Below are 72,089 nucleotides of genomic sequence, written 5' to 3'. Positions count from 1 at the left end.
AGCCTTCTTTCAATGAGTGTCTATAACTCGATGAGGCTAGCCCATCTTGTTCATACTCAATGTCCTTTAAGATTATTTGGATCTGTAAGAATATATGTCCCATGGGTATTACATTCAACAGTTCAAGGTCACTTCCATGCCAAGATAATTAAACTGATACCTTAATGGAAGAATTGTGTCCAAGAGTGTTAAGAATATAATTAAAAAGATAGACATGGTACAATAAACATAAAAGATTGAATATTTTGCTTACAGTATTTCCATATTTTGAGAAGATATATTTGCTTAGAAAATTTCACATATTTGCTCACACATGTATTCCTCTTAATGTTTAAGGCCCTCATTCTAATACTCTTGTGCATCTTTGACCAGGAATCTTGACTTTGACCAGGGGATTACTTATGGTACTGGCTCAGGAAATAATTTTACTACCTGTAAGGAGGCCATATCACCATTGACCTTTCCCAATTATTCCAGCACACCACCAGAATGAATATTAGTCCCTGAAAGAATGGTCATTAAACAAAGCTTTCCTTTCTTAGATATTTTGGTGGAGGCCCCTTAGTTGGTGATATATATATCTCTCTCCTGTGGAGGGACAAAGTATGTTCTTTACAATCAAGAGATAGATCAACAAGCAAATAGAACTATAATTCTTACGGAATGCAGTCTGACACATTTGTGCATTACTTCTCAAACTTAAAACTGCCAAGTTTTGGGACATCCTGAAGTTAAGGAGAAATCTTGATTTGGAGGGAGATGATTGAAATCTCATTGATGTGAAATGGAGTGAGATTGAATTAAAGTTCATTTCATGAAGGCTGAAGGAAGAGTTGACAAATGTCTATATCTCTACTTCTTTCACGTACTTGTGAACCTGTGATTTCATGGGAAATTCCTTTGCCCATGCAGATTACAAGCCTTCTACAAGAGTTGGTGTGATTGAAAGAATTAATTATCCAAGTAGACACCTTCTGGTGATGAGACAAACTGCTCCCTGGATGACAGACAGTCCATTAGAGGGGGCTTATCCTAGAAGTCATTCTAACCCAATAGGACCCACCACAGCTTGTACTTAGCTTCCTGAGCCTTCAAGAATTCACAAGGAAAATGAGAAAAAAACTTCTATGGAGGAAAAACCTATATCACCTTTCATTAATTAGCTATTGACAAAAATAAGTGTGGTGATATGTAACTTCATTTCCTTGAATGGCACTGAGCACCATGAAATCATGCACAGTATCCTGTCACAAACTGGATAGTTCCTTTTAAAAAGCAATTTATTAAAATATATGCTAGCAATCACAGGTATAGATATGATATGATTAATGTATTACCTCTTACTCTAAAGTCAAGCTTCTGTGTAGATCTGATCTGATGTGAGCTTACAACCATGGTGCTAATCCTAATTAAAATACAAACAAACCCTCTCTGCAAGCAGAATTTCAAACACAAAAACTGGAAAAGGGGATTATGTTAAAGTCCTCTATTCCAGTTGAGACGACAGTTTCAATCAGTTTAGTACATTGAAAGGTGACCAAACAAATGTTGAACCCAATTTTCCCCCGTCCTTTGGTGAGGAAATAGATGTCTGAGTGATACTTTTAAAAAGATTAGATGTCCTTCCAGAGTCTCACACAGAGAAGGTAATAGCTTCACATACATGAAAATGAAGACTTCAGAATACTCCATTATAGTTCCATTGACAATAGAGCAATGCCAACTCCAGAAGCTCTGTTCCAGAGGCCTGCCCTCTGGGCACTAAAGCAGTTAAATCCCCCTTTTGATCACTGTGCCCTTCTTATGTTCAAATATATGAGGTGAGAACATCCTCCTCATTCTCCTGGCAGCCAATGTAGACTTCCATCTGGCTGGAGGAGAGAATTAGAAGGTAAAATAGGAGAAAAGAGACATGAACTGGCTGACCTACATGCAGTGGGGACATGTAGCTAATACTTCCTTCTGTACAAAAGGAGGGCTCGCTTCATTTGATATTCATCTCTTTATAAGTGAATAAGTCTCAAGTCAATTTTAGATGTAATCGAGTATATTTCATAATCATAAGATGATTTTTACATAAGTGGAGAATAATAAAACAGTCATATGAGAAATGGAAAATTGTATCCAGTGCTCAGGAACATAATCTGTGTGATGCCAAATATCTGTGAGCTTTTTTTTTTTTTTTTTTTTTTTTTACAAATCGTTCAGCACACATTGGTGATTAAGAATTTGTTATTTGGAATACCTGGATATTTCACATCATTTAGGTATACCAAAGTGGTGCAAGGAATTATATTAATTGACAAAAGGGCTAAGTGCTTCAACCACTAAGATCCACTCCTAACAATATAAGAAAGCCATAATCAGGTACACAACATGTTTCCTCCCATGAGATCCTAAGGAAGGCATTAATCCATCCTACCACCTCCATATCTCTTATCAACATTCAACTAAAAATCAGCACATCAACCTCATTGCTTATGAATAAAATAAGTACCTCAGAAGAAAAGGGATTGGACCCTTGACACCTGACTTCAAAACGTTTCCAATCCATAGTATATAAAGCACCTGAATATTGTACTCAATTTTTAAACTTCTATATTTTCCATATTTGTAAAAAGCAATAACTACTGTCATTTAGATATCTCTTTATTGCAAAACATTTTGTATACATCACTTTATTTTATCACTATAAAAATCCTATTAGGTGAATGCTGTGAATAATATTATACTCATTTTGCTGCCGGGGAAACTGAGCCTGAGAGAGGTTAATAGACTTGCCTAGGGTCAGACAACTATTAAGGGTTTGAGGCATAATTTGAACTTAGTTCTTCATGATTTGGGGTCCAGACAACAGTTATTCTACCATACTCTCTCCCTGAATATATTGGCTCAGCCTTTGACTGCTCCTGATCCTAAGATTTCCAAAGAGATGAAGAAGAGGGAATAGTACTATGTCACTTGCTAAAATCTTCTGAAAGATACTCATTGCACAGCATCATGACTTAAATGAAGGAAATTCATGAAAGTGTGTGACAGTTTTTGGAGATAAAGAACTGGTTCCCTATAGGTGGAAACAGATATATTCTGGTTATAGCAATGTGAAAGAGAGCATAGTACAGTACATAGTACAGTAACTGACAAGGGCTTTGACTTTGCAATAGAAGACACAAGATGTTTCATAATTAAAAATGCTTCCTATAACTACGTAAGACAAATTTTACAGCAATAACAAAGATCAAATGATAAGATACTATGACTATACACCTTTTTGGGGATGTCTGGTCTTTTTTTGCTACAGATGTTAGCCAAACTGTTTATCCCACCTCACTTATTTTCCCTTCTTAACCGATCAATAGAGTGAAGGGAAAAAAATCTAGATATAGAACATTACCTTTCATAGCCTCTAATTATTTATGGAAAAATGACCAAACCTGTGCCACTTATCACTAGCCAAGACAGAGCCAAGAAGTTATTTTTAAAAAGCAACATTTTAATATTAGAATTTCACATAAAATCATGGTTTATTTTCAGACTACATATTATGCAGCTTGATAAACTTCTCAGGATGCTTTTTTTCCCTAGAAGATTAAGTAAATCCTCAGAAATCCTTGAGCTACAAGCTAAAATTCAGCCAATTACTTTGAAGATCATACAGTTCTGAATATCTTGATTGTCTCTCTGCTCCTTTTTCTTTTTCTTAAATAGATACCAAATGCACATCAAGAAAAGCCATACCAGACCCTCCAGTTGGTGCTTATGTTCTCTGATTTCTACCCAAGGAAAACCCATAAGATGTTGACCAGATGTTTTATCTCAAAAACAATCAGTGATTATTTCATAGGGAGTAACGAAAGAGAACTGAGAGTTCAAGGTAATAGATGAAATCATATATAAATGCCTAAAGTAGTTGGCATTTTTTTTAAAAAATCAAGCCTCTTTAACATAATAAGCAAGTTTCTCTTTTTTAAAATATATTATAAGAAGTTTCGAGAACATCTAACAAAACAACATGTTCCAGTGTGTCGTGATTGCCTTTTGGGACTTCAAGTTTTCACAGAGGAAGCAAAATGGCCACAGATGCTAAAAGGAATAGGTCTTTATTTTGGTACATTTTAAACCCACACAACAAGGGAAAGGCTTGTGGTTAATCTGAGGCCATGAAGTGGTTGGTAAGGGAAGAGGACAGGACACATTAGCATCACTGTCACTGTAGCTCTGAAGGGGCAGGAAACATCAACTGTCTAGCCAGCGTGGGGTGGTGTGGGGGAATCCAAGTCTCAGGTGAGATGATCTTTCAGTCATGACTGGAAAAAAAATGGAAATCAATGATCCAAACAGTGGTAACTCTTCTGACCTTTCATCCAGGCAATGCCAAAATTGTATCGCTTTCACTTTAGTGTTGCCACGCTTAAGTTGCTTTGTACAAAATAGTTTTTCAGGGATGTGGAAGAGGACCAGGGTTTTTGCAGCGATGGGTGTAGTTTTAACCTCATGATTTGTTTCCTCTGTTATCCCCAAGCAGTCAAGGAAAATGGAATATTCCAGCAAAGAAGTTTCCAAATGAAAGGAGTCCCAGAAAAAGGAAAAGAGCTAGGTATCAATCAGGAAGAAGGCATATATCCAGAACAGAAAAAGAATATCCAAAAAAAAAAAAAAAAGGTCAAGAAAACTAGAAGATTTTTGGTTTGGCCGCATGGCATAAATCCTAAACAGCACTTTCCAGGTTCAATTTTACTCTGTCCTGTAAGGGCTTCTACTAGCATTACACTGAAGAAGTATCTTAACCGCTAATTAACTGTTAATTTTGCTTTAGGCACAAGCTATATTTAGCCCTTCATAGATGCCAAACAAAAACTTTGACCAGCATACATTATCAGCATGTCCAACTGTGGTCCAAGAAACAGAAAAATGTGACTAGATGTTCAAAAGGAATTAAGTTGGCCACAAATCTCAAGGAGCTAAATTTTCTCATTTAGGTGGAAGGAATGCACTCATTTGCTTTCCTAGGCATATTATAGATAAGCCTAAGATATTATAAATGTAGGCATGATATGTGCTCCAAGAATGCTCTTCCCTATCAAAGTTCTATTACAATTTACCTTCAGAGCTAGAAAAGATGGAATCCTGGTCTGTCAAAGCCAAAGGAGCAAGTAAATGAACAAGAAATGTTTTATTAATAGTCAGTTATTAACAGTATCATAGAATTTTCAGAGCTGGAAGAGACTTGAGACAAGCCCACCCACCAGCAATCTATTACAATAGTCTAGACATGAATTGATGAGGAACTACATTGAGTGATGGCAGTATCAAAGGAAATAAGGGGGCATATTGGAGAAATGCAGCAAAAGTCGCATTGACAGATCTTGACCATAGATGGTATATTGGGGTGGAGGAGAGAAACAGTAAGGATTAACATTTAGTTGTGAGACTGGGGGACTTGGGAAGATGGTGTTTCCCTCTACACCAATAGGGAAGTTACGAGGTGGAGAAAATGGTGCATTCAGTTGGGACATGTTGAGTTTAAGATGTTTACTCGACATTTAGCAGTTGAATATATGAGACTGGAGGTCAATAGAGAATTTGGGGCAGGATAGGTAGATTGGAGAATCACTAACATTGATATGGTAATTAAATCTATGATAGCTGATTGAATCACCAAGCAAAGTAGTAGAGAAGAGGAAAGGAAAAAGGTAGCAGAGTGTGAGATCCCAGTGGATATCCAACTGAAGAAACCCACAGGCAGTCAAAACAGAATAGTCACAATAGTAATGAAATATTTTTTAGTACTTTTTATTTTTTTTTACTAAGGCTTTTTCCTTACAGCAGCCCTGTGGGATTGGTAGTGAAAAGAAATGCAGCATTGGAGTGCAGACGAGAGACAAAGTAGAGAAAGGGCTGGAAAAAAAGAAGGGGAAGAGGATCAGTGACAGAGTTAGTCTCCAGTAAAGAAGGAAGTCCCTCCAGTACCTCATGACAATCGCTAAAGTCATGGGAATGGGAAATGTGTTTCCCTTTGGCCAGTTTGTTGGGATCAGATGTTGTTTCCATAGATTCCATCTTCATCAGGTCCTACAAATACTGATCTCATCCCCCGTGGTGTTTTAATTTTGTAATACAATATTCTGATTTTTTTTCTGGTGTAGGGAGTGCATTTTTAGACAGAAATTATTGCCATGAGAAAGGAAAGTTACAAGACTCTCTAGACCTTATCTGTTCACCATAGAGTTTGGTTCCTTACGAGTGTTTTGTGCTACCCCATAAGGATGGAGGGTTAACTTTCGGACTCTTGCCTCTGTAGTTCAGGAAAGACTAGTTGGTAAGGAATCTTTAAGTGTCTTAATAAATAAATGTCTTACCTCTCCAGATAGGAACCCTGTGAAAGGCAGTGAGGCAACATTTCTGTGGCTAGAAAGAAGTTTAATATTTAACTCTGTCTTACCCTTTGCTAAAAAGTGGAGCTTTATGTGATGCCAAATAGAACAAAGTAGCTAATTTCATAGGTGCATCTTCCATTAGAACATAAACTTCATGTTTTATACTTTCTTTACAATCCCAATGCTTAACACATAGTAAATGTTTGATAAATGCTTATTGATTGATTGACTTACAGGCTTCAGAAAGCACAATAGAGAAGGGAATTTGGGGCAATAAACATCATTTACTCTCTTGGAGAGTATAAGATATGTGATAATTCAAGTGAGCAAAAATTTACTGGATACTTACTCTATATAGAACTCAGCACTAAATGATAACTACTTCCAGAAATGAGTGACTAGAATGATAGGAGGTTTAGAGAATATGTTATATGCGGATCCATAGAAGTGAAACTGATTAATTGGATCAGGAAAAGAGATTCTTAGGGGTTGATTGAGGAGAGATGGTAACTGTTTCCAAGTAATGATCATAAAAGTTGACATTTATGTGATATCTTAAGTTTTTGCAAGATAATTTATACACATTATCTTCTTTAATCACTCTAATTTAGTGCTAAGTAGAAATTTCAGAGAGACATATTTTGGCTTGATGTTAGGAAAAAATTTCTATCAGTTAAGGCTCTCTCCAGAAGAGGGGCAGGGTAGTTTGAGTAATAGTGGAATGCTGTCTCATTAGAAGTCTTTGGACAAAGATTGGGAGTCACTTGATAGAGATGTTATAAAGGGTATTCTTGGACAGATAGGGGTTGCAGCAGATGGCTTCTGAGCTCTCTTTCTACTCTTAGATTCTGTGATACCATGACTCAAAGTCTACTTTAGATATCTCCACGCCCAAATTTATTAGCTTCCAGAAGACTCATAGATTAATGTCTAGGTGATTGTTGAATCTAACTCCTTATTCTTCAGGGGAAGAAAATTAGGCCCACAAAATTAAGTGACTTAGCAAACATCACATAAGCCAGTAAATGGGGGCTTATTTGTATTTGTGGGTAACTGTGGGTAACTGAAGCAATCCCCCAGCAAATGGAGAGCGAGATTTGTAGTTTGGTTCCACAATATCCTCATTAAATGGTAATGAGGTTTTTTGTGCCTTTGAAAGTAACAAGTATGCCATATTACAGGGAACATGGGAGTGTAGAAAATGGTAAGACTGAAGAAGATGAACTAGGTATAGTCTGAAATGATCCTGGAGGCATGGTCTTAAAGGGGAAATTCTATCATATTCCCTTTTTTTTATTCCTCTGAAAAATTATACAATGCAAATGATTTCAAGAAGGAGGAGAAAATTAACAAAAATAGCTGATGTGATGTACACTTTTATTACAAGTCATAAGAAGGAAGATCCTGTGAAAGAAGACATATGTGTGTGTATGTGTGTGTACCCACACACATTTCAGAGAAGTTGCCTATTTTTGTCAAAGAAAGCTGTTTTCTTTTTGATAGTTCCCAACACTGTGGAAATCATAGGCACAAACCAATATTAGATCTACATGTTCATACATCCAAGCAAACAAATGATATTGGTATGAATCTGTGATGTCATAAGTATAAGGACCCTGAGTGTAGAACCTCCCTCCATTGACCCAGAGCAGCATCTTGTCTACAACATATAGGTTACAGAGACACCCAGAATAAGTGAATTTCATGTGTTACATAGTGTGTATCAGAGGCAGAATGTGAACCCAGGCCTTCTTAACTGGAAGGAGATTTCTCTGTACCAAGCTGCTTCTTATAGAAATGCTGGGAACAGCAATGTATAGGAAAGGGACACAAAGAGGAAGAGAGAGAGTAAAAGGGATAAATTAAGGTCAGTGAATGTCACATGTAAAGCAATAAATAGCTAATAGTAATTTTAAGTTTTATTATAGTAAAATATTATACTCTGCCTTCTGAAAAGGCCTAATGCATCAATTTAAACTAATGTAATACATTCTCAGGTTTTTAAACTGCATAACATTCTTAAGAACATGTTCAAGAAAAAAGAATTTTTTTCAGCTGGAAGGGACTTGAGAAATCATCATAACCAATAGTCTCATCTTACAAATGAGGAATTTGAGCCTTTGAGAGGTTATGTGAATTGCCCAAGGTCAAAGATAGGAATCTCAATCTCTCTAGATTTGATCTAATTTCAAGGTGTTGATGTTTGCGGAACCCTTCTGGGGCACATGTAGAAGTTCTGACCCCCAAAGTAAAATATCAGAAAGGACAGACCATCTTGCCTTTTGTTAATTACAAAATAAATAGACTTGTGCCTATGGAGAGAAAAAACGTGGAAGCAAGCAAGGACATTTTAAGTATTCTATTTTTATATATAGCTTGCTCTGAGTCATTTTTTTGTACTTTCCAACTGGACCTCAACATTCTAAGCTATTGAGTACTCCCTACAAATTTAAAGTCTTACTTGACATATTAAGTAGAAATGTAATGATGGTACACAGCCTTAAAATTTTTCTTACCATGACCAAGTATAAAGAAAGAAACACAAGACTTAGAGTTAGGAAACCTAGATGCTATTGATGGTTCTGCCTTTTACTAGCTATATAACCTTAAGGAATTACTTGACCCTGTCTAGGCCTTTTTTCTTATCTGTAAAATGAAAGGGATGGATAAAATGGCATCTAATATTTATTCTTTCTCTAAACCTGTCATTAACTAGATTTTAGAAAAACATTTAACAAAGATTACAGTTTAACAAAATTTAGAACTCATTAAATGATAAAAAAAAAAATTAGTCATTAAAGCTTCAATGTCAGCTTGCAAGGTCTCTAGGAGAGTGCCCCCAATTATATGTGCTTGACCCTGTGCCATTGAATATTTTTATCAGTGACGTAGACCTTGAAAGGATAATTAACTCTTTGGATGACAAAGTCAAATCCATAAAGGTTTGACATGTTAGAATGAGAGAGCAAACCTAAAAAGACTAAATTTAATAGGGATAAATATAAATTTTACCTTAGGGTTCAAAAAATCAATTTCACAAGAACAAAATGTAAAAGATTTGGAGAGACAGTAGTCTATCTGCAAAAGATCTGGGGTTTTCATGAGCTTCAAGTTCAGCATGAGTAAATAGTGTGATATGGCAGCCAAAAAGAAATCTAATGTGGTGTTTGTATCAGGAAACACAGAGTATACAGATATAGGGAGGTAACGGGGCCTCTCTACATGCAGCAGACAAAACTGGAATATTGCACTCTGGGCACCCCAGTTTATTTTTGACATTGATAATCTGAGAATTGTCCAGAGAAGGGAAAATAGAATACTAAAGGACTTTGAGATCTTTTACATCCTTAAATTCCACATATATTCTTTAAATAACTATTACGTGCAGTAAACGATGGTAGGTACTACAAAGACAAAAAACAAAACAGTTCCTACCTTCAAAGACTTCACATTCTACTTGGGAGGATCAGTTGAAGGAACTGGACGTATAATCTGAGAGGAGACTTAAAGACCTGATAGCTATCATCAGGTGTCTGAAAGGAAATCACATGGAAGAAAAGTCCAATGTGTTCTACTTTCAGGGAAGAACTAAAAGCCGTGTGTGGAGGTAGAAAGGGAGCAAATTTTGTCTTAAATGTCAGACTTCCTAAAAGTAAAGCTATCCACAAAAACAGAACTTCTGAGGATTTCCCTGCTTCCTGGAAATGGGTTCCCATTTCCTGGAGGTCTTCAAACAGAAAATGGGCAATGATCTATTGAAGATGTCATAGAGGTAATACTTATTCAGGTATTTGGTAGACTAGCTGGCCCATGAGGTCCCTTCTACTATCAAGAGCCTGTGATATGAAGTTAATTATTTCAACCAGACAGTTTCTCTCTGAGAAATAAATGAGCTATAAATGCGAATGAGATGTAGCCCCTCATTTTCCTATTGAGGGGTTAGAGATATATAACCAAAGGATAAGATAGTGTGGAAGGAAGTCAGACTTTCTTAATGCAGTCTGGGAGTGTTATATTGAACAGTAGGAGTATATGGACTACCCAGGGGAAGAACTAGCAAGAGTAGGGAACACATGGCCCTCTAGGTCTTCAAGTGTGTCCCTTTGACTAGGGTTTGGATTCAGTCAGAGGGCCACACTTGAGGACCCAGAGGGTCACATGTGTCCTCAAGGCCACATGTTCCCCAACCTTGTAGAGTTTAAGAAGGGAGACATGGGATAGGGATGCTGAAAAGGAAGATGCAAGGGTACCAAACCCAAACTTCACCTAGGTCAACATTATGCCTGTGGTGAGACTTGCTTGGGCTGGAGAACTTCAGCAGATCGCATTTGCCTTTTACTTCCATAGTTTACTGACCAACCTCAACCTTGGCATCAGACTGGCATCAGAGAAGGGTCATTCCAAGGAAAAAGAGCCATTGGAAAACATAATATCAATGATCACCAAAAAGGAAGAGATAACAGTGATGACTAACAAGAGAAGAAAAGATATTTTGTTTATCTGTCCCTAATAGTTGTTTAAAATCCGTGACAAGAATAAAAAAAAAAGATACAGGGAGAGTGCTTGACAAAATCCCATTAAAACATTGTACTCAAAGATAAACATGTTGTCACCTGAAAAAAATAACTATATCAACAGATGGGACAGATTCAATACAAGTATCGGAGGTTTCCCAGTTAAATCTCAATTGGATGTTGATGACTGAGTGAAAAAAGAAAAGCTGACACTTAAAGAGTAAAGGTTTACAGAACTAGTTGGCATAATGGACTGAGGAATTAAACTAAATTAAAGCAAACAAATGTCTATATTGTTGAAGGAACTTTAGAGGAAAAAATGACTACATAGCCATGCAAAGTAAATTTCTTTATTGAACTATTATAGGACAATGAGAATAAACCCATCTTTATAAGCTAAATACCCTACCAGCACCTGAATTCAGTATGTTTAAAACTGAACTCCTCATTTCCTTTGGATTAATTCCTGTGTCTCAAATCTCTACCCCTATTAGTAATATTTTCCAAAATCACCAATATTTGTAATTATATACCAATATAATGTATTGGTGTATATATGTATATATACATATATACACCAATAATTATAATAACAGCTCCATCTTTGATTCTTTTCTCCAGAGTCAACTATGGTGAGGTGACTAAGGCTTTGTGTACTAAAGAGAAAATTGTTACTATCTTGAAAGGGAAGTAGTGACTACAAAGAGCTAGTGTGACTTCATCAAGATCAAATTATTCCAAACTAATTTCATTTCCTATTCAAACAGTACATGTAGGGAATCCTGCAGATATAATTTACATAGATTTTAGAAAAGCTTTTGATAAAATATCTCATCCTATTCCTGCGGACAAGAGGAAGAAATATTGACTTCAAATGACTTCAAAACTGGTTGTGTGGCCAGACTCAGAGTCATTATTAGTGGTTCCATATCAACATGGAAAGAGATCTTCAGTGGAATTCTACAAGGATCTATGATTGGCCACATGCTGTTTAGTATTAATCAATGACGTGAATGAATGTATAGGATGGTATCATATGTGTGAAATGTCAAAACACAATGAATGACAGAGTCAAGATCTAAAAGCATCTTGAAAAGCTAAATCGTTGGACTGAATCTAAGAGAAAGAAATCTAAACAGCACGCAGTGGAAAGCCTTATACTTGTATGCAAAACCTCAAATCCTTAAGAATAAGATAAGGGAGATAAGGGCAGAATATCATTTTTCTGAAAAGAATCAAAGAATTTTAGTGGATTTCAAGATCAATGTGAGTCATCAGTGTAATATGGCAGAAAAAAAAGACTAATAAGAGTTTGGGATACATTAGGAAGAATACAGTTTCAGTAACAGGGAGGTGATAATTCCACTACATTCTACCCTTATCAGGCATGATTTGAAATATGTTGTTCAGTTCTAGTTTCCATGATGTAAGAAAGACATCAATAAGCTAGAGACTGTCTGTAGGAGGACAACCAAGATGTTAAAAGGCCTTGATTTCCTGGCATATAAGAATAAGTGGAAGGAACTGAATACATTTGACCTGGAAAAAAAGACTTGGGGAAGACATAACAGTTGTTTTCAAGTATTTCAAGGGTTGTCATGAAGAAGAATTATTAGACTTATTCTGTTTGACCCAACAGACAAGAACCAGGAACAAAATGGAAGATGAAAAGAAGTTAATTTAAGTTTAATGCTAGGAAAATTTTCCTAGGAATTACATCTCCCCAAAATAGAGTGGCTTGCCCTGACAGGAGGTGAGGGGGGGGGCTCTTCCTTGGAGATTTTAAAGCAAAAACAGGAATGTCATAGTGGGAATTATTTCATTTACATGTTGGACTAAATGGCTAAGAAGTTCTCTTCCAACTCTCAAATTCTGTGACTCTTAGTGACAGATTAGAGGGTGCTGACACTACTCCTTGTCCTTCAGTAGCTTAGAAATAGTGAAACTTTAACAGCTTGTTAGCAAAAATAATTAAAATGGGAAACTACAGAGTGAACTCCTACTCCCCAGCTTCTTCCCTCCTCATCTTCACATTGGTATCCCCACAACCATGTCTCAATGGCTCCGATTATTCCCTGGCAAGTTATCTTCCCCGCCACCCCAAACCCCAGTTGGGAGCATGCTTGTGACATGAAGGAATGATTTGTGGTAGTACTTTTGTCTCAGTTGCAAAAATTCAGTTAAATCTCTGCTTCTTGTTCCTAGTCAGTCACTAAGCCCTGGCAATTCTATCTGCTCCATTTCCCTCAGCTCTCTTTTCCTTATCATTCTCACTGTCACCACCCTACTTCAAGCTCTCATGGCCTCCAGCCTGCATTATTTTATTAGCCTCCTAGCTTGTCTCCTGCCCCTACCTCTTCCCTTCTTCATGTCTGACATTTTCTTTTCCATATAATTTTGATTTCATCTTATTTCAGTTGACAAACATTTATTTCCTCTCCTTTCCACCTTCCTCCTCCCATTGTGGAAGGAAAGAAGGAAGGAAGGAAGGAAGGAAGGAAGGAAGGAAGGAAGGAAGGAAGGAAGGAAGGAAGGAAGGAAGGAAGGAAGGAAGGAAGAAATTGTAAGAAACATGGCCAACAAAATTAATTAGTACAATGGCCATCTGACTAATTTTTCTGATTCCTCACAACTGCATCTCCTCCTCCATTATCTATCAAATAAAATATAAATCCTTAATCTGTCATTCAAGATTCTTCAAATTTTCTTGTGACCTATGTTGTCAGGTTTATATCACACTAGTCAACCTCATATACTCAATGCCTTGGCCAGACTAAGTTGCTTTCTATCCTTAAATATAGGTCATTCTTTCCTACCTCCACTTTTTTCCCCTCACTATTCCCTATGTCTCTTATGCCCTCTTAATCTCTTTATCCCCATTTCTGTCTGTTGAAATCATAACCATTGAATAGCACTTCTTCCATAAAGTCTTCTTTGATTCCCCAAACTAGCAATGATTTCTCCCTCATCTGGATTTAAAGAACTTTATTGATTAATTCTCTTATCATATTCCAATTCACATTATAGTTATCCATGTACATGTTTGATCTTCCTTAAAACACTGTCAAGTTCTCTAAGAACAGAGACCTTGTATTGTTTGTATCTCTACACATGGAAGGATCCAAATAAATGCCTATTAAATGTTGTTGGAAAGCAAGTGTAACTAATTCACTAAATATCCTTACAAACTTCCAAAGCAACTAATAAAGCAGTCAAGTAAATATGTTTTAGGAACAGGGAGAAGAAAATAACTTTATTTGCAGACAGTTATAATTGCTTTGCTAGTGTCTACACCATTAAATATTCAAAATCTAAGCAGGGAGCAGGTAGATTTAGTACTATAATTCTTTTCTCCCCCATTTTATTGTACAGTTCTAGACTGAACTTGATCTTTAGGAATAAACAAAACATCATAAGTATTCAAAATAGACAATACATTAAAGCATAGAAGAGTTTAATTAACTTAGTCAGAAATATGTTGTACCTTTCAGGTTCTTCAGAAGGGAAGGGAGAATAAAACTAGGCCTTCGGCCACAAGGCCTACGTTTTGTTTCCCTGGTTTTTTTTCTGGGCACTATTTTTCTTCTTTTTCCAACTTTCTCTGACACAGAGTCAAAGCCTTGGTACTCACAAGGGTAGAACCACAATAACAAAAGAGTTTCCAGATCACGATCTCATCGCGAACTGAGAGGACATTATAAGATTGTCAGTGATACTGCCTAATTCAGTGGAGAGAAATGATTTTTGGATTCAGAACATCTGGATTTGAATCTCAGTCCTATAATTTCCTTCATCTGAGATTTTGAGCAAGTTGTCTTCCCTCTCTGGACCTATTTTCTCATCTATGGGAGAAAAAATTAGGATGTTGGATTAAACGACCTTAAATGTCCCTGCCAGCTCTCAGTCTATGACCCTATGAGGCCATAAGCTGATAGCAAGTGGATAGCAAATAGGAGAAAGGGGTAGTTAATGGACAAGGTAAAAGAAGATATGTGGAAACTGAGGATAGGCAAGAAATAAAAGGAATGAGTTTTCAGGAATATGTCCTGGTCAGAGTACATTTTTTTAAATGAACTATTTGCTTTCAAAGTACTCATTAGATTGAATTATCTGGACAATTATTTCCATTCTCCTTTTCATCAGATAGCCTTAGATTCAGCCTAATTTTTCTGGGTCACAAACAAGTCAACAACAAATAATGAATGGCAGTCTCTTCCAAAAAGAATTAGATTACAGTCAAACATCAAGGGATGAAAGCTTCCAGATTCCATTACCAATCCCAAGCCATTTAATCTCCCAATTTTTTGACCAAAGCTTTATGCATTGCTGCTGAATTTTCTATTTTTCACTTTACATCCTCTTTAATAAGGCATTGGCCTGTCATCTTCCTATGCATAAGGGAACATATTTGTATTCTACCTACGGCGTTCCTCAAATCTTTCCCACTTTTCTGCCCCTATGTGCTTGTAGAAGGAAGTTCCCTGAGTAGAGTTTCCAAAACCATGCTGTTAAAACTGTCACAGTTCCTCAACAGCAACCCCATCCCAGCCCCCAATCCATATGTTTATGCCTGAAATACAGAGTTAATTGAATCAAAAATTGTGATGTAGAAATTGGCTTAACTTCTCTGGGTAATTGCTTAAATTCTTTGCTCACTTTTCACTTTCTAGTCACAGAGACCAATCTTGTTATATATATCACACATAATACTAAGTTATTGAAATTTATATTTTACATGTGTGAGTATTTCAGAGTTTTGAACTTGTCTTAACCAGTATTATTATCCTATATGATCTCCAAAACAATCCTGTAAAGCAGGCTAGACAAATGTTATGATTTCCTTTTTTTTCATACAAAAATGGACTTTAAAGGTCAGCTAATCCAATTTCCTCATTTTACAAATGAGAATATTGAGTCCTACAGGGGGTGGAGGTGGATGAGAAATGATTCCCCTTCATGCACATCATATGGCCTACTTGTTCCTTACACACAATATTCCATTTCCTGCCTCTTTTCCTTTCCACAGATTTCTGCCATATCTGGAATATTCCCCCCACCCCCTCACCTAACTCTTAGAATCCTAACTCCTTTTATGGCCCAGCTGAAGTGCCGCCTCCTTCTGGAGCAAACATTCTTATCTGGTAGCCCATGAAGTTGTTTTAAAAAATATTGTGATAACTTTATGTCAAAGTAATTGTTTTCCCTTGTAACCTATATGCATTTTGTTTAATTCATTTAAAAATATTATTCTGAGGACTGCATGGGCTTTTCCAGAGAGGTCTGTAACACACACACACACACACACACACACACACATACACACACATACACACACCTACACACACACACACTCACACACACACATACACACACACACACACACACACAAATAAGAACCCTGACCTTTCCTGATTCTCCAGATTGTTAGTGCTACCATCCTCCTGAATACTTTGCATATATTTTTTTTAACTTATCTGTTCACATTTCTCCCCAACACCATATAATCTCCTTTAGGATAGATGTTATTTTTGATTTGGCCTTTGTATATCCAATATCTAGGCCTTAATAATTGTTTGTGAAAGAGAACAGAATAGACTAATACCAGATCATACAACCAGTAAGCAGCACAACCAGTCTTCACACCCAGGTTCATTTTCAATTATATGGTCAAATTTCCACTGAACCAAACAGAAACTGCGGCTTAGAGAGATTAAATAGAATGAGACTAGAAACCAGGGCTTCTGAGTTCCAATCCAGTGTTCCTAAACTATGACATATATATCCATACATGTAGATATCATAAATTATAATAAGTAACATTGACCCATTTACCAAATATTAAGCTTCTGTTATTAAAAAAGCACTTAGTGTGACATGACAATTTCACTGACTCACGTCTTACCCTATTTCAAAAGACTGAAGAAGGCAGTGGCTGACCACTATGGAGACAGCCTCTCTATACCTAGCGTAAGAAACACACGTCGTGCGCTTGCTCTCAGAAACAAGTAATAAGTCAATGTGTCTATCCATTTGGTGTGCATGAACATCAATTCAGCTAGGAGTGGTTCAGAGAGCATTCTATTAGCAGCTTCCAAATGGCTCAGGAGGGTGATTTGGAGGGTGAGATGAGGTCACATGTCTAAAGTCCTTTGCAAACCTTAAAGCGTTATATCAATATTAACTATTGTTATTTTTGTTGCTGCTCTTAGCGATGATGAGGATGATGATGATGATGATGATGAGGATGATGATGAGGATGATGAGGATGATTTAACTCTGGTAGTGTTCCAGGTCAGGCAAATCCAGAGGAAAACAACCCATAGAGTAAGAGGACCCAAAACTATGTCACTAGATTTTTTCTAAGCATTGGAGAATACTTAGCTTAAGCAACAAAAGACAGAACATTGTCACAGTCTTCACTTCTGTGAGTGGCTACGATTTGCAGGAGTGGTCTCTTTGCCCCAGATGCACAAGCAGGATCAAAGGGTAGACTTCACGGGCAGGGGGTGTGCAAATCTGTGACTTCCTCAAAATTAGATCGGCCTGTAATGACCGGATAACATCACAGTAAACGGAATTTGTTTTTCAGATATTGACCTGAATCCTTCTTTGCTCCCTCCCAACTGTAAGATTCAGTCATTCTAACAGAATAACTAACTAGAATGTGTAACTAGAAGTAATTCTAACAGATTCAGGCTCCAATATGGTTTAAATTGCATCTGTAAGTATGAGTGCTTGTGGAGTTTGGGGTATTTGGTGTTTTGTTTTGTTTTGTGCTGTCAGGTGAAATGATGATGAGGAAGAGGAGAGATGGTGTAGTACTGGTTAATGGTTAACTGGTTAATTTCTGTCACTTACTACCCATATGATATGGAACAAGTTACTTACCTATTTGCCCTTAATCTTCTGGTCTGTAAAATAAGGGGACAGGGCTATATTGCCTCTAACGTCCATTCCACCTCTAAATCTATGATTCTCTGATTTTGGCTAGAGATGTCAAACACGTGGCCTGTAGGAATCCTTATGGACAGATTAATTACCCTCTTTCTATTTGAGTTAGACATCACTAGTTTGGGAAATATTCCAGCGGCATTCTGAGTCAGATATGCAGAAGAAGATGGACCAGATAGTGAGGAATCTAAGGACCATTAAGAACTGGCTGGGAGGGACTTTTTGTTATTGTTCATTCATTTTCAATCATATCTGACTCTTTGTGACTCGAGTTGAGGTTTTCTTGGCAAAGAATGGTTTGCCATTTCCTTCTCCAGCTCATTTTACAGATGAGGAAACTGAGGCAAACAGAGTTAAGAGACTTGACCAGGGCTACATATCCAGTAAGTGACTGAGGCCAAATTTGAACTCAGGAAAACAAGTCTTCCTGACTCTAGGCCTGGTGCTTTACCTGCTGCACCCCATAGCTGCCCTAAAAGGGAATTAGAGGCCATTGAATTCAGCTACCTCATCTTGTAGATGAGAAAACTATAGCTCAGAGAAATTAAATTACTTGCCCAGGGTAACATAGATGGTAAGTATCTGGGGCAGGATTCAAACTTAGGTCTTCCTGACCTCAAGTCCTTATTTTATCCATGGTGCTATCTAGATGCATCAAGATGATAAAGATGAAGATCATGGTGATGACGTATGAGTTTGGCTTAGCTCATGGTTCATCTAATTAGCACGAGTGATTCCATGCTGGGGGCTCATGGTCAAGCATCTCTTTTTACTCAGACAAGTAAAAGGAGCTGATCAAAATGATGCACATTAAAGGAGTAGCAATACTGTTTGTCAAATTGTCAAATCTCAATGCCTTCGATATTTTAAAGAAAAGTAAGGATTCTCTGAGTACGGATTTATCTGCTTCACTCAGTGGATGATGTCTATTGAAAACAGCTTCTCCTAAGTAATAAAGAGGGTGTTCACTCCCACTTAAAAGATTAAAAGAAAATGATAGTGAAGGAGAAACAAATGTGATTGGCCTCAGCTGGAAGTACTCACTGTGTTCTATGTCAATAGCAATTCTAAAAAGCCTGAAATAAGAAAATTCTCTTTTCTGGTGCTCTGGTTCTCATTTGTACTAAAGTATCTCTCAGACTGAGAAGTACATTTAATTTAGGGGACTTAGCCTCCATAATTTTCCCTAAAATTCTAAAATCAAGAAAAATACCCTCTCTTACATGACTTAGACTGTCCTTGGAGAACCATAAATGAAAGCTATGATAGTGTGCTTATGCAGAGGGCTTGATCTGAAGTCAGAGGCCCTAGGAGAAATCCTTCCTCTGCTATTAATGGGGACTGTGTGACCCTGACCAAATGTCTTTACTTCTCTATGCCTCAGTTTCTTCATTGGTAAATTGAGGTGACTGAACTACAGGTATCCCTTCCACATCGCAGGAATTAGGGGCAGAGCACCCCTGTAGTCTGGAAAATCTTCATAAAGCTTTTGGCCTTCCCTGCATACCAGAGAAGTCTGAACTATTATGAAAATAAAAGATAAAATGTGTTGATATCATACAATACTATACATATATTTTGTGCATTTCTGAGCTTCTAAACTTTTCCCGTATTGTCTACTGGCCTTTGCATGTTATCTGTGGCTTCTGCAAAACTCCCCAAAAGTTGCCATTTAATCTCTTTTGCTGACCTGAGATATGTCAGCATGATCCTGAGAGTATTTCATAATCAGTCATAAAGGCATTCCTGCTTAACATGGTAGTATTCTTTATTATTTATAATGGAAACAAGATGAGAGGAAGTAGTCTTTCTTTTTTTTTGATGAGGCAGTTGGGGTTAAGTGACTTATGCAGGGTCACATTGCTGGTGTCAAGTATCTGGTCTGAGTTGGATTTGAACTCAGGTCCTCCTGACTCCAGGATCAGTGCCTATCAACTATACCACCTAGCTTCCCCTAGGGAATAGTCTTAAGTATCATCCCACAAATGAAAATAAAATTTTGAAGTGATACTACCATACAGTGCCATAACTAAGGGTGAGGGGAGGAGCATGGTTTGGCCCAAGACAGTGAAATTTAGAGGGTTTTTGATAGCATTTACATTGCTTCAGCAGCACAGACACAATTGGATACCAAGCATAGGAAGAACTAGAGTGCAAGAATAATTAGTTAAAGTAGGAAGCTACCAAACAACATATGTTTCCTCTCTGTCAGCCACTCTCCAAGCCTTACCCAAGAGCAACATTGCCAACAGCTACCTCAGGGTACCTTGGAGTGTTAACTTATCAATGCTGGTGACACAGAGTCTGTTTCCACCCCCACCTACAGCCACGTCTCAGAGACTTTTCACTCCAAACTGAAGTTTTCTACAAAGATGTCAATCAGCTCCCAGGCATCCAAACTGTGATTTACAGCTTTAGTTATATTTGACCTTACATATGACTAACCATCTCAGCTGCTGCCAGACATGGATATTCTATCCAGATTCTTATATACATTCTACCATCTAATAAGCGCACCTGTGAATTAGACTCAACATGAAGTCACATTAACGGTAAATGTTAGGAGAGAAAAGCTGAATCACACCAATCCTGAGGCCTTGGGAGAGACAGAAACAAACTGTCAGGGGCACTGAGCAATACTCATCACCAATCCAACAGTTGGAAATGGGTATTCGGGGATCCCATAAGCCAGGTGCCCAAGCAATTGTGTCATGGCGATCTAGAAGAGGAAGGAGAAATAATTTAAGACACACTGTCACAACTTATTAGCAAAGGTGAGATTTAAAGCTTGCCTTGACAGTTTCTTGGAATGTTCTAATGAGGAATTTACACTAAGGTTAAAAGTTAAATCACTCTAAGCAAAGTTTTCTTTTTCAAAATTTTTCTTACTAAAAGTCAAAATTCGCAGTTGATCTGCAGAAGTCATTTAGTTACATGGCTTTAATACATAAAATGAGAAAAACAGTAACATATGAGCATAAAATAGTATAAATTGAGAGGACTAAAGAAAAAAATCTGATTTTAGTTGATAGTTTGTGATTCTTAAAGATTTTAACTTCATAATTACACATAATACATCACTCTAAAGTAATATGTATTATATTTACATGTTCTTATAAGAGGCATTGTGATATGGAGGTCATTCATTGTTGGGTTTTTTTCTTTTCCTTCCTTCCTTCTTTCAGACTAGGGCTCCCTATCACATTCATGTTAGCTAGAGTTGCCATAGACACTCATTGGCTCCATCCAAATGTTTTTCAGCAACTCTGTTTTCCCAACATAAGTCAATTCTCCCCCTCCTTGGGCAGCCAGGAGTCCCTGTTCTCCCTGAGATTCACCATATTGGTACCTGACGATGCAGGTACATCTATCTTTAGCCCCAGGGCAACTCAAAATTCCAGAGCTCAAGTGATCCACCAATCTCAGCCTCCCCATCAGGAGGGAATGCATATGTGAGCAACCACTCTGATTGAAATTCATTCTCCTGGAGTTAGAATTAAGGAGATGAGTTTAATTCCCATATCTGACAAGAGATGTGCAAGTTTGGATAATTCAAGATTACATGGCAGATAGAGCTCTAGAATGAGAGTCAGTTAGACTAAAGTTTGAATCCTGTCTCACACACTTACTAGCTGTGAAGTCCAGAACAAGTCACTTAACCTCTCGATCTCACTTGATATAATAATAGGAAATAAGATAGAGATAATATCCTCTACTTTGCAGAGCTGTTGTAGAAATCATGTTTTATACATATATGCATATGTATGTGTGTGTACATATGTACATATATGTATATAAGTATGCATTCTGTATCTACATATATGCAAAGAGTTTTGCAAACCTTCAAATGCTATATAAATGCTAACTGCTATTGCTACTACTAGTATTATTTTTTACCCCCCGCAGAACCTCAGTTTCCTCATCTGTAGAATAGATATAACTTTCCTAAATCACAAGGATGATGTAATTTGTGAACTGCAAAGTATATAAAACACTGAGTTAATAATAGCTATTTCAAATATGTACTACCAATTTGATTCTTCCTCCCAAGAGAAGAAAGGATGATGTCATAAATCCTATTGATGTGCCCATCGATATGAACCCATATTGGTGGCCTATGTGGAGGAAAGAATTCATTTTTAACTTGAAGGGCTGAAATACAGTACTAGTAGAAAACCCACCTGTGAAGGGCAAAATGATCATATGTTTTAGAGCATAGGTAATATTTGAGCATTCCCTGAAAAAGTCAGCATCTACTCTTAGCTTCAGGCCATTATAGGATCATATGTCTAAAAGAGACTTCAGAGACTATCTTGACCAGAGAGTCTAAAATTGAGAATTACTATTTTTAAAATTTAATAACTATATTTCAATATAATTGGTTTCCTTCATAATCTTGTGTAATTTGATGCATTGAAAAACATTATTTTAAGAAGTGATCCATACACTTCACTTGACTGCCAAAGGGGTCCACAATGAAAAAAAAGGCAACAATAAAAAGCAACTGATCTAGACCAATTGCTTCATTTTATGGTTAAGGATACTTGAGCCCAGGGAGGTTGAACCACTTGCCAAAAGCCACCAATCTTTTTAATCCCATAACAAGAAGGGACCTCTGCTAGCTAAAGTTGGCTTCAGACTAAACTGGCAACAGCAAAGTTGGTACGGAAGCCCTTAGATTCTCCTTTACCTGCTTTTCCTCAGCCCTTTGCTACCCTTACCCTCCCACCCACACAGGCCCTTTTCTCCTCCCCTTCTTTGACACACAATCATCTCTGTTCATTCATCACTTATGTAAACCGGGTTTAGGAACAAATATGATAGAAAAAAATAGCAAACACACCCCATTAAAATGACAGAGGAACACAGGATTCACACATAGTAGGTGCTTAAGAACATGCTTGAATTGAATTTAACTGAAATGAATCATAAGTAGAGTCTGAAAACAAGAACTCATATCCCTTCCACTCTTTTGCTTGTTGTGTGAGCTTGAGAAGCTCACTAACTTTTGAAGATCCTCAGTTTCCTCATCTGTAATATGAAGAAACTGGTCTAGATGACTTCTGAAGTCCCTTCCAGCTCTGAAATCCTACCATTCTCTAAGTATATAATGACTAAAGTTAATGACTTAAAAGTATAGTCACGCTCAATGGTAAATTCATGAGGTAGGAATCAAAACATTAGAACTCTATTTATAGTCAATATGTCATATAAAAACCTTTTTTTGAGTAGTACTTTCATTTGTTTCTTTTATCCAGCCTATGATACTCTCATCAAATGAGCCTATCACCTAGTGGCAGCTACCCAAGTTGAAAATGCAGTCTTTTGGAGGTATAAAAAAGCCGTATAGGACTTGGTCTGAAACCTCGAATGCCTATCAGTGACAAAAACAGCTCTGTGTTTTAAATATGATAGATAGATACTCATGCTATAAATTATCAGAGTATAAAAATTGCATATATTAATAATATCAACTTTGAGAGCAATCATAAAAGTTGTTAATCTTTAAAAGTCAAAACCACACCATAAACAAACGCCAGATATATTATGTTTCCATTTTATTACTAAAGTGTTCAACCATAATTTTGGTGTGTTGAATTATGTGGTTTTTCTTTAATTATCATTTTTCTCACTTTAATTTCCACATCAAAGTGAAGTCTTGACATTTTTTACTACAAATGAAAATACATTTGTAGTTTGATAATGGGGGCAGGTCAGGGGGAAAGTTGTTCAGAGTCCCCTGGTAATATCTTCAGACACTGTTAATTCTTCAAGGCAACTGTTGAGAATATCTTAACTATCCCTTATTAGCTTATTAGCAGTGGCATTTACTTAATGTGCTCCAGGATTCAATTCAGTAAATGTGCCTACTATGTGTGAGACCCTATTCTAGGTACAGGCTGCAGCTCTGAAACATTTACTCTCATTAATGGTCACTTGTCAGCACTTCGTCCCCAGCAGCTTGGAATCTCCAGGGACCAGCTCTTATAACCACTTACAGCGCCTGTCTCAAGCAAGTAGAACAGTTTGCAACTGTCAGAGCTAATTTGATATCTTTATAACATTGTTTCATGTTTGGCATTTTTTCTTACTCTGTCAAAATAGACATTTTTCGTCCTTAGCTGATTATCATCTTAACTTGGATCAAAATAGGGGTTTTTGACAGAAATGTACTTGCCTACAGCTTACAAGCAAGCCCAGATTTTCCCCTTGGTTCTTAAACTACTTAGACTGCCTTGCTTATCAGGTATATTTAAATAAACAGTGCAGCAAGAAGTTGCTAATAATCCCATGCAGTCAAGAACACTACATATCATTGCTCTGGTCTCAGGACATCTAGAGAACAATTTGGTGAATTTGCAGGGTTGTGAAGTGATCAGGCAATAAAACCAATGGATCTGTTCTGGCTCAGGCCCCAAACCCTCAACAAACCTCAGAACTTCTGAGTTGAAAGGGACTTTGGAGATCATGTAAGTACAAACACTTCTTTGAGCAGATTAAAAAATGAGGCAATCAATAAATAAACATTTTAAGTGTCTACTGCATGCCAATATCTTTGCCAAGAAAGCCCCAAATGGAGTCAAGAAGGGTTGGACATGACTGAAAAGTGACTAAGCAACACCCATTATGTGCCAAGCATTGTGTTAAATATTGGGTATACAAAAAGAGGCAAAAAACAGTCTCTGCCCTCAAGCAGTTTAATTTTTATAAATTTCTATTATTCAGTCATTTTTCAGTCATGTCAGATTCTTTGTGACCCCATTCATGGTTTCTTGGCAAAGATACTGGAGTGGTTTGCCATTTCCTTCTTCAGTTCATTGTTTACAGATGAGGAACTGAGGCAAACAGTGTCAAGTGAGTTACCCAGGGTCACACAGCCAGTAAGTGTTCAAGGTCACAGGAGATGCTTCCTCACTCCAAGTCTGGCATTCTACCCACTGTACCATCTAACTGCTCCTTATGGGATAAATAGAAAGTAATTAACAGAGGGAAGGCACTAGAATTAAGAAAGGTTTGGGAAATCTTCCAGTATAATTAGGGATTTTAGTTGGAACTCAGAGAAAGCTAAGGAAGTCGGTCACTAGGCTGAGCAGAAGAGGGAGAGCATTCCAAGCACGTGGGTCAAGCAGAAAGAAGCCCAAAGCTGAGAGAAAGAGCAACTTGTACGTGGAACAGGCTGGAGGCCAGTGTCATTGGCATAGAAAGATCAAAGGGATTTGTTCAAGAACACATGCCTATTCTGTAATAAAGGGAAGAAATATATAATCCAGGTCTTGTAACAACTAATCAAGTTTTTTGTTTTATTCTGTTTTCCATTGGCTCATTGTTTAGAAAACATAAGATTAACAAAATTTCAGAAGTTGCAATGAAGGGTCTTGATAAGAGTACATTGACAGTGAAGAAAAATTTTAAAAATTAACAAATTCAATTCATCAAACATTTATTAAGGGCTTACCATGTGCAATGAGCTGTGCAAGTTATCCTGCCTCCATGGAGCTTACACAGGGGAAGGGAGTAGTAATATTATTATGCAAAATAGCTAAGTATACAAGGATGCACATGTAACATTTGAGGTGTAGGGGATACTTTTACTTGGTAAATCAGGGAAGGAGGATGTAACACCAAAGCTAAGTCATGAAGACAAACAAAGCTGCTGAAAGTCTGAAATGAAGGAACATATGCCACTCCAAAAGAAAATTTAGTCCAGTACAGAGATCAAGAGCAGAGTAGTCATTTTGGTCACAAATTAAGACTATTGAGACAGATATTAGGAGAAATATTTACTGCCTGCATTGTTCAAGAGCATCTATCACTCATCTATGCTGAGCATTTATTAGCATTTACTCAACGAAATTCTATTAAAAATATTTAGATGCCTACTATGTGCACAGTTGCTCTACTGGTAGCACAAAGATAAAAAGCAGCATGCTTCCTGCCTTCAAGGGGCTTATAATGTGATAAGGCAGACAAGACAAATCAGAAAATGAATGTGCTAGAAGATGGGATGCAATCATGTCACAGGTCACTAAAACAAAGTGTTCTAAGAAATTTTAAGGAGGGAAATATTACTTTAAATTAGGGAAACAGTGAAGACTTGATGGAGGAGGTAGTTGCTGAAAGATTCCAGCAGTCAGAGAAATGGAACAAATATATCCTAGGCACGAGGAATAAATGGAGTAAAGTATAGCTGTGGGAGTGGTGAGGGTGGGGTAGGAGGATGTCAAGGAATAAAATTAGTGATTCTATCTGGTTTCAACATATTACATATAAAAATGGAGCAGAGTGAAGTAAGATTGAAAGAGTAAATTAGAGCCAGACTGTAGATGACAATCAAATGATCCCTTGTGACCTTGAAATCAACACTTTCAGTAGAGTGATGGTGATTGATACCAGGTTACAGAGGTTCAGGAGTTAAGCAGGTAATGAGGAAGTAGAAGATAGAAATGTAGGTGTTTCCATAAGGAAGGAGTAAGTAGAGGGAGTATGACTGAAGATGCGAGTAAGTGTCGACTGGTCCTGGGAGGTTGGTGAGGAGATGGCACCCATATTACAGGTGGAAGACTTTATCTTGTAAAACCAGAAGGAAGGATGAAAGAACAAGTGAAAACAGATTTTGAGTCATAAAGAAGTATAAACAAGAGAGTCTTTGATAGACAACCTTAGTCTTCAGTGAAACAGAAGGCAAAGTCAACGACTTAGAGAAAGGGCACTGGGATGAATTTGGGGGCTTAAGAAGAAAGAATAATATTTAGAACAGGAGTGGGGAGCTTGTGGCCTTGAGGCCTTGGCTACAGTTTTTCAAATAAGTCAAAGTTTTACAGAACAAATCCTTTCATTAAGGGGATTTGTTCTGTGAAGTTTGGATTCAGTCAAAGGGCCACATTTGAGGACCTAGAGGGCCACATGTGGTCTCCAGCCCACAGGTTTCTCAGCCCTGGTTTAGAACAGTAACTGTGCAGTATACGATAGGGCAGGCCTATACAACATATGACCTAAGCGCCACTTGTGACCTGAAAAAAGGATTTTGGCAGCTGTCACACAACCCACGACAATGCCACGTGACAGCTGCCCAAAATGCTTTGGTGAGCTTTATGTGGTACAGGCCTGTGATGGGGAGTTAATCAGAGATGGATGGAAGTATTAATCATATTAAGCAGAAACCCCAGGATAAATAGCATGAATTCCTACAAGACCCATTCATCATAGATTACAGATCGTAGATTTAGAGCTAAAAGGGACCTTAAAGGCTATTGAGTCTATCTATAATTTGACATATATAGAAATGGTGGCATAGAGAGGTTAAATGACTTGCCTGGGGTTACACAGCTATTAAGTGTCTGAGGCAGGTTTTGAACTTTGGTCTCCCTAATAACAAGTCTAGTGCTCTAGGCATTCTGCCACCTGCCTACTTTTCACTGTTCAGTGACCTCCAAAATCAATGCTTTGTAGCTTGAGAGGAGTCTGAGAGAAAGCAAATTGTGGCAGTAAACTCAGAATTAGGGACAAGGGGAAAAGGCTTCAAGGATGGAAAACAGCACTCTGCTGAAATATCTAACTAAAATGTCAAGAAAGTCAGGAAGGCAGAATATATGTGATGAGCTAGATGGAGAGAATGGGAGCTAAGATCAAGTAATGAGAAGCAGGCTCATGACCACTGAAAGGTGGCAAGGCAGGAAGAAGGGAATGAATAGAAGAAATCCACTATTAGGGCTCTTAGGGGGCAGGTCAAAGTTGTAACCACCTCTGAGTGGCTGAAGTCAAATGACTAAGGAGGTCATGAATCAGAAAATCTGGGTTAGAAATGTCAAGATGCAGACTGAAGTCACCAAGGATGGGAGAGGTATTGAGGTAAACAAAAATGCTTTGAGCCAGGTGCTGAAGCTATTGAGGAGACTAGGGATGTATCCCAGAGGCTGACAGATAAGAGTGACAGAGGTCTGAGCCAAGTCATATAATCTGATGGTTGAAATATGAAAGGAGTGGTGCTCCCTGAGTAAAGGCCTGGAAGTAACAGTGAGCAGCAAAGAATCTGCTAACTGTTCATGGCCCAGTGAGTGTGGGTGGATGTGTGAGCAGGGAGCAGAAGAAATGACAAGGAGAAGCCTGGTTAAGGAATACCAAATACAAGAACAACACTTTATTATAAGAACAGCAACACTTAGAATCATTCCCACAATGTGCTGAGAGATTTATAGAAAAAATAACCTTGTATACAATTTTTTATAAACTATACAGGCACCCAGAGTATTTCTCCTACCTTCTCAATTTCCATTTGGCTCATCTACATGGATTTATGTCTCTAACCCATAAGATAAGAGAAAATAAGTACAGTAAAAACCTGCATTAACAAGCAATAGGATGATCTCATTAATTGAATTCTCCAGTTAACTGAAGGATAACCTCAACAGAAAAAAATATTCCATTTCTGCCCTTGTTAAAAAACAAAATCTCTCTAAAATGTGTTTCTCTGTTTTCCTCTTTTAGTTCAGTACAATGAGCTTAGTTGAATCATTCCTTGAGGATACTGCAATGCTTTCAAGGTTGATATTTTGAACATCAGACCAGAGATGTATATAGTGGGCATCAATTCCTGACTATACACTGACCCTGGGACAGATTGTACAGGATTATTGTTTGACTTACTCTCTAGGATGACTTTATTTTTCTCCACGTTATCTATTCTTCTTAAAATGAAAGGGAAAAAGCTCATTCAGATTTTGCCATATAAAAATAAACCAGAAGTACCTGTAGTTCAAAATTATCCATATCTTGAGTAGGGAAAAAAAAGGATACTGTAATCTCTTTTGGCTCAAAATCCCCAGCTTGTCCAGAGAAAAAGCAGTTTTTTAGATAGCCTGGGAGGCTGAAATGAACACTTATCCCATCTTACAAGCATACATTCTCCATACATAATAACAATAATAATAAAGCACTTTAATGTCTATTAAATACAGATAGGATCTTACTGAGGTATCACAGCAACTCTGTGAGGTCATAACAGATCAAAAGAAAATTTTTATAAATCAATCAAAAGTCCTTTATTTTTAATAGATTTTTATTGATCTTTTTTTTATATTTTCTAGATTTCTTTCTGCCTTCTCAACTGTCATTCCCCAAAAGTCATTCCTTCCAACCAAGAACAACAACAAAAAAATAAGAAGAAAAAGATTTTTAAGATACAGCAAAACTAATCAATACATTGGGAAAAAATCCGATGTTTTACCCAGTGTTCCATATTTGTTGAACTTCCCATAATTCTGCAAAGGAATGAGGTGGGAAGAGGTATCCTATACTTCGGGGCCAAAATTGTTCATAATTGGCAACATCCATTTTCAATTTTTTTGTGGCTCTTTCCATTTACATTTTTTCATTCATTGTATATATTATTTTCTTGGCTCAGCTTACTTCACTATGCTTCAGTTCATGTAAATTTTTTTTCTTGCTTCTCTGAATTTATCATGTTCTTTTCATAAAGCATTGCGATATTCTATTTCACTGATGTACCACAGTGTGTTTAGCCATTCTTGAGCTGATGGGAATCTACTTTGTTTCCAGTTCTTTGATACCACAAAAACTGCTGCTATAAATACCTTGGTGTATTTAAAAGCTTTTTCTTTATTAATTGACCTCCTTGGAATATGTATCTAGTAATGAGATCTCTAGGTCATAGGTTAAAGACACTGTAGTCAATTTATTTGACCTTTGTCCACATTTTCTATTGAGGAATGACCCTTGGTCTTACATATTTCTCTTAGTTATCTATGTATCTTAGATACCAAACACTTACCAGAGATATTTGTTATACATTTTTCTCCCATCACTGAATTACTTCTTGTCTTAAATGTATTACTTTTTTATGCAAAAGTTTTCAAAGTTATGTTATCAAAATTACCTATTTTATCTTTTTTTAATCACCTTTATGTTTCTTGGTTAAGAATCAATCAGCATTTATTAACCACTATTTCCCAAATACTGTGCTAAACAGTGGGGGAATACAAAGCGATGCAAAAATAGTACCAGCCTTCAAGCTTACATCTTCCCTCTTAAGACTGGAATCTAGACACACCACATGCAGCTTGATTCTTTAAAGATTTAAAGAGTCCCCAGTGAGAACTAAAGAAGACTGGAGCTCCCCACTACTGATGCCTCCACCCTACCCCTCACGCAGAGCAGGTCATTTATTTCCACCAATGAGGAGAGAGTTCCATACCAATGGACTTTGGGACAGAGACAGCAATTATATCAGTGCAACTTTATTTTGTTTTAAAGAATAGTATGAATCTCTGTAATTCTATGATATTTATTCACTAAGGTGGATTTATTGGCCTACACTATCCCTAATTAAATATGACCCTATTATTTTTTTAAGACAGCTAGGTGGCCACATGGGATAGAGAACTACACCTGTAGTCATGAAGATCTGAATTCAAATTCACCCTGAAAAAATGTCTACTAACTTTGTGCCTCTGGGCAAGTCACTTAAACTTTATCTGTCTCAGTTTCCTCACCTGTAAAATAGGGATAATACTAGTAACTTCCTCCCAAGGTTGTCGTGAGCATCAAATGAAATTTGTAAAGCATTTTGCAAACATTAAAGCACTACTTTGCTGGCTATTATTGTTTTTTATAAAGGAGATTATTTAGCACAAAATAAGCCTTTCTAAAGTAAAATGAAGTTGAATTATGGATTAGTCTGTTTTTCTTCATAATTTCTAAGTGGCTTTGTAATAACAGATAAGTCAAAGCCTCTGGTATTCCTTCGTTTTGTATTTAGACGCATGACTTTTGCCCTCAAATGATTTTAGAACTTTTGAGAAAAATATGGACAGAGATAATGAGCCATATAGTAATATGAGCTGCTCATTAGTCACAATAGGGATGAAAGAGTAAGGGAGAGAAACTACAAGGAAGGATTCAATTTTTGGTTTATTGTGCCCCAAAGATCAAACCTCCTAAAGAGGAGGGACATGTTCTGATGATCAGAAAGTTAGAAATGATGAGCCACCACTATGTAGCAGTGACCAGCTTAACAAGCTGAAAGTTAATTAGGGACAAAAACTCAACCTTTCAGTCTTACCCCATTATACTGGATATAAATTCATTCATTCATTTGTTCATTCATTCATCCTGACAATAGAGTTATCTCAATAGACATGGATCTCAGAAATAAGATTACAAGGACACAAATTCTAGAATTTCAATTAGGAAAAGTTGAAATCCTCTCTCACACTCTTTTTCAAATACATACTTAGTGTTGTGGCTATGAGCAAGGTACTGAAACTCTGGAAATCTCAGTTTCCTCATTTGTAAAATGCAAATAATAATAGCACCTGTCTCACACAGTTGTGAGAATCAAATCAAATAATGTGTGAACAGAGCTTTGCAAAACGTAGTTTTATATAATGTAATATCATATAATATACATTTTAACCTATTATTATTTAGAATAGTATTTTTAACTCAGTAAAAAAAATAGAGTATTTTTCTCTTTTACTGAGAAACACAGGCTGAGACAGACATCATTTTCAAAAGTGAAAATAACCTGAAAGATTGCATTAATGAATGTCTGCAACTGATTGTCATCATTTAGGTAAGAATATTTTCCTAAAGCTTTAAATTAGTGGCTCTGCCACTTAATAGCTGTGCCACCTACGTGTGATACTTAGCCTCTGGAAGCCTCAGTTTCCTCATCTACAAAATAGGGAGGTTAGACCTTGAAGTTCATTCCAGCTTGAAATCTATGAAAGAATTCTTGTAGTTATCATCTTTCAGAGCATCCTCTGCTTTCATGTTGGCCAAAATGTGAAACAGCAGAATGATCATAGAAGCATAGCTTTGTATCTGAAAGGGACTTCTGAGGAGATCTGGCCCAACACCTTCATTTTACATATGAGGAACTGAGGACCGGAGAGATTGAGTGACAGCTAGTAAAAATCTAACATAGAATTTTAACCTTGGTCATCCTGATTCCAAATGCAGCTCTTTATTTACTATGCCATAATGCCTCTCCCTCTCCCTCCAGACCCACTCCACACCCACACCCACACACATACAGAGGGGAAAGTGTTTCAGCTTTTACAGTTGTTACAAATTCTTTTCTAAGAAGCTAAGCTCAACTAAAAAAAAAGAACAAATATTTTAAATACAGTTGCTAAAAATGTTTCTGTTTCTGTCTCTCTCCTCCACCCTCCCTCCCTCTTTTCTCTTTCCCTCTTCAATTCTCTTTCCCTCCCTCTCTCTCTTTCACTCTCCCGACCTCCATTCCTCCTTCTCTCCTGTTTCCTTCCCCCTTTCTCCCCATTCTTTTTTCTTCCTTTCCCTCCTTTTCTTTCTCCATCTCCCTTCCTCCCTTTTCCCATTCTTTCCTCTCTACTGCCTCCCTCCCTATTTTTTCCTTACTATCTACCTCCCTCCTTCCTCTCTCTCACCTTCTCTCTCTCCTTTTCCCTCTCTTTTTCTTATCCCTTCCCACAATAGAGTTCCTATTCCTGAGTGTCGCACATGAAACTATATTAAAGTTTCACAACACACAAATTACTTCTTTCTTTTTAAAATAAAAAAATATATAATTTAAAGTAAACAGCAAAATGTCTTCTGGATGGTTTGTATCTCGTCCTTAAATGCACACACAAACACACACACGTATACACACACCCAAACACATACACGTATACCCACACGTATACACACACACGTATACACACATACACACACACATGCAGTTATCTTCCTGCCTCTATTTGTATTTGACTTTTTTGCTGAAAGAAAAAGTTGCTCCAGCTACCTCTAAAATGTTGTGTGGGTCTAGATAAAAGATAAAGAATCAGTAAAGCAATTTAATGGGAAATACTTTTCTCCCTCTCCAATTGTAGAGGACACCTCAAACTCCTGTTTGCCCCCCGTAATTTAGCCTTTTCTGCCCTCTGGTGGGCATTTTTGTTATTACAGTTGCAAAATATTAAATAATAGTGTTAGAGTATTTCTTTAATGAAGTGTCTCTGTGCAGACTATTTATATTGACCATCAATACCATTATTCAGTCATCAAATATTTAGACAAAAGTCTGCCTCCCTTCCTAATTTGGTAGAAAATGTGACCAGAGTTCTTAGTTTTTCTTGCCCTGATTTCTTTGCATTTTTTCATTTTGCGTCTTTTTTTTGGTGTGTCAATAATTTTTGTAAGATAAGCAGATTATGGTATTTCATCTCATCACCTTTAAAGCAGAAAGAAAAAGAGGGTTTTTTCAAACTAAATTTAATAATGTCCAAAGCAGCCAGAATATTATGAGGATGGGTTCATTAGGTGTGTCCAATAATAGAAGGTAAATTTCCAAGGGAGAACAAATACCAATTTCAAAATAAAATATATCTGTTACAGGAGACATGTGAAGTTCTTTTTCATATGGAACTTCTATTAAATAGGCATCCCTGGCATAGCACTCTCGGGTTGGGGTGGGGGGAGATTGGACTGTTTGTGAATATGGACCATTGGAGGCTAATATAAAAATTGCCAAAGTAGATAATATTAATCCTAGAAAGCCAAAGTGACTGGCAGAAAATTCTGAGGTGATATAGTTTCCAAGACCATTGGGGGTTGGAATTATTACTTAGTAAAGTAAGCCAGCTTTTAGATCAGTAGAACTGGTCCAGAGCTCTTTTTGACCTGCACTCAGAAATTTCTAGTGACCTAGTTGCAGGAAAAGAATTCAAATGCAAGATCAATACTTGTTTTTAAAAGAAATACAGATAGCTAATGGCTTTCCCTAGGGTGTTATACAAACCCTAGGCCCTTCATCTAACTTTTTTAAAGACATCTTTTGTTTGCAGCATAATATAACTACACCCTCAAAATAAATGATGTGCTAGATGCCATTGTGATCATTGAAATAAAGAGCATATTTATTATAGCAACACCTGCCCTATATAATGCACACACTATTCCTGAGTTTCAGAGCATCTGTTTAGAAATCCATTCACTGCTCTCCCTTATACCTACTAATTTGGGCTGTGCTAATTCTAAGAGGGAAAGTGAGTTAAAATAAGCATCCAGGCTTTATTTTGAAATTAGCATTTTCTTCTTTTTGCACCAAGATCTAGGCTATTTTTACAGTTACTTGCAAAATACTTGGTTTCTTTTTTTTTTTCTCTTTTGATGCCTACAATAAAATAACCAAACTCAGTAAACAGCAGCCTGTGTCTTATCTAAAGAGATAAGCCTTACCTGCTCTTTTCTACAACCAAATGAGGAAAGAGAGGCCCAAAGACGTTAAATGACTTTATAAAGCTTTTGGGGATAGTAACTGGCAGGGCTAGGATAAAAACAAGTCCTATGACTGAAAATGTATCGTTCTTTTAGCGTTAGCATGTAGTTAAATAGATTGTTCAGTCATTTTTTCCATCATGTCTAACTCTTCCTGATCCCTTTTGGGATTTTCTTGGCAAATATAATGGAGTGGTTTGTCATTTCCTTCTCCAGTTCATTTTTCAGATGAGGAAACTAAGGAAAACTGGGTTAAGTGACTTGCCCAGTGTGACACAGTAAGTGTATGGAATCAGATTCGTCAAAAATTGTAACCTTTTATCATTTTTTGGATGATGCTATTTGGGATTATTCAATTAGTTAAGAATTTTTTTAAGTGCCTACTATGTGTAGGCACTCTATGAGGCACCAAAGATTTAAAGATCCCTACCTTCAAGGAAGCATTCCACTAAGAGGAAACAACATATATACAAATTTTAAAATATACATACACACACACAAAATACAAAGCAATAACAAAGTAATTTCAAGAGAAAATAAGAACTAATAACTGAGGAGATCATGGAAAATTTCATGTTGGAGATATCTTCTGAATGGTGCTTTGAAAGCGGCAAAGGATTTTACAGATATCCCAAGGAAGAAGAATATTCCATATGTAGTGTTAGGCATAGGCCAGGAGATTTGATGTTTGCCAGGTCAATATCTAGTAGGCCAATTTGACTGAAACAGAAAGTATTTGGAGGGGATTCTTGTGAAATATGACTGGAAAGGTACTTGGAAACCAGGCAAAGGGCTGAGCTCCTTGGGGGGAAGGGACTGTCTTTTCTCTCTTTTTTACGTCCCCAACATTTAGCACAATGCCTGGCACATAGTAGACACTTAATAAATGTTTATTGACTGATCCACCAGGATGAAGATTATATATTTTATCCTAGAAGAAATAGGGTGAGAAGGGGACTGAAACTAGGGAGAATAGGTTAGATCAGAAGGTCCAATGAGATCAACAATGCCCTAAGACCATGTCAACATGGAAAAACAACCAGCTCGCACATGAAAAATTCAATAAAGCAAAATTGGAATTTTTTTTAGCTTCAAGATGCTAAATTACTATGGAGTCCATCCATGTTATTTCATATAAGTATGCCATGAAAAATCATATCTCTCAAGTAACCTATTCTTGTACAACATTAAGGAAATTTACCAGCTATTTTGGTATCGTATGAGAACCAGTGAGAAATCTGTAGGAGAAGGTTCCTTAAGATTCTGTAGAGTTTTTGAAGAATTTTTTAGATTAAAATATTGACAAACCAAAGAATGTGTTTTGTCAATAATTATCAATCTTCTTCTTTGCACCACTGGCATCTGCTCCTCAAGGGAGTTGGGACTGAACCTGTGATTTCATTTCTACAAAGAACTGCTGTGTGAAGAAATTCCTTGCTGCCAAAGCACCTTCTCTGAAACTTGTAATATTAGAGAAATAACTGGAATACTAAAAGGTTAAGTGATTTATCCAACACCACAAAGCCAATATGGGCCAGAGATCTGATCCCATGTCTTTTTGGTTTCAAGGCTGGATCTCTTTTCACTATGGCATACTGCCTCTCAAACTTCAAGACCTAATACCAAATGTAGCATTTAAGCCTAATATTCCCAAGCATAGATGTATATATTTAAAATTATTATTATGATCCACTTGTAACTTCTTTATAGCATTTAGCTAATAGAAAGTACAAGAACAGAACAGATATTACAGTAGTCCATAGTAGATAAAGATCAAAGAAATAATGCTTTAATTTCACTCCTATTTCATAATTTGTGAGAATAGGAGAAAGACTAGTAAGAAAAGAGATAAACGTATTGGATGAAAAAATATCTTTCCCTCAAAAAATTATAATTCTAATCTCTAGTTTGTAAAAACAAAACAGAAAAACTCAACACATAATTAAATTCTATTTTTTATCTATAAAGGGTAATTTGTTTTTCTATTAAGTTGAGTTGAGTTAAATATTTCTCTTATGTAAGACCCTAGGGACCCTACATGGTCCATGGGTCAAGTCGTAAATAAAAACATGCAACTTCTATGAGTTTTTGGAGGAATTTTAGATTAGACTAACTACACAAGATCAAAAATCTGAAGGATACCAGGGAAAAAGAGAATTTATAATACTGCTAGACAACATAAATTTTAAGAACACAGAATATAAGGAGCAAATTATAAGGAGTCAAACTTGTAGAAGTTTTGCCAAGGACAATAAGGTCATCATTTAAAAGTAGGCAGTCTTGCAAGCAGTATCTATATACTTCTAAAGTTGTCAAATATATAAATATTGGTAGTTAAAAATCTTTATATCCAAAGATAGCTCTTCATTTGATCTTGAAATAAATTATAATTTTTTCATCATAAAGATATTTTACTTCCTTCTGTAGGAAAAAATATAGATGAGATCTCTAGCAAATAGATAATTTAGTGAGAAAATGCAAGACCCCACCATGGCATAAGTAAATGAGGTATCCTACTTACTACCCTTTTCCTGAGCAGGCTCCTTTCTCATCAGTCACTGGATTAATCAATCAATCAATCAATACACATTTATTAAATGCCTATTAAAGCCATCATAATATCATAGATTTAGAGCTAAGAGTGAGCACAGAATACTTCTGATCCAATCCTTTATTTTACAGACAGCAAAACTGAAGCTCAAAGAGGGAAATGACTCCCCACAAATAACACAGAGGGTAAATCTGAACCCAAGGCCTCTGCTTCAAATCCAGTGCTCTTTTCATCATACCATGCTGTCTCTTTCCTAAGGAAATTCAAGGCCCAGTACAAATTATACTGGGCACCCCACATCTCCAGCTACCAATCACTTAATAGATGAGATGTTTAAAATGAATATGAACATTGCCTTTAAAGAGGAGGAAATATTATTTAAGAACAAGTGTATGTGTAAAAGGAAAGAGTCTTCTAACAATAATTAGTCCCTGTTTCCACATTGCCTATTTACATGTTAATTGTATGTATCTGCATTAAGTGCACCAGACCTAAGTGAGAATCATGTCAAGTCCCGATTATGGTAATAGCAAGTTGTCCCAGAATACTAACCTCAGACCAGGTAGTCAGTTATCAGATGGTGGTCATTACACCTCATCCTCAGGGTTCTAATAGTAACCCTGAGAAGTTGGTAATAAACATTTCACACTTTACTTCACAAGCCCACAAGGTTTCACTTTCCCTGATAATTCTCAGCTGATATCAATTAGCCATGCATATTTCATTATTATAAAGAAAAAGTCCAGAATATTTCCCCCCAAATCTGTGGCACACTCTCCCACCTGCACAAGTACAATGCAAGGTAAAATGGGCCCACGCTTAGAGCTCACATGCTAATTGGGCAACATATCTCCTAGAAGTCCTTCTTCCTGGTGTCCTTGGATGTGTCCCTTGCCTTTCTTCAATGTGTCTGACTTGTTTTCAGAGCCTAATGCTGACACTGCCATCACTCCCTGGGGATTGTATTAAGATACAGTTGAAAAGTCCAAATTCTCTATTCCCTCAGCCGTGCGGGTCCCAAGTTCTTCCTGTCGTTCAGCTGTTCAGTTGTGTCTGATTCTTTGTGAACCCATGGACCATAGCTTGCCTGGCTCATCTCTTGATGAGTCTAAGTTCATCTATCTCAGACTATTTCTTGAAGTCTAAGTTCATGTTCGTTGTTTCCATGATACTATCTACCCATCTCATCCTCTGCCATCCCCTTTTCCTTTTGCCTTGAATCTTTCCCTATATCAGGGCCTTTTCCAATAATTCCTTTCTTCTCATTATGTGGCCAGGTATTTAAGCTTCAGCTCCAGTATCTAACTTTCCATTGAAGAGCCTGAAATAATTTCTCTACTTATTGACTGATTTGATCACTTTGCTGTCTAAGTGACTCTCAGAAGTCTTCCCCAGCACCACAGTTCAACAGCATGTTTTGTTCTGCTCAGGTCTCCTTATATTCCAACTCTTAGAGCCATCTATTGCTCCTAGAAAAACTATAGCTTTGCCTATAAGGACCTTTGTTGGCAAGGTGATAACTCTGCTTTTTAGTATGCTGTCCAGATTTGTCATAGTTTTCCTTCCAAGGACCTAACACTTTTCATTTCATGGCTGCAGTCACTGTCTGCAGGGAACTTTGAACTCAAGTGCTTCATCATGCCTTCTCGTTCTGCCTAATTCTTGACCACATCTTGCCATAAATCCTCCAGAGAAGATGCATTCAACAATCTGGAGACCCTTCCTTAGGTTCTGGTGATAACTATGGAATCTCACCTGTCACTTTTTATGACTTTCAGACACCTTGTGGATAAAATGAGGGGGCTGGAAAGGAAGACCTCTGAGGAACTTTCAGTTCCATATCTATTTTCTTATGTATTTCTTAGGCTACCTATTACATCTCCTTCTCACTATATTCCTTTGATCAGTATTAGTGGGGAAAATACCTACATCAATGAGATCAGAACTCCATTAAAGTAGGAACAGGTTGAACTGGAGCTTCTGTCTTCTCATCATCAGCTTTTCTTCCAATCTGGTGTTTACTTTGACTGTTGATTCAACTAGCCTGGCATCCAGCTAAATGTACATACACACAATGGATCAAATGACTTGTTCCTGTGTGCTTTTCTTTTCTGTCTATTAAGATAACATCAATTTCAAGTATATGAGGTCATTTGATGCTAACCACAACCAACACTTTTAGGCTCTAGAGTCTAGAGGAATAGCCCTTCGGCTGAATCCAAACTTCACAGAACAAATCCCTTTGATAAAAGGTTTGATTCTGTAAAATCTGGACTCAGGGGCACCTAGGTGATGCAGTGAATAGAGCACCAACCCCAGAGTCAGGACGACCTGAGTTCAATTCTGCTTTAGACACTTGACATTTACTAGTTGGGTGACCTTGGAAAGGTCACTTAACTCCAGTTGCCTTGCCTTGACCCCTCCAAAAGAAAAAAAACTTGTACTCAGTGAAAGGCCACATCCGAGGACCTAGAAGGCTATGTATGGCCTTTATATCACAGATTCCTTATCCCTACTCTAGACCAGAAGAAAATCTTTATGACATCCAGTTGTGAGGCTTCTGACTAGACTATAAGTCTTTGGCTGGCTCTATTTCTTGATCTCTAAGCAAAATGTTCAGTATAGTTTTTGTCATTTTTCACTGTACTGACATTTGCCTTGAAGTTAGTAGCCATCAAGGTAAATAACCATTTACTTTGTAAGATTATGATAAGTTCTTCAAAATATTTTACTACTTCTTCGTTGCCCACAAACTATTTTGAAATATCAATTTCTAATTCTATACCTATTGAGAGTCATTTTGGAAGAAGAAGTATCTCACAAATTAGTATTTCCTGATGCCTTTGGGAATATGAACATACTAACTCAGAAAATATTGGAACTGAAAGACTCCTTTATAGGTCCTATAGTCCAGCCCCTTCCATTTAACAAGGAAGGAAAGCAAGTTCTCATATTTGCCTCTCAAAACCAGGAAGGCATTTTTCCCATTCATTTGAATTTCTTTGTCCTTGGTTGCAATTATCATGAGAAAATCAATATGAATGGGTTCCAAGTCCTTTAATAATTTGTCAGTCTACAGCAATAATGGACTCACATCTGGAAAGAAACTTAGAGTTCATCAAACCCAACTTCCTTTTACAAATAAAGAAACTGAGGCACCAAAAAGTTACATGATTTGTCCAGGGTCACACGGCTAGTATCAGGAACAAGATTCAAATTCTCCAGTAATCTTTCCAATACATCACCAAACTGCCTTACACCTTACAAGAGCCAAGCGTTAAACTGATATACTTTAATAGCCTGTTTGTGTGATCTTTTTCATATTCTGACCCTTTTTACAATATTCTTTCACCATCACCATGGATATAGAAGTGAGTCCTAAAGAATGAAGGGTAATTTTGTACATTTTCCTATTTAATGGCTTGCTATAACCAAGAAAATAAGATACAATATCATTGCCTGGTGGCCAACCTCCCGGGGCATGGATACTACCTTTTAATTTATAAAGTCCATCTGAATTTCATAACCTACTCAATTTGGAAGAGTGCAACTATGTAAATACTTTATGTGTATTTTAGCACAAAATCCACTGAGATGTATTTATTGCTCTTCATTTTCTGTTCTGTTTTACAAAAGACTCTACATATGTTTATCTTTAGTTCCCTTCTTGTTCCCATAGATGTAACTTTTAGCACAAAAAAAAAACAATTGCAGTATTTTTAAAAAATATTTTGATAAAGTAATAATTAAAGATACTACTGTCCTTTCCATTTTTGCCCTAGAGGATTTTCCAATCAAAGACATTGCTAAAGTTTAAAGTAAGTTTTTGCATGATTGTAATATAAATGTTGACATTCATATCTACATACTTTACAGCTATTAATAAAAATCAGAAATGGTCTATGATGAAGCCATGAGTTGTAATAAATCAGCAGAAACCTGACATAATGCAGAAAGCATTGGTCTGAAATTTTGGAGAACAGTTTTTTTGTACCACCTCTGATACTAAGTCACTCTCTGACCTTGAGTGAGTCAACAAAATGAAGAAGCTGGATTAGATGGTTTTTTAAGGCCTTTCATAGCTCTGATTTTATGGAATAAAGTTTGTGGGGACAAAGAGGAAACTTGTCTAAGATGCTAACTTTCCTATGCATATGGAAAAGATATTGGGCCAATAGCAGAAAGCAAATTTTAACCATTGGGATATTTCTTCTGATATTTCAAAGGCAAGTTTGCATTGGATTTTTAAAATTATATGCCGATTTTTTTTTCCTTTCTTAGGTACGGTGACATGGTACCAAAGACCATCGCTGGAAAGATCTTTGGTTCCATCTGCTCCCTGAGTGGTGTCTTAGTCATCGCGCTGCCTGTTCCTGTGATTGTTTCCAACTTCAGTCGAATCTATCACCAAAATCAACGAGCTGATAAACGGAGGGCACAAAAGGTATGCCAATACAGGTTCCCCTTCATGAATACAGATAGTGACTAAGAATTATGTCATACAATGCCCATTTGAAGGAACTACAACAGTTTAACCTGGAAAAGAACAAAAAGGGAGGGCACAATCGCAGTCCTAAAATTTGGGAAGGGTTGTCACTTGAAAGATAGAATCTATCCATCAATAAACAAGCACTTCTTAAGCACTTACTATGTGCCCTTGCCTTGTAGGCAAGGGGGATGCAAATTTAAAAAAAGAAACATTTCCTTGTGTTGAACTTATGGTCCATCAAAGAGACAGCATGAATAATTATGTACAGAATTTAAGACAAACTATAAGAGATTTTGCTTGACTTAAGAGAGAAGAACTAGGACCAATGGGTAGAAATTACAAGAAGGCATAATGCATCTAACTGTAAAGAAGAACTTCCTAAAAGTTACAAATGTACTCAAAAAATGGAACATATTGCTTGTTTTGAAAGGTAGTGAATTCCCACAACTGGAGATGTTCAATGAGTATCTAGATAACCACTTATCAAGGAAGTTGTAAAAATGATTCATGATCAGACAATCAGTTGGATTGGATGAATTAGAAGTTCACTTCTTAATCCATGATTCTTTTATCACTATCTCCAGCTTTGTGTGAAGGTCTTAAACATACTTAATTACTGATTTAATGTTCTAAATATGTCATTAGAAAGGCAGTCTCCTTGTATTTGTCAAAGTCTAGCTTGGCTGCTAAATGCAGATACTTCATGGCTCCCATCAACAATGGATAATTCCAGTTTGCTTTATAGCATTATTACTTGAAGCAACCCATTTTCCCCTCCTTGAACAACGTTAATAGCCTACAGGAAGGTACGGAAAGATGCCCAAGATATTGTGCCGTGACTAATGCAAAGAGAGGGGAGGCTACACAGCTTAGAGAATCATATTTTGTATGAAGATAACAATCCTTATATATCATTTGCAAACTACACAAGGCAAAAACTGAAAAGTTAACCCTACTTATGAGAAAAGAATAAGATGATCCACAATTTAATTCTCTCCTGCCCCTGAATTAATGGGCTACTTCTGGAAATCTGGCATTGCTGAAGTGGTTTGGGAGAGGAAGTAAGAAAGATCCACTTAAAAAACTGTGCCAGTCTTCTTGCCTGTCAGAAAGGCAATAAACAGAAATGTTATCATCATTCTAAAGTTATTGATCCAACATCAATTTATATCATTTTTTTCATTTTTCATGGTTTATAAATGAAATATGAAATTATTGCTTATTCTCTTTCCTGCACTGGAGTAAGGTTTTAGGACTTATGTCTGTCTTCTCCTCTCCTTGCCTTGTTATGCCTAGGAAATTCATTTATGGGAACAAGAAGGGAACTAAAGATAAACATATGTAGAGTCTTTTGTAAAACAGAACAGAAAATGAAGAGCAATAAGTACATCTCAGTGGAAAAACACTATAGAAAACATTAAAATATGTTTGTATTGTAATCATTTCCCTTTTAATCATTAAAAAAAGTTTCTTTTTAATGATTACAAGGAAAATAATTTCTCCATGGTTCCCAGCTGCCACAGTCTATGAACAGGGTTGCTCACTCCATTTAACATGCAGTCTCAAGGTAATCGTCTTCTTTGTAATGGATCACAAAGAATAATAAACAAATTGTGAGCATCAGATTTTTTTATAAAGAAATATACATCAGTCTGCATATAAAGACAGAAGCATTACCAGCAATTTTGACAGCTATAGTAAATTTCACAGAAAGTCACCAGGTTAAATGGCATGGCATGTGGTATAGTGGGAAAGAGCACTGGTTCTTGAGTCAAAGCATCTTGGGCCCAAATCTCTGACACTTAATTCATGTAACCTTGTCACCAACTCTCTGGGCCTTGGTTTTCTCAATTGTAAAATTAGGGGATAAGACTAGATTACCTCTAATTTCCTTTCCATCTCCACACCTATGATTCCATGATCTTATCAGTCTATCAGTACCCTCAAATGAGTTTTTGTTAAGAAAAATTCAATGGAAAAAAGTGAAGAGAGACCCTGGGGCACAAGCTTCTGTTAGTGGAAAGAAAAGAGACCTTGGGACATTGTTCCCCATATACAAAGACCCTAGGACATCGTGAAGGCACTGCTAGAGAGTCATTCCTGGGAGGTTGTTGGTAGTGGTGGTAAGGCTAAGGTGAGGATGAGGACAATGTTTCCTCTTGGAAAAGAAGCGTGCCATCTGCTAACTTTGTATTATGATGAATTGCTACTTGAATTGTTCTAACAAGGTGACTCAGTTATCTAGTTGTCCAAACTAATTACCTAGTTGCTAAATGAGTGAAAATATTATCAATATCTTCTAAATTTAGTGCCCTGGGGCAAATCCCCAGTTGCTTTGTTCTTATATCTGTGCAGTATAATGGGTTGTTGTTTTCCTATTATAATAGTCACCTTGGAAAACTATCTGCTTATTACAGCAGTGTTTCCATTACTCAAATCATTTTGTAGTCAGCTAAAACATATTCAAAGCCAAGTCCAGTGAATAAAATGAGGGTGACTAATGTGATTTAATATTAATTATTTGGGGTCAAAAACAGATGTAACTACAAAGTAAAAAGACAGATTTTCTTGTGTGGCTCAACAGACTTTGAAGATGATGCCAAAGAGGAGCTCCAAAGCTGTTTGGATCAATGGAATATGTTTATAGCGTTCCAAAGAGATTTCTTTAATGAATGGACTGTCTTTCTCCATAAAATAGATATTGCTGTTATTAAGATATCTAAGCTTTAGTCAATTTGATCAGAGAACATCCTTCACATTTCATCAATACTGCTTCTCATCGACAAATGAGGATGAGGGGTCATTGCTCAGATACAAAGGAGAATTCTCCTTCAAGCTGATGATGAATCACTTTACACAAACCTCAATTCTTGATAAATACAACTGGGCAAATAACAAGGTTTTCCATGTGATAAAGGAACATTGTCATAGTCTTATTAAGCTGAATGGTATAAAACTTTTGCTCTTTGCTTAAAGGTGCAAAAAATCCTACAAAAATTATAACTGGACTTAGCTCCCAGCTGCCCATTTTTCTTGGTTTTAGAAATTCCTCCTTAAATATAAATAAAAGTTGCCTACTTGAATACTGTAAGGAGAGAACATATTAAGAACTTGGATCTGTTTTTCAACTGGGACTTATCCCTAAAATAATCTCCACTTCTCTAAACTCTATTATCTGCATCAAATGGAAATCAATACAGAAAAGCAAGAAACATTAGCTCCTTTGTTGTTAAATACACATGACTATTTTCAATGTCCTTTTTGTTTTAAAAAAAGGGAAGTGTGCAAAAATCAATTAATCAATCAAATGCCTTAGAAGACAATTACATTGAAAAAAATCTGTTCCTTACATCTAGAAAAGAAAATTGGTAAATTAAAAATATCTCTCAGGTTCTGTGTTTCAACACAACGACTTAACGCAATGAATTTTGTATATCATGACTGCTGGAGAAAGTTTTTAATTAATGTAATAACCAAATGTAATAAGACTAGCAAATACTCTGTGAACAATAATCTAAATATGACAGTTGAGGAGAAGAAAAACAGAGAGAGAATAAGATATTACCAAGGGACTTGGTTGATTTCTTTTCAGCAAAGATCTTTAAATCTAAATATCCATCATTCTAGACTATACCTATGTTGTGCCCTCACACCAAAGGGGCTAGTCCTTCCTAAATAACCCATACACCCTTTTCAGGGCTGCTCATCCTTCTTTGGTGTCCACCTGTCACCCAACTCTCACCTGTGGCTCTAAGAAACTGTAGCATGTCAGCAGCCACACCCTAGTAAAATCATCTTGGCAGACAGGCTAAACAAGGTTTAGTCTACCCCAAGTATGTGAAGACTTTCCTGGACAGAATGGGTGGATAAGAACACTATATTCCAACAGCCATGAAGGCACTGAAGCAGGCACTATGGAGCACTTAGAGCTTGGTGAGACAGTGAAGATGCCAAGGTCATTCACTGCATCATGGGCCATCACCAGTCATGTTGACTTCCATCCTGCTACTGGACTCTGATTACTCTAGAAGAGAAAGTGACGAAGTGAGGATAAGGACTTTGTACAAGTCTGCCTCACTTAAATACAATTCATGTGAAGTCAAGACATCACCCATCATCCACTATTTTACCCCAACATCATGATGCCATTTCTCCTCTTTGAAAACAAAGGATAGATGAACAAACATGCCAAAATGACTCATTAATGCAGAAAAACAGTCTAATCTAATAAACATTTATTAACTTATCTACTATGTGTCAGGCACTGTGCTAAGTTGATTCAGGAAAATAAAATCACAGCTAGTAACTTTAGGAAGTCTGATGGAAAAAGGAATAGATTTTGATAGCAAAAGATCTGGGTTTGAGTCCCAGCTCTGATATTTACACCATCTGTCACCTTGGAAAGTCACTTAATCTCTTTGATCTCAGTGTTTTCATTTGCAAAATCAAGAGCGTTTACATTATTTAATCTAGAGTATTGGTTTACTTCTAGTAAGTAAAACTGAGAAGTTGAAATTCTTCATATCTTCACAATTCCTTTATCAGTGACCTATTTCCTTCCTTTAAGATTCCCTATCCCTGGCTACTAATTCCCAATGGGGTATTAGCTGACACATAAATTGTTAGTTGTTAAGGGCTTAGGCAAGACCCATATCAGGGGTTTTTACTTGCATTTTGGTAGACTTAAAAATTCAGTTAATTGAATTTAACAGTCATTTATTAAGAGTCTACTCTGTACAGTGACAGACATAATTATAGAAATAGAGATTGAGATAATAGATATAAAAATAGAAATGATAAAGAAAGTACAATCCAAGTTCTCAAAGAATTTAGGATAAAATGGAGGAGGGAGATAGTGCACAAGTACCTATCATATAAGGAGAATGTGACAAGGGCATGGAAATGGTCAAGACAAAGTCTCAAGAGAAATTTTAAAACCAGATATATCACTTTCATGTACAGTGATTGAGAAAGGTGACTGAAAGAAAGAATGTTGAAGAACAAGGATTAATGAGGAGTCAGAAAAGGAAGAAAGTGAAAGCAGTCAGAAAAATCACAGGAAACCCATAGAAGCCAAGAAGGAAAAGAGTCACAGTTTCAAATGATACAAATGTCAAGAAGGAAGAGGACCCAAGATTCTTGATTCTTCCATAAAGAGGATCATTATAAACCTTGGGGGGGAGGGGTAAAGAGATAGATTCAATAGAATAGGAACAAAAGTCAGAATGTAAAGAGCTGAGCAATGAGTAGACAATGAGGAAGCAGGGAAACAAAAAACTTTCAGAAATCAAAACAATAAAACTATAGGTGTCTGATGATAGGAGGTAGGACTGATATCTTAAGGCAGCTAACCTGCTCCATGCTGACTAAAATCATACCATGTATAAAACCACTTAGTCTCTCTGAAAATTAACAAAACCATCTTACAGAAACAGCCTAAAATTGAAAGACTTCAGGGAGGCCATCTAAGACAATGATTCTATGGAATCTTGAGCCTTTAGAGTAGAGCATCTAAGATCTATGAAATTGCCTTAAAATATTTTGGTAACAATATTGCATTATAGTTTGCTTCCTTTGTAATTCGATGTATTTTATCATTTACACTTAAAAATGTAATTCTGAGAATTCACTGGACTGCCAAAGAAGTCCAGAACACAGAAATAGCTGAAAAACCCCTCCTTCCTCTAGAAATTTTCTAAGGAATTATTCTAAACATATCTAGATGTTTAGAGTCATATCGAGTACAAATCCAGAAGATACTCACCAAGTATTGCCTTTTTCATTCTTATTTCATAGTCTAAAAACTATGAGGTTTGTACAACTTCCCAAAACAATCTTTCAGCTTAAAGTATATGGCCATCCTCAAAATCTTTAAAGACTTTTAATCTGCTGGTGTTCTGTTTGCAATGTTTTCATTCTGTTAGAGGGGAGAGTGATCACTATGGAGCAGATGATCTGTTCATTTTTCCATCTGTCTTTTGCAATCCATTAGTGAATCAAATATTTCCCAAGGCAAAGTTCTCAGATTGCTGACATGGAAGGAAAGAATAGCAAGTTTTTGGTTCTTTTCTAATCATTAATGATTATTTGAAAAGTGGAAAATGAAAAGGGCTATGGCTAATCTTCTTTTGAATAATCTTTTCAAGGTTTATTACTATAAACAAATATTAATATCAGTGGTCACTCATGACTTATTACTACTAGCTGTTACTGAAACTTGACTCTCACTACCCCTGATGACCCAGCTTCCCTGGACACCCATTCTCCTCAGCTCACTGGTCAAGTTGAGGTAAGGAAGGGTTAGATACTCTTTGCTTTCTGTTGCCACTTTCAGGTTCTCCTCCTCCCTCCTTTGCTCAGTAACATCTCTTCCTTTGAGGTTTATGTTATTCATATTTACAATCCATTTAAGATCCTAGAAGTCAGCTACTGACTCCTACATCACTCCCCTGCCTTCCTTGATGAATTTGGTACCTTGATGAATTTGGAAAAATTTTTCTCTCCTCAAGTCTTGCCCTAAATACTAGGAAATTTCAGCACATATATTGACTCTCCTTCAGACATAACCATTCATTTCCCATGCCTACTCACTTCCCATGAGCCTAATCCACACACAACTATAGATTTACACTTGATCTTGCCATTACCTACAAATGTACCACCTCTATGTTCAAGAATTCTGAAGTTCCCTTATCTAATCATAATCTATTGGCTTTTCACCTCTCCCTCTTACTTTCCTAGCAAAACCCTGATTTTCATCCTCACCATGACTTCCAATTCCTCAGTCTCTTAATTCTCTCCTAGGTCATCTCCTCTGAACTAACCACTCTCTCCTCTTTTCCCCATCTTGACCCATTGGTGAACCAGTTCAACTCTACAGTTCTTCTCTCTTGAATCCCTAGCTCCCTAATCATATCACCAGTTGTGCCCAGACAACCCTCAACCTTGGACTCCCCCTACTCACTACCTTTGCTTTATACATGTACTGCTTAATGAAGATGGAGATGCAATGAAGATGCAACCATTCTAACTGGCTCCACTACAAATTTGTTACGCAATCCCAACTTGGCCCTCACTGCTATTAGGCAATCTTACTATAAACCTCCTTTACCGATTCATTATCCCACTCTACGCAGGAATTCTTTCAAACTTTTCCATCTTTCTCTAATCTCTCATAGTTCCACTTTCCCCCCATTTTCTCAGCTGAGAACCTAACCTTCTATTTTACAGAAAAACTTGAAGTTATTCACCATGAACTCCTTCTTCTTCTCTCTTCCTTATCTCTTGTCACTCAGCTGCCTCTACCACAATCTCTTCCTTTAGCCCTGTTTCATATGATGAAGTGAGCTTACTCCTCATCAAGGCTAATCCCTTTACTTGTTCAAGTGATCCATTCTATCCCATCTTCTCCAATATATTGTCCTGTCTATCATCCTCAATCTTTCACTTACTTCATTTTTTTCCTGTCTACCTGCTCATTTCCTACTGTTTACAAACATGCTTATGTCTCCCACATCCTAAAAAGAACCTCATTTGATTGTTCTATGACCCTATATTTCTTCTGTCCTTTGTAGCTAAACTCCACAAAAACTATCTACAATAGGTACTTCCACTTTCTTTCTTCTCTCCTTAACCCCTTACAATCTGGTTTCCAACCTCGCCATCCCACTGAAACTGCTTTCTCATTAGTATCTAAGGATAGTAATGAATCTTAGTTGCCAAATCCAATGGCCTTTCCTCAGTTCTCTTTCTCCTTGAACTCTCTGCAGCCTTTGACACAGATGATCAGTCTTTCCTCCTTGATATGCTTTTCTTTAGGTTTTCAGGACATAACCCTATCCTAGTTCTCCTCCTACTTATCATATTGCTTTTTCTCATGGCTCTTTTATTTGGCTCCTCATCTAGATCATGTCCTCTAACTGTAAGTGTCCCTCAGGGTTCTGTCCTGGGCCCTCCTTCTATAAAAATTTGATTAGCAATCTCATCAGTTTCCATGGATTTAATTACCATCTTTATGCTGATGATTCTCAAATCTACCTATCCTGTCATATTCTGCTGCCAACCTCACATTTCCAACTGCCTTTCAAACATCTGGTTGTCCAGTAGCTATCTTAAACTCAACATGTCCAAAGCAAAACTCATTTTCTTTCCTCCTAAATCATCTCCCTTTCCTACCTTCCCTATTATGATAGAGAACAACACCATCCTCTTAGTCTCTTAGGTTCACAACTTAGGAGTCATCTTGGACTCCCCATTCTCTCTCCCACCCCAATATCTAGTTGATTGCAAGGACCTGTCAATTTCACCTTTGCAATATTTCTCAAATATACCTCCTTTTCTGACACTTTCACCACTCTAATACTTGCCCTCATCCCCTCATGCCTGGACTATTGTAATATCCAGCTGGCAGCTCTGCCTTCCTCAATTCTCTCTCCACTCCAGTTCATCTCCAATCAGCTACTAAAGTGATTTTCCTAAAGTACAATTCTGATCATGTCACCCTCCAACTCAATAGACTCCAGCGGTTCCCTATTGCCTCCAGTATCAAATACAAAATCCTTTCTTTGGCATTCAAAGACTTTTATAAGCTAGCTCCCCCTTACCTTTCCAATCTTCTTACACTTCACTCCACAAAATATGTTCTTTAACCCAGTAACATTGGCCGCCTGACAGTTCCACAATCAGGATACCTGATCTCTCATCTCTGGGCATTTTCTCTGGCTATTCCACATGCCTGCAATACTGACCCTTCTCTGTTCCACCTACTGACCTCCCTGGTTTCCTTTAAGTCCCAACTAAAATCTTATCTTTTACTAGAAACCTTCCCTAACCCCTCTTTTTTTTTTCTGATTCTTTTTTTTAATTTATTTATTTAACTTTTAACATTCATTTCCCCAAAATTTTGGGTTCCAAATTTTCTCCCCTTATCTCCCCTCCCCCCACCCCAAAACACCAAGCATTCTAATTACCACTATCACCAATCTGCCCTCTCTTCTGACATCCCTCCCTTCCCTTGTCCCCATCTTTTCTTTTGTCTTGTAGGGCCAGATAACTTTCTATACCCTATTACCTGTATTTCTTATTTCCTAGTAGCAAGAACAGTACTCCACAGTTGTTCCTAAAACTTTGAGTTCCAATTTCTCTTTATCCCTCCCTCCCCACCCATTCCCTTTGGGAAGGCAAGCAATTCAATATAGGCCATATCTGTGTAATTTTGCAAATGACTTCCATGATAGTCGTGTTGTATAAGACTAACTATATTTCCCTCCATCCTATCCTGCCCCCCATTGCTTCTATTCTCTCTTTTGATCCTCTTCCTCCCCAAGAGTGTTAACTTCAAATTGCTCCCTCCTCCCTTCCATCATCCCCCCCACCCTGCTTATCCCCTTCTCCCCCACTTTTCTGTATTGTAAGATAGGTTTTCTTACCAAAATGAGTGTGCATTTTATTCCTTCCTTTAGTTGAATGTGATGAGAGTAAACTTCATGTTTTTCTCTCACCTCCCCTCTTTTTCCCTCCACTAAAGTCTTTTTCCTGCCTCTTTTATGAGAGATAATTTGCCCCATTCCATTTCTCCCTTTCTCCTCCCAATATATTTCTCTCTCACCCCTTAATTTCATTTTGTTAAGATATGATCCCATCCTATTCCATTCACTCTGTGCTGTGTGTGTGTGTGTGTGTGTGTGTGTGTGTGTGTGCTTGTAATCCCACCCACTACCCAGATACTGAAAAGTTTCAAGAGTTACAAATATTGTCTTTCCATGTAGGAATGTAAACAGTTCAACTTTGGTAAAGTCCCTTATGACCTCTCTTTGCTGTTTACCTTTTCATGCTTCTCTTAATTCTTGTGTTTAAAAGTCAAATTTTCTTTTCAGCTCTGGTCTTTTCATCAAGAATGCTTGAAAGTCCTCGATTTCATTGAAAGACCATTTTTTTCCCCTGAAGTACTATACTCAGTTTTGCTGGGTAGGTGATTCTTGGTTTTAGTCCTAGTTCCTTTGACTTCTGGAATATCCTATTCCACACCCTTTGATCCCTTAATGTAGAAGCTGCTAGATCTTGTGTTATCCTGATTATATTTCCACAATACTTGAATTGTTTCTTTCTAGCTGCTTGCAATATTTTCTCCTTGACCAGGGAGCTCTGGAATTTGGCCACAATGTTCCTAGGAGTTTCTCTTTTTGGATCTCTTTCAGGGAGTGATTGGTGGATTCCTTGAATATTCATTTTGCCCTCTGGTTCTAGAATATCAGGGCAGTTTTCCTTGATATCCCTAACCCTTCTTAATTCTATTTCCTTCCCTCTATTATTTCATATTTATTGTGTATATAACTTGCTGTGTGTGTGTCTGCGCACGTATGTGTATGCTCACATTGTCTCCCCCTTTTGACTGTAAGTTTCTTGAAAGCAGAGACCACTTTTTGCCTCTTTTTGTATCCTCAGCTCTTAGCACAGTGCCAGGAACATGGTAGGTACTTAATAAATGTTCATTCATTAATTTAAAGAAAAATTTTTCCTCATTAGGCATACTAAGATATTTTAGAAACTTTCAAGGATAGCCTGCCATAAAATGGTTAGATAGACAGAGAGAGAGAGAGAGAGAGAGAGAGAGAGAGAGAGAGAGAGAGAGAGAGAGAGAAGTTGTGCTATCGCCTTTGGTGCCTTCCATCCTCTTCCTTCTGGTTACCGTGTTGATACTTCCTCATTTTCCACAGAACCTAATGCACTCATGGTACTCCTGATTCCCAACAGCCCTCTGCACTGTTTCACCAACCTGCCCTGTCTAGACCCTTCTCTTCATTCTTTCTTTTATTCATTCTTACCATTTATATAACATCCTATAGAGATCTCAACAGAGTAGAGAAAGCATGTGTTAAACTAATTAATACACACTGAGTAGCTAGAAGCTGGCATTGTTTAATATGTTACTACAGTGATGTTTTTTAAAACATTCCTTAATCCAAAGGAATGGCTCTCTAATGGTGGAATTTAAAGAGTCAGCAATGGAAGAGATTTAGGCTAAAAATTCTTCCTGGCATTTATCCAATCACACCAGAATATTTTCCTACTCTGCTTGCTTATAAGCCTGTCCCTGGACACTTTTATTGTTCAATGGCAATGAAAACATATTGGGACTTAGGCAATAAAATGGTTCAGTAATCTCCCACATTCCTCATTTAGTAGGGTGAAATACACTTGGGGGAATTACTCTTTCAGAAGCACTTGCCTTCTCAATAGCTCCTTGATTGAATTACCTCAGATAATTTCAACCTTCTCTCCATTCAACTACAGTGTTAGAACATTCAGAACTAACCTCTTCCCCCAAAAAAATGTTAAACAGAACTGCTCTACCTCTCTGTCACTGTACACAAAAGATGAGTTGGAGTTCAAGATTAGGACCAACCCTAGTTATGTCCTTTGCATACTATGCTCATATGCCCTCTTCTGTTGCCTCTTCCATTTGTATCTTCTAGATATAAACAACTGCTTTCTTTAGAGTTAAGACACTTTCCCTGGTAGAAACAGTGCTTTGCAGCCTAACCAGCTAGCAACTTCCCTGCATCCCACCATCCCATTTCTTCTTGTCCATGTCCCACACAGAGCAGGAGGGATGATAATGGAAATCTCATATTGATATCCATAATATGGTTTCATGTCGTGAAAAGCATTTCCCACATGTAATAATGGAAACTGAATTTATGAAGAGGTGAGATGCCAATCATTAGTCAGTCAATAAACATTTATTAGGCACCTATGATTTGTGCTAAGACGTCACAGGAAAATACTGATTTCATTTCAATGAACATTTATTATTTGTCCTACTGTGTGTGAGACATTGTGTTAGAAACTAGGGAGGCATAGATTTTAAAATACTACTGTGCCTGCTCTTAGAGAACTTACATTCAACTGGGGCAAACAGATTGATTTTAAGCTTCTGTTATTATTCAGAAAATAATTTTCCCATTTCATAGTAAGATTTTAAGAAGATTGAAAGGTAGTAAGAGGCTAGGTTATAAAGAGCTTTGAAAGACAGAGGATTTTATATTTACTACTAGAAGCAATAGGGAAAGACTGGATTTTATTGAATCAGAGGGTGACATACTCAGACTTGTGTTTTTTAGCAAGATCCCTTTAATAGGTGAGTGAAGGATGGACTGCAGTGAGGGAAAGACTTGAGGTAGGAAGGTCAACAAGCAGGTAATAGTCTAGCCGTGAAGTGATAAGGACTTACAGGAAGTCACTTTGCTCTTTTTGCTTCAGTTTCCTTGTCTGTCAAATGAGATGAAGAAAGAAATGGAAAACCACTCTTGTATCTTTGCCAAGCAAACCCTAAATGGGAACATAGAGAGTTGAATGTGACTGAAACGACTCAACCAAATCTACTTATGACGGTAGTGTCAGAGGAGAGAACAGAAAGTGGACAAGGGATTTTGTGAAGGTACATTTGACAAGACTAATTGGATAAGGAGGTGAGGGAGAAAGTGGGGAATCGAGGATGACAATTGGGTTGTGAGTGTGAGTGACAGGGAGGATGGTGTTGTCCTCAGCAGTAATAGGGAAGTCTTCCTAAGACATTTTCTTATTCAGAACCCTTCAGTAGTTCCCAGTTGCCTCCCAGATAAAAAAGGCTTAGGCTCCCACAATCTAATTTAAACCTACCTCTCCAATCATCCTCATATTAATAATTGAATATAGCACTTAAGGAGGCAGCTAGGTGGTGCAGTGGGTAGAGTTCCAGGCCTGGAGTAAGGAAGACCTAAATTCAAATATGGCCTCAGACACTTAGTAACTGTCACTTAACTTAGAGCAAGTCACTTAACCAATTTTGCTTTAGTTCCTCATCTGTAAAATGACCTGAAGAAGGAAATGGTAAACCACTCCAATATCTTTGCCAAGAAAACCCCAAATGGGGTCATGGGGAGTCAGACAGAACTGAAACAACTCAACCACAACAAATAACATTTAATAGTAATAACTAATAAAGGATGTTAAAGTTTGCAGAGCTTTTGACGTGTATTATCTCACTTGAGCCTCACAGCAACTATATATACTAAAATTAATATACCCATTTTACAGATGGGAAACTGATTCAGAAAGGTTCTACCTTGTTCATAGTTTATACTGCTAATAGATATCTGAAGTAGGATTGAACCCAAATCTTTCTGACTCTGAGTTCAGCCTTTAACGTGCTGTCTCTCATTTCCCTTCATGCATTCTACCATCTAGTTCCCTAAACTCAACATTCTCTCTTAGACTCTAATAACTTTGCATAGTCATTTGCACACTTGGAATGGCCTCCTTTCTCTGTGCCTCAGAGCACCTTTGTCTCTCCCAAGCTCAGCTAGGATTGTTGCCTCCTAGAGGAGGAAGCCTCACCTAGTCCTCACAAATATTAGTGTTTTCCCTCTCCTCTAATTACCTTGTAATTCTTGATCTATGGATATGATATATTCTCCCAGTAAAATCTCATCTCCTCGAAGGCAAGGATTCTTTCATTTTTAAACAATTCTATGTCCTATCCTCAGCACCTGGCAAAACACCCTCTACATTTGGCAAGGCATTTCCATCGGGCAATTTCATCAGTGCAGTAATTCCTAGAGTAGAACTTGTTTTCACTATGCAAATCAGCAACTCCTCAGAAACTTAAAGTCTTCGACAGTTGTCATTAGCAGTTAAAGGTGAAATTGCCCATGTTCACAGCAGGAGGGCCTGAAACCTGTTCTCCCTGACTTCAAGGCAAAACCTTTCTCTTACCTGTATAGCATAAGGGAAATGTTCTAGCCTCTCTGGCCTCAGTTTCCTCATCTATAGAATTAAATGGCTGAACAAATTTTTTCAAGCTTTAAATATATGAACCAATTATCCACTAAGCTTTTTGCCTTGCACATAGTAGGCACTTCGGAAAAAGTTGAGTATGAACTTGAAGTAGTGGTTGATTTTCTTTTAACTTTCACAATCCATGCTCCCAAAACTATATGCTTGAGTGGGGCAGAGATTTAGTGGATTTCTTTAATATTTTTGTGAAATAATTTCTTTCAGTTACAAGTTGGACCAAAAGGCAAGTCTTTGCATGTAAGAGGTAGCTAGCCTGCATTATCCATATGGTAAAGTACCTTACAAGCCTCTTAAAACCTAATACAGTACTATAGTCATGTGTGGAGGAAGAAGAAAGGAGTTATGGGTTTAAATTACCTTAGCTCATTTTTTTAAAAAAATATTGTTCATAATTAGTTAAAATGGTTATTCTCCTATAAAAAAAACTGGTACTTTTCCATTTGTGTTTATACCTAGTTCTATGATAGTGATTACTTTCAAATGTATGGATTTATCCTTGTGATTAATATATTTAATTTTCCTGTATCGGGCAGTACTTTGGGTTAAGGTATTTGCTTCATTAATATAAGGAAGCAATGTTTCCCAGTGCTGCTACTAAGAGCGAAGAGAATAAAAGAAAGAGGCAGAAAGAAATAAACAGAGACACAGAGTGTCAGAGAAAGAGACAAGTTAATAGTTTAGTCAGAACTCCAGGGCTCACAATTCCTTTCATTCTTCAGGGTAGGTCGTTGATATGATCAGACCAATTTGAGTTATTTTATAGGAGGATAAAGTTTCCTACACCAGATTCAATTAGATCTACATTTCTGAGGTGATAGGTAAGAAGGCACTATTCAACCAGAAAACAGTAAGTTTCTAATCTACAGTCTTTCAGACAAAGAAGATCCAGTTATGAAGGGTTTCAGGAGGAAAAACATAGATACCAGACAGAAAGAAATATTTCTATGGGGCATATTAGATGATGAAAGACAAGGCCCCCCAAGCTAGAAACAGTTTCTTTATTTGTTTTTTTTTTTAACCGACTATCACAATCTGTTGCAGAAACAATAACAAAGGAAGAAAATTCAACAGAATAGAAAAAAAATTCAATTAGAATATTAAAATAGACTTTTAAAGAGTACTATTTCTTACTGGTACATTTATACTCAGGCAAGTCTTCTAAAGAGAGTATTCTCTACTAAAAAGCTAAAACTTTGATACCTCAAATAAGCTTGCATATCCCCCCCCCATATTTTTCATGCATTAAAACTACATTATTGGAAGGGCTGCCTTTATGGATGAGATCATAGCAATACGAGAGGGTAGAATCATATTTTCAAGTGTTACATAGGAAAAGCTAGAATGCTTTAAAAAAAAATAACACTAATTCATTTGGTTTAATTGAAATGTGTTTTAGCTGGTTTATCACCAAGCTGGACCTAGCAAAAAGACATTTTTTCTTTTCTTATCTTTTGATATAGAAAGCAAGGCTTGCAAGAATCCGGGCAGCCAAGAGTGGAAGTGCCAATGCTTATATGCAGAGCAAACGAAATGGATTACTGAGTAACCAGCTCCAGGTAATATATTGACAAGTCCCTTCTTACTTAAAAATAAATGTTCACCATCATTAATATAATAGTTCTTTAAATCAGTCTTACCCTACTGGTTGCTTTATTGTCATTTTCTTTTTCCTTTCCCCATACCTGTGATTCTTTGTTGTAAGGAACTCATCATAGTGAGGAAACTTCCTCTACCAATACACAAAAGCAACTATTCAGCAATTTATAGTCTTGGAGAGTTCCCTGGGAAATTGAGAAGTTAACTGACTTACTCAGTATCACACCATCAGAAAGAACAAGGAGTGGGACTAGATTCCAGGACTTTCTAGTTCCTAAACAGCCCTCTATCTATTATGCCATGATACTTCTTCTTCTAAAGTTATATCATATATTGAATTATTATGAAAAATGAAATAATAAAAATTCCATCACTTCCCTCCAACCCAGACCTGAGTGGTTAGCATCAATGCTATGAGTTTAGAATCCATAGTATTTCTAGGGAACATATTTTTTTCTTCTCTCACGCTGACCCTCAAACATGCTTGTGTAACATTCTTGATAGTCCCCAAAAGATATGTAACTAGGGTGAGGCCATCAGGACTTTGAAGAATATCAGGACCCTCTATGTTTTAATTCCCTTCCTGGAACAAAGTACTTCAACAGTATAACAACAATGGAGATCAGTACCAATTAGCAAGAATAATTAGTCAACACTGCACTCTATCAGATGGCAAGCTGTCAGTTATGCCCCAAACAATCTCTTCCCTCCCGTGTTCCTGCTCTCCGTCCCCAATCAGAGAGATTCCCTAGTGAGATTTGAGGGTCCTTTTGTGCTGCTTACCTCAAGTGTGTTTCATGCCTCTTTCCCACCCATGAAAATTGTTTGTTTCCAGTTAACTTGGAGAGTGGCTTAAAATTCTCCCCAAATCTCAATTATTGAATTCAATTTTGTGTGTTTTAATTTTTAAATCTCATATCATGAATTCTTCACATGGGGTCTGTCACTTTGATTTTTAAATACTTTGGAAACTGTATTTCATTATAATTGGTTTCCTTTATAATCTTGTATATTTTATTTCATACCTTTAAAAACATTGTTCCAGGAAGGGGTCCATAGACTTCGCCACTCTGCCCATGACAAACAAACAAATTAAGAGCTCCTGTCCTACATGGATAGCTACGATTTCAGTCATCTTAATGACAAAGCAGCATTGAAATCTTTTTCTGTTCTCCTACACATTTGAAAATGCTCATTTCATTTGGCATTTAAATTCAGAATAGAAAATTAAAAACAAAATAACTTTCATATCATTAAAAAAGTGTTGTAAGAAGGTGACTATTAAGTATTTATTTAAATGTGAAATTAAGATGATGACAGATTGATCCAGAGTTATAACAATAGTTGAAGCTTCAAAACAATAGTTTAATGTCCAAATGAAGAGGATACACTGGTTTTTCTGACTGCTGATCATATAACTCAAAAGCTATTTTTCTGTCTGTTGGGGTTTGCTGACAAACACTGTAATTATGGCCCATTTTAGCCCAGATCTGTCTTGCAGAAGCATGTGGCTAGCATTTCCATTGTTTGCAAATAATATGGACAGCAACACTGTATTCTCTGTGTTAACAGTCCTCCGGAGAAGATGAACAGGCCTTTGTTAGCAAATCTGGCTCTTGCTTTGAAACCCAGCACCACCACCTGCTTCACTGTCTGGAAAAAACTACGGTAAGGAGCGAGTATCAATGTCTTCCCCTGGACTGTTGTGACAACCGCATTTGCTTTTGCAGAACCTTACTGCTTCTCATTATTCTTTATCATAGATTGACTTATCAACCTTGTGTACAACCAACCCAATCCTGAATTGCATTGGATGACTATGTCAAAAGTTCAAGTTGGAAATCTTTTCCAACATGTATTTGGGAAATTTTTATGCACATTGTATTCTGGCATTTGAATGGGAAACCAAACAGTTAACATGGAGCTGCATACCAAAAATCACTCTGCTTTCCCAAAAGTCTATAAGCTGTATAATATATAATAATGGAAGATTTCTTTATCTCTAAATGTCCTCAAATGATTTTTTGAATTGCTGACCAAACAGAAAAACACGGTCACTTTCCTGATGACTGAGCATAATGAAATCCATCAAACTAAAAAGTAAATAGTAATGATGATATTTGTATGATGCTTTCAAGTTTGCTAAGCACTCTCTACTTCACTTAGAGCCTCAGAATGAGGGCATTTCTTACCCTGGGGTTAGGTTAGATTCTGAAGGATATGCATTTTTGTGAAGTTAAAATTACCTTTGAAAAACCCTTGAATCATTCAGAAAGGGTAGTATAAATCTTTAAACTTGTATAGCTGGGAAGGAACTAGATAGGCTGGGGTCTTTTAAAAAGAAGACAGTCTGTTTTAGAGATCAGACAAAGGTGATGTGGTTGCTAAGGAAACAATTGAATGTAAACTACATTTTTTCACTATGCCCAGCTAAGTCATTGAGAAGGAGACAGATGGAACAAAGACTTGTATTCAAACAGATGAAAACAAAAATAGGTTTAAAAACAAAACCATAGCTTTAAGAAAAATTGATGATTGGGGAGAAAATACTCATGAAAGGGCTTAACACATATGCATGATATATATTAGATATAATTGTTGCTAATGCCTTGATTACCCATAGAACCAAAGAATACTCCAGGAAGTTAAAGCGCACAGTGGAATCCTTTCAGTTGATGAGAAATATGGAAGGGTAACTTAAGGCTGACCTCAGGCTCTATGTGTCTATGACAATGGTATTCTAGAATCACATGCAGAAAGGTGATATGCTCCCACTACAAGAGGCATGTGCGAATTGGGAAGATTGAGCAAACAGACTGACATCTAGTCAAGCCTGCTCCAAGTGGAAAGGAGACATCTTTGGAGATATTTATATTGTACTTCACCTCTCCCTTCACTCTCTAGTGCTTATAGTTGAATTTGCATAAACTGTACTTGCTTATGATGGAACTCCTTTGTATGGCTGATATTAGTATCCCCATTTCACAAAGGGGACTTAAGTTCAATGATATGCTTAGGGTCGTACAACTAGTTGAACTTGACCTCATGTCCTCTAGGCTTTAAGATCAGTACTCTATCCACTAGTATTAGTTGCCTCTCCATAGGTGTGTGATTTCATGTAAAATATGAATTTTGAAAAATATGAATATACCATGATAAAATGAACACAATCTCTTTTCGTCCTATCCTTTTTTTAGGTACTAAAGTTTAACTTGCTTTATAGGCAATGCAGCTTGTTTGGTTTTTTGTCCCCTGAGGATTTCATTGTACACACAAAGCTAATGGATTTTTGTTATATGGTGGCTATCTTAAGACAACACAATGACTATCACATTCAGTTAGGTTTAGGCTATATGTGAAATTAGGCATTTATTCATTTAACAATTAAAAGATGCTTGCTATGCATGAGATCCTAGGATCATAGATGGAGAGCCAGAAGAAATTTTAGAGGCCATCTCTTCCACCCCCCATCACGATATTACAGATAAGGAGAACGAAGTCCAGTGAAGTTAAGTGATTCATTTGAGGTCACATAGATAGTAACAGAGTTAGAATTTGAACTAAGACCCTCAAGTTCAGTACTCCTTCTGCTGCACCATGCTAAAAAGCTGTATCAATTTTACGATTATTGAGCATATTCTGTCTGTACTGTACCAGACTAGTCCTCTTCATAAGGAGCAAGATTTCCAAAATAAGAGGAAAATAACTTTATGATCATTAAGTAAATGATTGATACTCTAAATTATTACCTCAATTAGCAATGCATTTAATGTAAAATTATTTTGATTTGGATGTAGATATTAACACTTATGGAAACAAATACTAATAAGGTAGTTCTCTGAACAAGCCAGTGAAAAATTGTTCTCTCAGTCAAAATTCTTATTCATTCACATGTGAAAAAAACCAAATTTTCCCTTTCATTTTTAAATGCAAGTAGTATATCACTCCCTATTTTTTACTTTCATGGCATTTACTTGAAATTAAAAATTCTACTTCTTATGTCAAATTTAATATTATCATCCTATAGATGCTTGTGTTAATTAATGTCTATTTCTGATACATGGATGATTTTGTGTAAGAAAATTTATCCTATCGTGTACTGTTACCATGTTTTGATCCATATGCCCTCGGAATTGTATTTTTATATGCTTAATGTATTTACTTAATTTAAGTAGTTTTTCTTATATGTATGTACACATTATGAAAATAAAGAGTTAGAATAATTCAAATTCAACTTCAATAAGAACTGACACAAAAAATACATTTCCCAAACACATTTTCCTTTTTAAAAATGCAGGGTTATTTTCCCCTGTGGGCAATGCAATGAGTTAATGCAGGCAGTATTCGTTACTTGTGACTGAAGGTTATGTGATTACTCAAGAGTTATTGTGAGACTTTCCATGGCATTCATCAACCCCGAATAGAGTTTGCTTTTCCTTTAGTGGTAGGGAAGGTAGTTTGGTAATTTGTTACCGGTACAGGGTTGGGGTGGAAAGTAGAGGGCAAGTAGAGGAGAAGGAGAGAGAGGGGGAAAAGGAAAAGGAGGAGAAATAGGGACAAATGTAGGAAGGGAGAGATAGGGAAGGAGAATTCCTTCAATAGGACAAGTCTAAACCATTTGCTTATTAAGCCATTCCATTTATTTAACTAATAAATAATTCTACTATTCTGCCATTTTTTCTACATCCCAAGATTTTAGATAAAAATCTAAAAACATGCAAAGTATCTTAAGTACATGATTTCCCAACAACTAATGTACAAAATCTTTGTCACTACGAAAATGTTCATATGAAGCAGAAAAGCTGGTGAAGATGATTATAATGATAACAATATGCAGCCTTTATATAGAGCTTTGAAGTCTGCAAAGTACTTTAAAAGCATTTATCCTCACAAAACTGAGAGGCAGATGAGGAAAGTGAGGCAGATCAAGGTCAAGTGACTTGCTCAGGGTCACGCAGCTTCCAAGTTTCTGAGGTCAGATTAGAGCTCATGTCTTCCTGATTCCAGGCTCAGCCTCTCTATCCACTGTGCCACTTAGCTGGCTTCAAAATCCTCATGGCAGTTTCTTATGTGTTTTTTGCTTGTTTTATTTTTAAAGCTAGAATCTCCTGAAGATAGTTAAACCTACTTCTGATTCAAAGTTTAGCATTTTTATTTTTTAACCTCCAGATTTTGTGTTCAGAAGATGTTGAGTAGATACAATTTCAAAAAGGATTCAGTCTTCAAATTAGGGGTATATCAGCTTATGAAAGTACAGTCGAGGGGTCAAGGAGATATAGATCAGAAAAGATTTTCCAAAAAAATACAAGTTGAAAAAGAAAGTAGCTTTGAAACTTTACTTGAAAGCACGGGCGACTAGATGGCACAGTAGATGGAGCACTAGACTTGGAAACAGGAATATTCAATTGTGTGAGTTCAAATCTGGCCTCAGACAACTTATTTGACCCTATTTACCTCAGTTCCTCCTCCATAAAATGAGCTGGAGAAGGAAATGGCAAACCACTCCAGTATCTTTGCCAAGAAAACCCCAAGATGAGTCATGAAGTGTTGGACGCAACTGAAACAACTAAATAATAACAGCAAAAATGAATGTTCATAGGATCATAGAATTTTATACTTCAGGTTGGAATGTGCTTCTTAGAGCAAAAGTGTCAAAAATATGATCCACTCTCAAATGTAACCCAAAATGGATTGAAATGTAATTGAGAAATATTTAACAAACTTAATAAAATACAAGAAAATATAGATAATGTTAATATGTAGTTTTCTAAGTCAGTGTGTGCCCACAGGGATCCTTATGTGCAGTTTCGTGGCCTCCATTTCAATTTGAGCTTGACTCCATTCTGAACTTTTCTAGGTGGAGGAAAGGTTCAGACTTGGTCTTTTCACCAGAATTAAGCACTGTGCATGGCCTAAATGCATGAGAGCAAAAATGAGTTCTGAATATAGTTCTCTAATATATCTATCCTTTTTTCCCCCCATCTCTGCTTACAACCCACATTCTTAATGATGTTCGACAGAATCATGAATTTGTGGATGAACAAGTTTATGAGGAGAGCTGCATGGAAGTTTCAACAGTCAACCGCCCTTCAAGTCACAGTCCTTCTCTCTCATCACAACAAGGTGTCACCAGCACTTGCTGCTCAAGACGACACAAAAAAACTTTCCGGATCCCAAATGCCAATGTATCAGGGAGCCGCCAAGGCAGTGTACAAGAACTCAGTACTATCCAAATCAGGTGTGTGGAGAGAACACCTTTATCTAACAGGTACTTGTAATGTTCAATTTGATCTGAACTGATGACATAAATCATCCTCACCACCATGGCAAGGGTATGAGCTTGCATGTGAATTTATTCATGTACACATGCCTCTAACGCAATTTCATACACACTGCCAGCGATGTACAACTGAGACCAAAGCAGTCAGTGTAATGGGCAGAAAGCAGGTGGCCATGCACATGTACACATATTCATTTCAAGGGGGAAAGTAGTAGAATATTCAAAAAGGAGAGAGAAGGAGACAGTGGCATTTCACCTCGATAAGTACTCTTCCTTCTCCTGTATGGGTACACATGCAAGTGTCTCTGTGCTAAGGAAGCCTGTAGATGCATTATTTTAAAATTTAGGAAAATAGTAACATTTTTTCAGTGCCTTTGAACTGGGTGCTATGGAGACACAGCAAAGAAATTGAAGCTCTCCTACTCCCCACTAGGTACTTAAAATGCAACTGAAAAGACAGGATTAACACAAAGGAAAATATTTAAAAGTACTTACAAAGAACTGAAAGAATTACCAGTTGACTTGATAAAAACTGAGGGGACAAATACACAAAGCCATTGACTCAAAAGTGAGATGTGGATCAAAAAACATTTTTGGTCACAACAAAAACATTATCAAGGGAAATTTTTAAAAGTTGATTCAGACAAAATGTATTCCAAATTTCTTTTTCTTTTTTCTTCTTTTTTGCACATGTATATGTGGGAAGGATGTATGTGTGTGTGTGGTTTTGTATGTGTGTGTGTGTGTGTGTGTGTGTGTGTGTGTGTGTGTGTAACAACCTATGAAAAGACTAAGCAAATAGCTCAGTCTGTGGCTTTTTAAACATAGCAGAAAGCTTTGGAAACACAACTCAAGCTTCTAAGAGCTTAAAAGGGTTCTGTCTCTGAAGTCTGTCTTGTTTACATACAATCCCATCTCGAGTGGGAAAGAATGATGTGCATTAGAGAATAATTCCATTCTCAAAACATAAACACCAGCAGCAGCTCTTGACATGTGGTTTAAATCATCATCTAGGTAGTCTCAAGAGGATTTTTAAAAATAATAATAGTAATAATTCCTAAGGAACTTTTTCAATACCATTGACTTCAAGGGTATTAATTTTGTAAGCGTAAAATTAATACAGTAGTGTAAGTTCTACTAAGAATGAAGCTGCAGAAATTTTGGATTATCTAACAAAAGTCAACTGGGTTTTAAGCTGCTATTGAAGGTCTTTAATTAATATTGACTGCATTTTCAGGTCACACTATCTACTTTTCTTTAAAAACGTACCTAAAGTGATCATAAATATTTTTAGATTTAAACATTTGATTCATGGAAACAAACATCTTCACCTCAGTTCTGTGGTAAAGGCATGTAAGAAAAATGTGGACAACTTACCTTTTTTCTAAATCCATTCTTTCCCCATCAGCCGATCCAGTTTAAATGCCAAAATGGAAGAGTGTGTTAAACTAAACTGTGAGCAACCTTACGTGACTACAGCAATAATAAGTATACCAACACCTCCAGTAACAACCCCTGAAGGAGATGACAGGCCAGAATCTCCAGAGTACTCAGGAGGAAACATTGTCAGAGTATCTGCTTTGTAAAACAATTGGAAGAAGGACAGAGGGCAGTTGAGTCCTGCCTGTGAAAGGGCTCTAAGGAGGAAAATGGAAGAAACATCCAGTCTTTTACAAATTAAAAAGCAAAATGGAAGACCAGTTGGTAGCAAAACCAAACATTGTTTCCAAACAAGGATGTGCATAAAAGGTCACCAAATGGCATTTCTGGGCATAAGGTTTGACCTATTCCACAGCGGAAAAATCTGTGATCCTTTGACTTTACAAATGAGCACAATGAAATGCCTCCCATTGATGCTTCTTTAAGATAAGAACTCTTTTTTTAAAAAATAAAATGAAATTTAAAAAACAACTTTGAACACTATGTTCCAGTTGAACGAAAACAAATATGGAAAACATTTTGATAACATGTTTTTTCCTGTAAAAACAAACATGAACATTGGCAAGTGAAGTACATCACGTTTAAAATAAAATAAAAACACCTCATATGACAGGTTCGTATTGACTGAAAGGAATACCATCATAATGCATGCTGAAATTCTTTGGAGCAGTGATCTCAGTTTACTTATGTTGTCTTCAGATTAGGCATGATAAACTTTACCTGTAGAAAGGGGCATTTCTGGGCACTTACAACAAGCTGATTGTTCACATTCCATGGTAAGCTCTACAAATAAACTCTTAGCAGTGCAGTCTTTCTGGCTGAGATGCTCATCTGTGAGCCTATAGTATCCAGCTAGCTCAGTACTGATTATCATTTTACCTTGCTTCCTAGATACTGTTACAACTGCAATAATCCATTGTACAACCTGTTGTATCAGGAATCAGGACTTTCTGTTTGTTTGTTTTAATTTTCCAGGTCCCTTTAACAGTTAGTGCCGCAGTCAGAGAAAATAACTCTGAGGTAGCCCTAGTTTTTTCAGTAAGTTTTAAATCCAAACTGTTGTACGATAGATGTGTTTTTTTCGAGACTAGCCTTCTTGTCCACTGTAGTCCTGTGACACAGTGAATTGTCCATTCCTGTATTTCTAGCTCACCTCTCTATTGACATTTTAAAGGTTTCTCATTAGCAGCTGGGTTAACCTTTTTTGTAGTACCAATGGCTTTCCTATTTTTATATTAACTGACAAGTGAACTATGATAATCAACCCCTCTTGTCAAAAAGTAGAAGGGGGGCAAATGAGTTATTTGACAAATGAGTACTTATCTTTAAGCCTCTTTGCGGTTAACAACTAGCCCAGATATTGAATTTATCAGGAGGTGTTTTTGTGCAAACAGTCCCAATAGGCTGGGACAAGTGCCATAGCACCAAGTAGTCTTACAGCCGTACCTACACATTTTTCTACTCATTTTACTTTGGGTCTGATTAGATTACATTTTCTCAAATAAATTTTGAGAGTTACTAACATGATTCTAAATATGGAGCTCAAGCTAAGAAGCTTTCTGTACCAATACTTAAAGAAAGATTGCTTTCTTCCCGATTTCAGGAAAGCAATGCAAATCTTTTCTAGAAAGAGATTCCTGTAAACAGCAGTTTCCTCCCATGAAGGAGGACAAGGTTTTTGGTGATGCAAACTTGATCTCTGTGAATATTAAGTGGAAATGTGTTTATATTTTAAAGACTATTGTATCAGCAGACATGTCTGCATGTACCAGTGTGAACAGTTTTATGTCAATCAAAAAGCTCTGTCCATTCCAAGATTCTACTACAAGGGATACAGTTCAACTTCTATGTGTGTGGGGAGGAAAGATTATTGTTCCCATTAAAAAATTTTTAAAATGTCTGTCATAAGAAGAGAAAATGTCAGCCCCTGTATACCAAATAATTTGAGACTTTGTTTTGAAAATAAGATTGTACTTGCTTTACATTTTTATAGTTGCCCCAAGACAAGGTTGTGTACACAGTAGGCACTAGATAAATGCTTATAGAATGAAAGGAACTGAGATAAACTCAAATTTTCCTTGAGAACTGGCTTTACTCCTAAATCTTTCTTGAACAAATTACTAATTTGCCAGCAGCTTGAAGATGAATCATTTCTAGAGCCTGCTTCTTATCACTTCATGCTTTGAGGTTGATTATACAATGAAACTTCTTTGATAACAGTTAAGGAAATTTTTGTTGTTGTTGTTAAATATAGACTAAGGAAACTGTGATGCAGGAATACTTAGGATTTTAACTCTTTAATGATCAGTTTTATTTTTAATGTCCTAAATGTTGGAGAAAATGTGGCAAAAATTTTCCAGTTGGTAGTTTGGCACCTTCTTCCCACTCATCACTTATGCAAAACTCTTTCATTTCTTCTGAAATTAAAAAAAGAAAACTTTTTTGGTGTTTTAGGTGATTTTCAAATACTGTGTTGGTAGTGAATGACTGTTGATGACTGTGTAAAGTGCATCTGTACTGTAAATGAAATGTAATTATTTCTGTGTACCATATGGAGCAACCAAGGTTGTTGTTTTTGACAATTTTGTTTGAAATTCATATATCTTATTTTGGAGGATAGCATAATAACTGCGTTGTGCTGAAAAAGAAATAGACATTTGAGGAATAATAAAATAAAACATCTGCATGCTTGAACAGGACTAACGGGTTTTGCAATAACTAACTTTCTCTTCCTAAACTGTTTTCTTCAGTTCCAAATTCCAGACAAGTTTAACTTCAGTAGGGATTGTACTTATGCCAGGTCCTCTGGGAACACTCTCAAAATTCATGCTGGAGAAGTGGATGGAGCCCTGGCTTTGAAACCAGTAAAACTCAGGTTATCACCCTGCCTTTGACATATATTGACTGTGTCACTTCAAGCAAGTCACTCAATTTTACCCACAGGCCCATGGGTAATTCTCTACAACCTTCATTTCTGAGAAATTACTGATCTGTATTGTTGGTGAGAGTTTCCATAAGGCATACTCACAAGTTCCAAACAAAAAGTAAACTTATAAAGTTAGATAGCAATGAACCTTATTAATCAGTCATGTGACATACAGATAGCCTGGGTTACCCATTAAAAACAGCAAATTGCTGTCAGAATTTTGAACTTAAGCAGAGTTTGGTGCTGGTTTAGTGGTGGTGGAGGTGGAGGTGGAGGTGGAGAAGGTAGTGGTGGTGGTGGTAGTCATGGTGGTGGTGGCTAGCATATATTACCACAGCTAGTATATGTCAGAAGGAAGATCTTTGAACCCAAATGCCTTTACTCTGAAGACAATCCTCTATTTTTTTTCATATCACACTGTCACTTGCCAAATGAATATTGGTATTTAATCCATATATCATATGGATATTGGTATGTAATCTGTATATCATGTGGCTCCTACTGAACTGTAACACCCCAATTCTCAAGCAATTTTGCAAATATCTGAAAAACAACATATAAGCAGACAGCAAGGAGAATGCCCACACCCCAGTATCATTAATTTTCAATGATGTTATGTCCAGATGGCTTTTAAAAAAAAGGAAATTAGAAGGAGGGATGGAAAGAATCATCTTTTTAGCTTTATACCACATCAGATATCTGAAATTACTGAGTGATCCTGGGGTTATGTCCCTTACTGTTAAAATTTTTGTATAAGGAAATTAAGCTAATAAACAGGTTCCAAGATTTATGTCACTGAACGCAGAAAGAATAGAGAAAGAATGTATAGAAGAATGGGAAGTTTGGAGGAGAATGTCACTTCAGAAAAATAGTCTGAGGGAAAAAATGTATATTTTCATATGATTCGAATAGATGCAAACTAACAAATGTTTACATTTTTAGAAGTATTACAGTAATAGAATTTAGAAATATTACAGTAATAGAAATTTCTATGATAAGCTGAAGTAAACCTACATCTAGACAGGAGAGTTTATCATACTTATATAAAGCTACCTATTCAAGGTTTTAGTAACATGAAAATATAGATATGGATACAGCATCACTTTCTTGAAGCATTATCTTTCAGTAAATGCAGTTTTCCCAGTGATACTCATTCTACCCACTATATGCCCAAAGTTATATCTATTCCCAAGAAGACTCTGCTCAATGAACTATATGTCAATATCTTTGTAAACAGCAGACAAACTGAAAGGTTTTCCTAGAAGTAAAACACAAAGATAAGATAGATGATAAAAGGAGAGGAGAAAGGTGATAATTTTTTTTTCAGCACAGAAATTGAACCTGAAAAGAGCTAATCAACCTGTTAGTCATTCATTCATTCAACAAACATTTTTAAGTGTCTGTATGAATGACTAAAAACTGGGAGAGATACAAAGATTAGATAAAACATGATTCCTGCCTTCATGAAACTTACAATCAGTTAGGTATAATACACACAGAAACTACAATATAAAATATAATTTGACAAGTTACTTAGAGAAGTATAAAACAAAGGTCTGTGAAGTTCAAGAGAAAAAAAGGAACACAGCAAAGATTTACAAAGAAGGTAATATTTAAATTGAATTTTAAAGAACAAGTGAATTCAATGGGGTTTGAAAAAAGCAGAAAACAGTTGAAAAAGTCCTCTATAGAATCCTCAAGGTTTCTACTTTTTTCTCTGTTGGCTTCTTGGTCATTTTTTAAAAATAATATTGTATTTTTTCCCAATTACAAGTAAAAACAATTCTTAACATTCTTTTTTAAAATCTGAGTTTCAAATTCTCTCCCTACTTCTCTACCCCCCCCTCCCGGAAAGTAAGTAATCTGATATAATTTATACATGTGCAGTCACATAAAACATATTTCCATATTAGTCATTTTATAAAAGAAAATACAAACTGAAAAATGAAAATCATAAAGAAGTGGAAAATGGTATGTTTTGATCCACATTCAGATTCTATCACTTTTTTCTCTGGAAGCGGATAGCATTTTTCATCATGAGTCCTTTGGAATTGTCTTGGATAGTTGCATTGCTATTACTGTGTACAATGTTCTCCTGGTTCTGCTCACTTCACTCTGCATCAGTTCACATAAGTCTAGATTTTTCTTAAAGCATCATATTTGTCATTTCTTATAGCAAAATGTTATTCCATTGCAATCATATGATCCAACTTGTTTAGCCATTCCCAAAACAGATGCACAGCCCCATAATTTCCAATTTTTGCCACCACAAAACAACTGCTCTAAATATTTTTGTACATATAGATCCTTTTCCCTTCTTAAAAAAAGTTCTTTTGGGTATGACCTCTTAGTGGTGTTGCTGGATCATAAGGTATGTACAGCTTTATAGCCCTTTGAGCATAGTCCAAATTCCTACCCAGAATGGTTGAACTAATTCACAACTCTACCAAAAGGGCATTCATGTCCCAGTTTTCCTACATCCTCTCCAACATTTGACATATTCCTTTTCTATCATATTAACCAATTTAATACTCATGAAGTGGTACCTCAAATTGTTTTAATTTGCATGTTTTGAATCAGTAGTGATTTAGAGAATTTTTTCCTATGACTATAGATGGCTTTGATTTTTTCACCTGAAAACTGCCTTTAAAATATCCTTTGATCATTTATCAACTAGGAAATAATTTATGTTCTTATAAATTTGACTTAATTCTCTATATATTTGAGAAATAAGGACTTATTAGAGACACTTGCTATAAAAACTGTTTTCCAGATTTCTGTTTTCCTTTTGATCTTGGTTGCATTTTGTTTGTGCAAAAACTTTTTAATATAATATAATCAAAACTATACATTTTATATCTTGTAATATTCTCTCTCTTGTTTGGTCATAAATTCTTCCGTTATTCATAGATTGGATGGCAAATTATTCTATGCTTTCTTAATTTGTCCATGGTTATCACCTTTCATGTCTAAATCATGGACCATTTTAACTTTATCTTGGTAGATGGTGCAAGATGTTGGTCTATACCTAGTTTCTGAGAAGCTGTTTGGCAATTTTCTCAGCCTTGGTTCATTTTTCTGCCTTTACTGGCCTATATCTTTTGGATCGTTAAGTAGCACAGTGAGTAGAATGCTGAGCCTGGAGTCAGGAAGACTCCTATTCCTGAGTTCAAATCAGGCCTCAGACACTTAATGAGCTCTGTGATCTTGGGTAAGCCGCTTAACCCTGTTTGCCTCAGTATCTTCAACAGTAAAAAGAGCTAGAGAAGGAAATGGCAAACCATTCCAGTATCTCTTCCAAGAAACCCCAAATGGAGTCACAAAGAGATGGACACAACCAAAACAATGACTGAACAACAACAAACCTATTTAGGTAATGAACTTTCTATTTGACAGACCTTATTTGTCTCTTAATTTCTTCAAATCAGACCTGAAAAAGGCATGAATTTTTCCCCAGCAACTTACCTTTAAGATCTGGGCATATCTATCATCCCAACCTAATCAGAGATTAGGGCCAGGAGAAAACATGTTCCTGATTTCAAGTGGATGACGCCTGAGTGTTTCCAAAGAAGGGTTCCTATTCTTCCATCGAGCATTATGAAGATGTTTGGTTTGTTATTCATTCACAGGTGCAAGGGTGGTTATTGTCTTGTGCTGAGTACTTCATAAGAGTTGATCATCATCATTTTATAGCACAATATAATCAACAAAGGAAAAGTTGAAATTGTATCCACTTCAATTAGTTATGCTTATGTTCATCTAAGCTTTCTGAAAGAGCTGAATTTGTTTTTAACAGAAAGGAAAAATTAATTATTTTTCCTGAATCTTAAAGAGTTACATAAAATGACTACAGTAAAGACTTTTTCATTGATATTAGTAATACTGTCTTATAACTAGAGAGGCAATATGGTAGGGCAGGAAGTAAAAAGGATGACAGGGCTTGAAGTCAAGTCTTGGGTCCTGCCTTTTGAATATGTTACTTTGGTCAAGTCTTTTCAAGTCCCTGCAACTCACTTTCTTCATTGTAAATCTATCTTCTTCATAGGTTTCTTGGTAGGAAAGTGCTTTGAAAGTTATAAAATACTTCATGAGTGTGAATTATTAGCATGGAGAATTGTATCACTAAGCACCCCAACATACACAGGGAGGCCTGCTATCATAGGTTCTTAGATCTGTATTCATAAAAGGAAAGGCAACTTTTGAGGGGTCAACAATCACTTTAATCAAGCACATATATCATTCACCTGCTTCAGGGGAATCAGCACCCTGAATTTCAAAGAAAATACTGAGAAATTAAAAGTCAACAGACAGGGCTTCCTCTGCCTGAATTTAACAGACAGTTCCAACTGTCTGACCATTGAGGGAAGCACAATATCTGGGTTCTCAAAGCTGGGGGGCTCCTTTAGCAGCTTCCCAGAGACCTCATCTGGCCAAACAAATACTTCCAGACAGTAGGCCCCAAAGTAATCAACATACATGGCTTCCTCTGCCTGACCATAATTAAACAGACAGGTACAGCTGTTTGACCATAGTTACCAGAGAGGGAAGCACTGACATCTGAGTTCTCAAAGCTGGGGGCTCCTTAGCAGCTTCCCAGAGTCCTTTCAATGACCCCTGGCACTCAAACTTTATTACCAACACTAAGCCCCAAAGTAAAATCTCACCCTCAGAGTATTAATACTCTTTTTAGAGCCAGAAGTCATAACCCTCTGACCCAGTGGCTTAGTAGAAAAACAAAAAGTACTTGGGACCCTCCTCCAAAACAGCTCCCCTAATCATACTTTCCACAATGGGCAGACGCATCAATGGGTAGGAAAAATCTTCTTTAATCACATTATTCAATCAGAGGCACTTTTAGCAAAATAAAAA

General features: G+C 36.8%; 1 protein-coding gene across 1 annotated transcript; it reads left to right on the top strand.

Annotated features, from left to right (window-relative positions):
- Nucleotides 1-40,938: 40,938 nt before the first annotated feature.
- Nucleotides 40,939-66,956, top strand: LOC140533319 (A-type voltage-gated potassium channel KCND2-like). Its single transcript, XM_072652915.1, has 5 exons — nucleotides 40,939-41,097; nucleotides 56,439-56,534; nucleotides 58,147-58,242; nucleotides 62,595-62,842; nucleotides 64,263-66,956. Exons 1-5 carry the CDS (start codon nucleotides 40,945-40,947, stop codon nucleotides 64,438-64,440), a joined length of 771 nt encoding a protein of 256 aa, XP_072509016.1. The 5' UTR covers nucleotides 40,939-40,944; the 3' UTR covers nucleotides 64,441-66,956.
- Nucleotides 66,957-72,089: the final 5,133 nt, after the last annotated feature.

This window comes from Notamacropus eugenii, chromosome 3 (assembly GCF_028372415.1).
Source record: "Notamacropus eugenii isolate mMacEug1 chromosome 3, mMacEug1.pri_v2, whole genome shotgun sequence".
Classification (NCBI taxonomy): Eukaryota; Metazoa; Chordata; class Mammalia; order Diprotodontia; family Macropodidae; genus Notamacropus; species Notamacropus eugenii.
Note: the sequence above shows the minus strand (reverse complement) of the source record. Positions and strands in the feature narration are given on the sequence as shown.

Bases quoted from the DNA above. Each gene is read 5' to 3' on its own strand.
- LOC140533319 (XM_072652915.1), top strand. From the start codon at position 40,945: ATGGTACCAAAGACCATCGCTGGAAAGATCTTTGGTTCCATCTGCTCC. The intron at 56,535-58,146 runs GTAATATATTGA...CTGTGTTAACAG, and splicing joins TACTGAGTAACCAGCTCCAG to TCCTCCGGAGAAGATGAACA. The intron at 62,843-64,262 runs GTACTTGTAATG...TTTCCCCATCAG, and splicing joins AGAACACCTTTATCTAACAG to CCGATCCAGTTTAAATGCCA.